This window comes from Schistocerca americana, unplaced genomic scaffold (genome assembly GCF_021461395.2).
Source record: "Schistocerca americana isolate TAMUIC-IGC-003095 unplaced genomic scaffold, iqSchAmer2.1 HiC_scaffold_80, whole genome shotgun sequence".
NCBI classification, from domain to species: Eukaryota; Metazoa; Arthropoda; class Insecta; order Orthoptera; family Acrididae; genus Schistocerca; species Schistocerca americana.
The window spans coordinates 435,157-507,245 of NW_025726566.1; the positions used below are offsets into that span (position 1 = coordinate 435,157).

General features: G+C 55.6%; 1 protein-coding gene across 1 annotated transcript; it reads right to left on the reverse strand.

Moving 5' to 3' along the window:
• Window positions 1-24,293: 24,293 nt before the first annotated feature.
• LOC124591088 (protein piccolo-like) lies at window positions 24,294-41,531 on the reverse strand. The gene is made up of 3 exons (XM_047131703.1): window positions 40,664-41,531; window positions 40,007-40,348; window positions 24,294-24,892 (listed from the first exon to the last, which is right to left on the reverse strand). The coding sequence occupies exons 1-3, from the start codon at window positions 41,529-41,531 to the stop codon at window positions 24,294-24,296; spliced, it is 1,809 nt and encodes a 602-aa protein (XP_046987659.1).
• Between the last annotated feature and the right edge of the window lie 30,558 nt (window positions 41,532-72,089).

A 72,089-nucleotide genomic window follows, 5' to 3' on the forward strand; every position in this document is an offset into this window, starting at 1 on the left:
TAGTTGCACGCACCGGGTCGCCAGGAACAGTTGTTATATATATTGTAGCGCGAGTCGGGAGAGGTAGTAGTCGGTCGACAGTAGTAGCGGGTGGACGGTTGTACTGAGCGGGCGTCGGCGGCGTGCTCTGCTCGTCTCGCGACTCTGGTCACGGTTCGGGACGATGTATAGTATATTGTGTTATAATCAAAAGGTGGTGTGACGCTGCATTGCGCAAATCTGATAACGTATGTTCATTGTACTTATTTTGTTCAACAACAAAAGCCCCACTATTACTTTTTTTCTAAAGTAACTTTTGTCTCTTAACGAAAAACATTCACTTTTTAAAGACTACTTCCTATGGCATTTCCCTCCAAGGAGTGCAATTAATTACCAGCCAGCACTCATTCATTGCACACAGCTGTGTAAGGGGTATCTACAATTGAGGAGCGGATATAAATGCAATTTTTTGTTTTTTTTTGTTTTTTGTTTTGTGTGTGTGTGTGTTGTAACCTCCCAGCAATATTTAAAATAATGGACAATGTTATTTACGGATGCTAATGGACATTGCGCTAATTGTAACCTCGCCCACAATGAGAGGTATTGAAAATGGCAACAAAAATGTGCAATTCGCAATCTGACTCAAATATAAAGTCTTCACACAACATTTACAAAAGTCCGTTCAGTGACAAGAAACTTCAATTAAACCGAAATATCGGTCTTTGGCCCTGTGCAAAACAATCAGAATTAAAGTCTTACCTCCGAATAAATGGATGTCACATTTCTGCTCTGGTTGTTGCGCAGCGCTTGGAGGAACTGCATTGCAAATAATAATATTCTCTTTCTTTGTGATTTTAGTGACATTTTTCTTCAAAGAAGTGGAACGAACTCTTTAGTTCAATAAAAGATTAAATGTTTGAAAAATGCTTTTGAAATAAAAATTATTATTGGGGAACTTGTTGGAGAATAATTACAATAAATACAATTTCTCATTATCTAACGATTATATCAATTAACAGTATACCTTATTCACCATCTTGACCAGTGTTGCCGACCGCCTACATCACACAACCGCACTCGGCTGCTACTACTGACCGACCGCTCTGCATGACGACTATTAGCGTACTGCACGCGACGACTACTGACAGAGTACAGCCCTCAACTACACAGACTGACTGACTGACTGAGAACCGCTCGCAACACTCGCGCAGTCCAGCGCAAACTCTCTGGTCACAGATGCTACAATGTCTCGCCATCGCTACTATGTTACATACGTGTTTCAGTGTCTTTTTCATTGGGGTAACGATCTTTGGCTCTTTTTATTCTGAATACAGGGCCAAAGGTCAACGGCTGCTGCCCTTATACAATTTATCAGGTTTCATTATGTCTGTTGCAATGTTACATACGGTTCACTCTTTCATTAATATTATCGTTGGGTTTGTTTTGTAGGGACGTTAACATTCTGGCACATTTTTATTATCATCGGACTCTCTGCTATTTGTGCAGGGAGGTTATACCTGGGTCCATTTCCATTTACATTTTAATATTGATAGACTTTTTGTTTTCTTTTTTGTTTCTTGTTGTTTTTCCTTCTTTTTTTTTGTTGTTTTTTTTCTTTTGTTTTGTTTTTCCCGCTCTCACCACCACCGCCGCATCACGCCTTCCGTTTTCTTGGTTTCTTTTCTGTGCTTCAACATCACCGCGCCCCATTTCCACACCACAGCCATCAGCCTCCAAGACGGGCGGGCGCAGTGTGCCATTTCCGGCGCACAAGCACACCCGTACGGTACTCTCCTCGCCCCCACGCCACCAACAACACAGCGACCACGCGGCTTTCAGGCACGGCACGGCACGGCACCGGCGAAATGCGCCGCCCCCGCCCCTCCGCGCATCCGTCCGTCTCGCCACGTTCACTGACAGCCGCGTCTGCGGCTACACCACGACAACCACAACACAACACCGCTCCCCTCCCTGGCAACTCACATTGTTTTTCTCCTCCTCTTTTGCACAAACCACAACGCCGAGCACAGGCGCAAGCCACCCACACCGCGCCCCTCCCCGTCCCGTCTTTGGCCGCCGCTCCTCGTTTCCTCGTTTGCCCCCTCCCATCTCCCGAAATGCCATGCCAGCAGCGTTACGCATGCCCCTCCCCTGTCCACACAACACTACCGCCTAACGAACAGCCTTTTCCGGGCCACATGCAGGGCACGCCCACCTCCAAACGCTGCCAATTCACGGACGCACACACACACTCACTTTCTCGACACCTTTCTGTACGGAGGGTGCGTCATCTCGACCGTGACAGAGTGACGGCAACTATCGACGATCCATTTCCCCCCACTGGTAAAACATGTCCACTAACACCTACATACATCATTCAAGTACACAGACAATAGCATACACACAATGGGAGGGCACACGAACATGGACGGCACGGCACTGTCATACACTCTTCCTCAGAACCATATCAACAAACGTTACGTACATCCGGGAAAGCGAAAGCGAACGCGAAAGCGAAAGCGAAAGCAAAGGCAAAGCCCAATGCAGCCGTCAAAGGTAACGTTCACCACGGCAGACACTTGCAGCCGCGCCGCCGTTAAACGCATTTCAGTGCGGCTCCAATACGCCTCCGACACGGGAACGTTCCGTTGCTCTACGAATGCGTTTCTCCCCTTTTTCCCTTCCTCTCTCTTTTGCCCCCCCTCCTTGCACTCTTGCCTCATTCCTCACGTTCTGCCCAGACATTCGACCGATCAACGTCAACCTTTCGTTACCGTTCTCAGCGCGACGGTGTACAACAGTATGACGGGTGTGCCCAAGACTTCGGTTCAGTTGCGTGACGCCGGTCTATCGCGCCGATCGACAGTTACTCAGGGGGCGACGGATCGGACCACGTCACCGACACACAAAACACTTTCAAACAAACAAATACATACCGGATGGACACAGACAAACACGTGTACAGACATTCGCCAAACAAACGACCACCGCCGCCGCCGCCGTCGTCGTCTAGCGTGCATCTTGAATGACGACATCGGTGTGCGTGCGTCGTACGCAATCAGTCAGACACGGCTATCAAACATCAGAGTCGAATGGTACATCATCGTGCGTGTCGCCGTACACGTACAGTACAATACAACAACAATGCGTCTTAATGGCACGTTCATTTCAACGTCACTCACACACCTCCACGCTGCAGTTACGTCGCACCATTGTCAAACTCGGCGTACAGCAAAGGGAATAGTGGGCGGCAAAAAAACAAAACAAAAACCAAACAAAAACATTTCACATTTCACCCTCGCCATGTATGATGTGCAAAAAAACAAACCCGCAAACGGCCGTCGTTACGGTGACACAAAAGTCGCCGATCGCACTGTCCCCCCTCGCAGACGGGTAACACACACACACACCCCAACAACACCAATGGGTCAAAAACCACGCCAACGAGGCGTGCCACCATTCCACGCCACGGCGACCAACCTCGTGGCCGTACCCCGCGCAACACGCTTTGACGCGCCCCCCCACCCACAATCAAAATGCACACATACATCACAGCCGTCCACACACACAAACAACAACAACAATTCCGCCCTTCCCGCAAAAGGCAAGTTGGTGGCCCTGAAAAGGGCCGTTTTGCCGCTCTCGCAACGGAGGAGCCTTCTCCATCCTTCCTTCCATTCCAGAGCCACCTCCTTACTTGGAGCTCGTGTACTTGGTCACCGCCTTCGTGCCCTCGCTCACGGCGTGCTTGGCCAGCTCGCCAGGCAGCAACAGCCGCACAGCGGTCTGGATCTCGCGGGACGTGATGGTCGAGCGCTTGTTGTAGTGCGCCAGGCGAGAAGCCTCGGCCGCAATGCGCTCGAAAATGTCGTTCACGAAGCTGTTCATGATGCTCATCGCCTTCGACGAGATGCCCGTGTCAGGGTGCACCTGCTTCAGCACCTTGTAGATGTAGATGGCATAGCTCTCCTTCCTCTTGCGCTTCTTCTTCTTGTCGCCCTTCGAAATGTTCTTCTGCGCCTTGCCAGCCTTCTTGGCGGCCTTCCCGCTAGTCTTGGGCGGCATCTCGAACCAACGTACGGCAGCAGCAACACCAGTAGCAAGCGCTCCGCTCTAGTCAGCGTCTCCCCACACAGTGGCACCCGCCGCCAGCCGCCGCCGCACCTTTACCAGCTCGCCCTGTTGCGGCCGCCGACCAATGGGGCGCGCGCGCAACCGGCCGCCGCACCCGAGCCCATAAAGCACCCCCACCCCGGCTGCGCCGGCACGCACTCCGCTGCTCGACTCGCTGCCGCTCGCACCGGTCGTTTTCGTTTCCGTTTCGTGTGCACCGTCGCTAGCCCATCGCCATGTCCGGACGCGGAAAGGGAGGCAAAGTCAAGGGCAAGTCAAAGTCCCGCTCAAGCAGGGCTGGGCTCCAGTTCCCGGTCGGCAGAATCCACCGCCTCCTGCGCAAGGGAAACTACGCAGAGCGCGTCGGCGCCGGGGCGCCCGTCTACCTCGCCGCCGTCATGGAGTACCTCGCGGCTGAGGTGCTCGAGCTGGCCGGAAACGCGGCCCGCGACAACAAGAAGACGCGCATCATCCCGCGCCACCTGCAGCTTGCCATCCGCAACGACGAGGAGCTCAACAAGCTCCTGTCGGGCGTCACCATCGCACAGGGTGGTGTCCTGCCCAACATCCAGGCCGTCCTGCTGCCAAAGAAGACCGAGAAGAAGGCCTAAAGGAGGCCAGGCAATCGCAGCCGCCGCGTGCTCCCCTGCACGCAACGCGCTTTGCCGGCTCGGCCCACAACAATCGGCCCTTTTCAGGGCCACCACACAAACCTACGTCCAAAGCAAAATTTCAGTCGTCCTCGCCGCACCTTGTTTTGTTTTAACTTTGCACCGTCACAGCACAGCCGCCGCCGGCGCACGTCCGCCATCTTGTCGTCCACACAGCCCGTGTGGCCCAAAACACACACACACACACACACATTTTGCACGGTCGCAGTCGCCTTCCAAACCGACAACGGCAGCAATAATGACCATTGTTAAAGGGAGGCGTGTCGACACACCGCCCTCCACTCCCGCGCGCAACGGCCGTCGACACGAACGAAACAGCTGATCCGGCCGCCTATGCCCACACGCCTTGCCTCGGAAACCCCAACGCCGCCGCCGCAAACAAACACACAGAGCCAAACCACGCAAGCAAATAATCACCGCCTCTCGCACAACAACACACAGCCCGCCATCTCCGTCGCGATCGATACAAAGACACACAATAACAAACACACAAACGAAGCAGCTCCACACACAGCCAGCCACATGACACGTTTCCTTTCCTTCTCCCCTCCCAGTCACATCACGTCGCTCAAACGGAAAGAAAGAAAGAAACAAACAAACAACACAGCGCACACACGCAGCAACAACAACACAGACTCTTTCGCACTTTTCAACTTCCGAACAGTGTGGTGGCCCTGAAAAGGGCCGTTTTCTAGTCTCTCCCACCCACAAGCACGGCCGCGGGAAGGCCAGCGCCCGCTGCGACGCAGCCTAACCGCCGAAACCGTACAGGGTGCGCCCCTGCCTCTTCAGGGCGTACACCACGTCCATGGCCGTCACAGTCTTGCGCTTGGCGTGCTCAGTGTACGTCACCGCGTCGCGGATCACGTTCTCCAGGAACACCTTCAGCACCCCGCGGGTCTCCTCGTAGATCAGACCAGAGATGCGCTTCACGCCGCCCCTGCGAGCCAGGCGGCGGATGGCGGGCTTCGTGATGCCCTGGATGTTGTCGCGCAACACCTTGCGGTGCCGCTTGGCGCCACCCTTGCCGAGCCCCTTTCCTCCCTTGCCGCGGCCTGTCATCCTTCCTTCCTCGGGCAAAGCAAAACGTGCACAAACAGCAGCTGCAGCGGCTGGCGAGTCGGCTACGGTCTGCGCCCAGCGCGCCCGCCGCCCCCCTATATAGACTCTGGCCCGCCCTCCCCCCACCACGCGCAACCGAGGGCATATAAGCGCAGCACGGAGGCGCGCGGGCCCGTTGTCAAGGCAGCACCGGACGCCGCGCCGCTACCGCTACCGCTACCGCCATGGCCCGCACAAAGCAAACGGCCCGCAAGTCCACCGGCGGAAAGGCGCCGCGCAAACAGCTCGCCACCAAGGCGGCGAGGAAGAGCGCGCCCGCCACCGGAGGCGTCAAGAAGCCCCACCGCTACAGGCCGGGCACCGTCGCCCTGCGAGAAATCAGGCGCTACCAGAAGAGCACAGAGCTGCTCATCCGCAAGCTGCCATTCCAGCGCCTAGTGCGCGAGATCGCCCAGGACTTCAAGACCGACCTGCGCTTCCAGAGCTCCGCAGTCATGGCCCTGCAGGAGGCCAGCGAGGCCTACCTCGTCGGCCTCTTCGAAGACACCAACCTGTGCGCAATCCACGCCAAGCGCGTCACCATCATGCCCAAGGACATCCAGCTCGCGCGCCGCATCCGCGGCGAGCGCGCCTAAACCGCGCCGCGGCACCGCACCGCACCGCACCGCACAAACAAAAACGGCCCTTTTCAGGGCCACTAACATCTCTCCGTCGCGAGCAAACTTTGTCGGTCGCCTGCCTCTCGCCCCGCAACCCAAAAACAAAAAAAAACCACCACTTCCCGTCCGTCCGCCACACCCGCTCACTCTGCCTGCCTGCTAGCAGCGCGCAACAATCACACATCATCCCTCCCCGGCGCTCAAAGCGCACAATACCCAACGGCCGACGTCACACCGCACGGGTGGCTGGCCGGCCGCCGCTTTCGTTTCGAAAACAAAAAAAACCCGCACTCCACTCCGACGGCCAACGGCCAGGCAGGCGCGCGCGCTCGCTCGCTCTACGCGCCACCGAAATCCCCGCCGACTCCTTCCACATCTCAACGTGCCCCCCGTTGCAAAACATAACACACACACACACACACACAAAGGAACAAAACAAAACAAAGACCAGACACGACTCGACAAGACAGACATCCGAGACGAACGAACGCAGGCAAGCCAACCAACGTATTCAAACAAAACAACGTGACAGAAAAACCAACCGTCGGCCGCCGCCACAAACACGGCGACAATCAACCACGACAACAACAACAACACCGCTTACCGCTACCGCCGCCCACACCCGCCACCGACCCCCGCAATCCAACCACCACGGCACGCAAACAGCATCCCCACGGGCATACAGAAACGCCAGACAGACACCCACACCAAACGCAACACGACAATCAAAACCTTCCCCGACGTGCTTTGATGGCCCTGAGAAGGGCCGTTTTGGGCCGCGCGTCTCTTGCGCGCCACTAGACGACGACGGGGGGTGGGGACGACGGAGTCAAGCGCCAAACCCTTCCTTTCTCCCATCTCTTTCTCCTCTACTCTACTTCTTCATCTTGGGCGAAGCCTTCGCCTTAGACGGCGTCGTCGCCTTCTTCGGGCGCGGCGCCTTCGGCTTCTTCGTCGGAACCTTGGCGGCCTTCTTCGCCTTCGACGGCGACTTGGCCTTGGCCGGCTTGGCCGCAGCCGCCTTCTTCGCACCCGCGGGCGCGGCCGACGCCGCAGACGCCTTCTTGGCGGCGCCCGCCTTCCGACCGGTCGCCGCCTTCACGCCACCAGCCTTCTTTGCGCCGGCCGCACGGGCGCCCTTCTTCTCCTTGCTGGCCGGAGCGGCGCGCTTCTTCTTGGCACCGCCAGCACGAGCCTTGCCGCCCTCGGCCGCCCCCCCGCCGCCGGCGCCGGCAAGCTTGAACGAGCCGGACGCGCCCTTCCCCTTCGTCTGCACCAGCTCGCCCGCCACGACGGCCGACTTGAGGTACTTCTTGATAAACGGCGCCAGCTTCTCCGCGTCCAGCTTGTAGTGCGCGGCTATGTACTTCTTGATCGCCTGCAGCGACGACCCGCCGCGCTCCTTCAGACTCTTGATGGCGGCCGTCACCATCTCAGAGGTGCGCGGGTGCGCAGGCTTGGCGCGCGGCTTCTTCGCAGACGACGCAGACTTGGCCTTCTTCGTAGTGCCGGTGGCGGCGGGTGCCGCAGCAGTCTCGTTCGTAGCCGCCTGATCTGCCATTTCGACGACGCGCGTAACACACAGCGAGAGCGAGCGGGACGGCAGGCAGGCACGCAAGCACAGCACAGCAGCAGAGCAGAGAATCACTTTTTTTTTTTTTTTTTTTTTTTTTTTTTTTTTTTTTTTTTTTGGTGTGTTGTGCGTCGGCAAGGGTACTACCTTCGGAGGAGGTTGGCCCCTCAAGTGTGCGGGGTAAGGATTGCTTATTGGGGACACCATTTATTTTACAAAAATGGGACACCTTGTTTGCTTTGGAGAGCCTTTGGGCACATTATGTTGGTCCTTTAGGCTCACGTTCTTGGTATTTTTATATTTTGTTGAAGGTTCGTTGTTCTGATGGAGCTGTTCTATTGATTTTTTCCTCTCTTAGTTGTCTTGAAGGATGGAGAGTGGAACTCTTATTTTTTGCCATTGGGCTGGTTCTGTAGTTGCTAGGTCCTGTAATTGCTGCGTGGTAGGTCTGAGCCTTTCAATCTTTTCGATTAGTCTTCTTGTTGTGGTGATGATTTGACTGTCGACGGTCGGCATGTTAAGTTCTTCATGTATGCGTGTAGTCCTCGTCCACCATGGTGCATTCAGGATAAGTTTTAGACATCTATTTTGGAGTGTTTGGAGTGGTTTCCGATTTGTCCTGCTGGTTATGCCCCACGACGAGCAGCCGTAGAGTATCATGGGAATTACTATTGCTTTGTATATGTTTAATTTCGTTTTTTGGAACATTTCCTTGCTAGCCAAAAGAGGGTAAATCGCGTGAATGGTTCTTGAAATACGTAGACGTTTTTGTTCAATATGCTGCTTGAAGAGCATTTTGTTGTCTACTGTTACACCGAGGTATTTGACAGATGTTTTCCATGGTAATTGCGTTCCATTTAGTTCAATTTGGTCGTGAATCTGTGGGCGCCGGCGTGTAAATAGTATGGCAACTGTCTTCTCCGGGTTTAGTTTAATCCTGTTCCTTTTGGCCCATTTTTCTGTAAGGTCCACTTGTTGTTGCAGTCTAGTTATTGTCGTTGCTAACCGTCGGTGCGTCTCGAGGAGTGCCGTGTCGTCTGCAAATTGGGCTATTGTCGAAGTTTCAGTTTTTGGTATGTCATTGACGTATACTGTGAATAGGGTCGGCGAGAGCACCGAACCCTGCGGTATTCCTTCTTGTAATGTTTTTCGAGCTGAGTGTTTGTTATCAATTTGAACAAAACATCTTCGGTCCTGTAGAAAACTGTCAATGATTTTAATGTAACATTCGGGTATGTCTGTCTGGTCTTTTAATTTAGTTAGTAGGTTGTCCTTCCACACTTTGTCATATGCTTTTTCAACGTCTAGAAAAACTGCGGCTGTATATCGTGAGAGGTTCATGTTTTTGGTGATGTGTTCTGTAATACGGAGGATCTGGAGTTCGGCTGATAGTTTCTCTTGAAATGCAAATTGTTCTTGTCGGATAATGTGGCCATCGAGTAAAGGTTGTCGGATTCTTGGGAGCAGGATACGTTCCAGGAGCTTGGACATCGTAGGGAGAAGGCTTATCGGTCTATAGTTCTGTGGTTTCTTCAGGTCTTTTCCAGGTTTAGGTATCGGTACTATTTTAGAAATCTTCCATGCTTGAGGAAAGTATTGGTTGATTAGGCAGGCATTGATGATTCTGGTGAGCAGGACGAGAGGTTTCCTTGGCAGGTTCTGGAGATGAATGTTGGATATGAGGTCCGGTCCAGGAGCGGAGTTTTCTCCAAGTCGGTTGATGATCGTTTTTAATTCAGCTGGAGTGGTAAGTTCTGGTAGATCGCGCGGAGGTGTCTGACGGATATTCTGTGCTGTAGTTGTGACATGTTGTTGATATTGTATGATGTCGGGTTGTAGGTTTCCAAGTGGTTCTATGGTGTTTTGCTGTTCATATGTGGCTGCGAAAAGTTCTGCTTGGCTAAAAGCATCGAATATGAGATTATTATTATGGAGTAAAGCCGGTTTGTGTGTTTTCGTACGACGGAGGTTCTTGATGAGTTTCCAGTCATTTGTATTACGAAGTTGTAGTGTACTCATGCGGTCTTCCCAGACTTCTGCTCTCCATTCCTGTACTCGGTGATGGATTTGCTTTTTTAGTCTGTTTAACTGTCTTCTGTCGTCCGGGTTTCGAGTGTGGAGCCATCGGCGTCTAGCTGCATTTTTCAGGTATTTTAGATCTTGTATGAGTGGTGGCAGATTGTGAGTGTTTGATTCCGGAAATATTGTAGTTGCTGAAGCTTTTTTATATGCTGTTTTAATTTTGTCTGTTAACAATCCGATAGCTTCTTCTATTTTTTGTGTGGTAGTTAGGTCCAATGTGGGACGGATGTTGTTATTCAGCCATCTCTGAAACTGGTCCCAATTGATAATGGTTTTGTGTCGTGGGTGAGGCGGTTCTATTGCATTTCCGATGTGGCCGATTACTGGTAGGTGGTCAGAAGTGAGGTCTTGAAGGGTTCGGAGATGTAAATCAGGATCGAGGTTCTTGGTTATACAGATATCCAGGACGTCGGGTTGCTGGCGGTGATTGAATGGAATGTAGGTGATGTCTTGAGGAGCGGAAATTACGGCGTTCAGTCTTCCTTGTAAGTTATAAAGTGTGTTTCCACGTGCATTGTTCCTTCGCGAGTTCCAGGTAGTGTTTTTAGCATTTAAATCACCGGCCAGTAAAATTTTATTGTTATTGTCAAATATTTGGAGTAGGTCGTTTTCTTCGAGTGTAACTCTGGGGCTGAGGTATGCAGCCACCAGGGTTACTTTCCCTTGTGTTGTTTCAATTTTTACGATTGTGGTTTCTAGAGATGTCATCTGTGGCGTGATTTCCGGGTTGTGTCGAATATGAGATCGAATGAAGATGGCTGTTCCGCCTCCCCGTCGATTAGTCCTGTCTGTTCGGTGGCATATCATATTGCGAAGTTTAAATGACTGTGATGGACGTAAATGAGTTTCCGTGGCAAATAGTATGTCAATCTTATTGTCTTCAATAAATTCATTTAGTAAGTCTGCTTTGTTGTGAATCCCTGACGCATTAAAATTACAAAAACGGAGGTTTTGGCTCTTAGTTGGTCTAATTTCCATTGTCGGTTGCAAAGAATTTCATGATTCCGCCGACAATTGCCATTACTTTAGATACTAAGTCTGGTGCAGTCATGAAATTTTGAAATGTGGTGGTAATGATTGAAATGAAGTTCGTCCACTGTGAATTCTTCCAGAAATTTGTCATATGATTTAGGAAATCGAGGAAGGAAGCAGGTCCAGTTGATTGGTTTGAGGTTGAGGTTGTTGTCTGGTGAGCCTGGGTGGTTGAAGGTGATTCCTGGGTTGTCTGAATATTTGTCCATGTTTTCCGTCCTCTGCGGCTGGCTTCGGCTGGAGTTGGCATTGGTGTGTGTTTAATGGTTGGTTGGATTGTCGCTACTGTGGGATTGGTGGTTCTTGGTCGTTGTGCGTTGTATATCCGGATTGCTTTCTGAAATTCTTCGCAGCCGCGAAAAGATGCGGGGTGGCCGTCTTGTTTGCAATTAACGCAGTGTGAGGTGGCATTAACTGGAAGGTTACAGTCTCGTGCTCTATGTGCGCCACCGCAGCGGACACAGCGAGTGGGCATGGAGCAGTAATTTGCAGTGTGGAAAAATCCCTGGCACTTTTTGCATTGCGGAGGACCATCTTTGTTCTGGTATGATTCGACTGTTACTTTCGTATCAAGGATGTATCGGACATGGTAGATGGCATCGTTTTCTGGTTTCCGGTCAAGCGTTACACAGAATACATCCATGGGTCTGAGTTGTTTCGTGTTATTATCTCTCTTCTTGTATTGGTGGACGTTGCGCGGCATAAAGTTGAGGTCTCGTAAGTCTTTATCTACTTCAGCTTCTGTCACTGTTTCAGGTAGACCTTTGATTACTACTTTTAACTGTCTTTCGTGCTGTGGTTGGTGCGTGAAGTTGGAAATGTTGTGGTGCTGGAAAAAGTCGAGTGCTGTTCTTTGGTCCTTCAATGAATCGAAATGGTACTTGATTGTGTCTCCTTTGTAGATCGCCTGTATTGGTCCGTCCATATGTTTCTTGAGTGCGGCATTGAGCGTTAAGTAATGTCCCTTGTACTGAATTGTGATAGGCGGAATTCTTGGTTTTCTGGCGGTAGCTTGGGGAGCAGTTGATGATGATGGAGTTGGATGGGGTGCCGGTACTGGATTTACATTGCTATTGCTTCGCTGAGGTGGAGGTGAAAGAGGTTCAAATCTATTTTCAGTTTGGATGGAAAATTGTTTGTGTGGTACGGTGTCATCTTCTGTGTTTTTCCTCTTCGCTGTTTTACGTGGGGGAGGGGTTTGGAATTCCCCTACCCCATCGTCCTGTTCCATGTCTTCTGTTTCAGAAATTTCAGAGTCGGATGAGCGGTAATATTGTGAGCAGTTATCGTCGTCATATGTTTGGTTGGTGTCTTCATTTGTTGAATTTTTGTCAGTGTCCGAACGTGGTGCGTCGTGATTGGCTGGTTGATCATTTCGAAGTGTCTCCATGTTTCTGTCTTGTTGTGCTTGTAATTTTTGAATCTGCTGTCGTATTGCTAGTTCTACGTCTGTATCTTGTGTGGTGTTGGAGTTAGGCTCAGACCTACCCGCGAGCTCGGCCTCGGCCCTACTACTAAATCTTTGCCTCGAAGGCCGCGGACGTACAGCGCGCGGGGGGCCGGCCTGCTCCCGGTCGGGCCCCCGCGTCTGAGGCCCTGGGTCTTCATCTTTCCCTGTACTACTCATTACTAGTCCCAGCTAGTCCGGGCACGTTCTCCTGCCACCTATCTCGCCCTAACACCCTGACGGCACGACAATTTTGCGCTCCGATCACCAGGTGCGAAGTAATAACGCCGCCCCTAGGTGATCGACACACAGCACAAGCTGCTCGGAGTCCGATGCAGAGAATCACAAGGCCCAGCCAGTGTCGCGGGCGGGCGCGGACGGCCGAGAGAGCGGCCGCCACTCTGCGCGCCGCCGCGCCGCGCCTCCCGCGCTTGCTACCGCCCAACGTCCGACAGCCTGTGCGGAGCAGCCCCAAACCTGCGCCACAACCGCCCGCGCCTTTCAAACCACCGAGGATGGGGCTACACACAGCCACACCACAGTCGCCAACCAGTCGCCACGGCAGCGCCGCAAACCACGGCCAAACTGCAGCTACCGCGCGCTACAGCCTGGGTCGGCCCGCCGAGAATCGCCGCCCCCGCCCAAATGCCGCCCCCACAGCCCCAGCCGACGACCCGCCACAATGGCCAAACCTTCGGCAAAACTCCCACACCGTCGCCGCGGCAGCCCGGCCAGCGCGGCCGGCGCCACAGCCACACAAGCCGAGGCGTGCGGCGATGACGGCCGTGCAAACGCGCCTCCGCCGCCCCATCGCCTTCCGTCGCCCTCCCGCCGTTTCCCGATCGGCCCGCAGCCGTCGGGCCACATCGCGCGCCGTCCTCCTCCTCTCGCCCGCCAACATTCACAGCCGTTTCTCAACAATTGCCCGCCGCAAACGGACGCCGCCTGCGCAACAGGCGCCGCCGCCCCTCGCCGCTTCCGACCCAACCCCTCGACCGAGGCAAACCGCAATCCGAATCTACAGACCAACCCAATCTGCCGTCAAGCACACACGACAGCCGACCTTACACGTTACGCGTTACACATTACGTTTACACGTCTACGTTAGGTTAGGTTAGGTTAGGTGGACGTGGGTTAGGTTAAGGGGACTTGGGTTAGGTTAAGCGTCAAACTTAGGTTAAGCATTCAAACACGTCAGGCGTCAGAGGTTAGGTTAGGTTAGGTTAGGTTAGGTTAGGTTAGGTTAGGTTAGGTTAGGTTACACGTTAGGTTAAGGGGTCAGTGCTAGGTTAAGAAGCGTCAAACGTAGGTTAAAAAAGCGTTCAAAAACGTGAGGCGTGAGCCGGACAGCTTACCTTACGTAGACGTTAGGGGCTCACAGGCTGAGCTCACCTCGCCACACCACAGGTTAGGTTCGGTTCGGTTCGCTCGGCTCAGCGTAAAGCGCCGAGGTCAGGGTTACGTTCGTTCACCTTCGGGCGCCACACTTTCGGTTGAAAGGTCGCGACGGGACGACGTCGGCAGGCACGCCGCAAACGAACAAAAACGTACAGACGACGTCGGAAACCGCCGACAGACGGGGGAGCAGCACGACCACGACCAGACACCGAGCGCGAACGAGACACACGCGAACCACCCCCACCGGCCAAAGGGCACCACACAACAACCCAGAGCACCACGTGTCGACACCAGAGCAACCCGCCGCTCACGCGACATGGCTGGCACCGAAGGGCAACCGCCCGCAACTGCGCTTTCCGCGCCGGCCCGGATGCACGTCGTGCTACAACAACACCACTACCGTACACAGCCGCTGTTCACAACATCACTATCAATGGCGCGCCCGCGGCTCGCCGCCGTCGCCGTCGCAGTCGCAGCCCCAACGCCAGCACTTTTGCACCACCATTCACACGCACCGCAACACAGCTCGCCGACACAGCCGAACAAAACAAACACCACACAACAACAGCAACAACGCCGCCGCCTCTACTTGTGCCGGCGACCCACCCCGCCGATGGCGCACCTTTCGCCAGCCGGCAATCGACACACACGCACCCACCCACCGGGGCCCAGTGCAAAAAAAAAAAAAAAAAAAAAAAAAAAAAAAAAAACACACAAAAACAAAAAAACCAAACAACACAAACGACACGGGAAGCGCACACCGCCACTTCGCGCGCACGCCACCAACCAGTCGTCGTCTCAAAATAACAAACACAAACAAAATAAACTAACAACTAGGGCAACACAAAACAAAAACGCCTCGCACGAACCGCCCACAAAAAGGACAAGCACACGCACAGCCTCTGCTGACGACCACGACGCAGCGGCACGCTGCTCCTGTCCCGCGCCCCGCGCCCCACTCGATTCACAACTCACGCGACACCGTCAACGACGGGCTCGCTTCCCGCAACCTACCACCTTTCCGCCACGACGCACAGCCCCAGCCCCACCCGACGACGCCCGTGGCAACGACTGCACTTTCACCACCGCCTCCCCCTTCCCCCCCAAAACACACACACACACACACACACACACACACACACACACACACACACACACACAGCCAGCCAAAAACGCACTCGCGACCCACACATGCACGTGCATCGGCACACGCCAACCAGTCAACGTCGACAACCACACGCAAGGCTCGAAACGAAACCGGCGTCCTTCCACGTTGCCATCAAGCTACGCGACACAAGACACAAGGAACCAACACAACAGCCGGCCCCACTAATTCCCACTCTCACGCCGCAAAAAGCACACCGAAACCGCCAAACGCACGCACATTCCCCTTCGCACTGACACCACCGACCGGCTCGCTACCACACACCTCTCGGCAGCCGTTTCACGCCAATTCGCCACACCGCCCACACAGTCGACAAGCGCCCGCCCTGTACGGCACACGCAACGACGCAGCGCAGCAAAGGGCGCCCGCAACACATACCTCTCCGCCGCCCGACGCGCCAACCGCCACACCACACCGCCAGCCACTCGCAAATTGTGCACTGCCACCAGCCACACGTCCAACACGCCGCGCCGCCTCCGGCCACCCGCCAGGGGGCGCTCACGTCCGCGACAACAGCGCGGCCCGCCGGGCCGGGCCGAACCGAACCGAGCCGCCGCTGCTCTGCACTCGGCACGGCCACACCCTGCTGCAGACCGGGCTCGTCCCTCTGTACGCGTCTGCCTGCGCATCAACACAACACGACCTTTTTCTTTTTTTCCTCTCTACCGCCATCCCTTCTTCTCGCGTTTTACTCGTTGTTGCAGCAGCGGCGCACACCTACACATCCACAGCCCCAGCCGAGCCGGCCTCACCTCAGGGCCCGCCGCCAGCGTCTCCTCCTCGGGCACAGGTGCGGTGCTGTGGCCGCCCATCCAACCGCATTGCTGGCCGTCCAGCCACCAGGCGTTCCCACTGCCGCGAGCCACGCCGCGCACCGACCCTGCTGCAGAAAACGAAGCATAGCCAGAGACCGACCGATACACAAAGCAAGCCGTCGCCTCGCCTCTTGTCCTTCCTGCCTTCCTTCCGCCCCCGCCCTTCTCACACCACCGCCTCTCCACTTTCGCCCCCCCCCCCCTCCTTTTTTTTTTTTTGTTTTCTTCTTTCTTTCTTTCTTTCTTTGGCCCTCTCTCCTTCCCGCCATGGCGGTTACGGCACCGCCTGCAGCGGCAGATTTTTTGCGCCCACACGCCTACTCCTACCACCATTAACCTTGCCCTGCCCTGCCCATCAACGTCGCAGTCGAACCGACGCTTGCCAACACACTGCCCACGTTCCTTTCTCTTTTCGGCCTACGCCCATTACGCGCCGCCGCCACAGCACCTTCCCTTCCCACAACACACCGACGTCATCACACGCACCCAAAACAGGGGCCACGACCGTGTTCCTCGCCCACTCCCATCCCGCACGGTACGCACATTCCCAACTACTACCGCGCACCCTCCCTTTCCAATCTGTGTGTCTCTGTGTCTGTGTCCTGTCCGCGCGTGACGCCTCTCAACATCCGCCGTCCCCCGTCCCGTTTTCGCCCCCATGCCGTCGTCGCGCCGCCTCCTCCCCGTCCACCGCCGCCCCTGTCCGCCCCGCACCACACCATACACCGCTGCTTGTCCCGGCCGTTGCCACCAAAGGCGCCGACCGCAAACGCGCCACGCCGCAGCCCCCGTGCGTCTCGCGCTCGCTTGCATCTCCGTGCCGACGCTGCCTCTCTTCCCACTCGCACTCGACCTCGACAACACAGTCTTTGGCTCCGCCACTGCGTGTTCCGGTGGTACGCACGCTGCACCACGTATGTATTCATTACCAGAGCGATGGCGAGGCATGACAGCATCTCTGTCTGACCAGAGAGTTCTTTATCGCTGCTAGTCGGCGCTTGGACCGCGCCAGACGACAGTAGTTGCACGCACCGGGTCGCCAGGAACAGTTGTTATATATATTGTAGCGCGAGTCGGGAGAGGTAGTAGTCGGTCGACAGTAGTAGCGGGTGGACGGTTGTACTGAGCGGGCGTCGGCGGCGTGCTCTGCTCGTCTCGCGACTCTGGTCACGGTTCGGGACGATGTATAGTATATTGTGTTATAATCAAAAGGTGGTGTGACGCTGCATTGCGCAAATCTGATAACGTATGTTCATTGTACTTATTTTGTTCAACAACAAAAGCCCCACTATTACTTTTTTTCTAAAGTAACTTTTGTCTCTTAACGAAAAACATTCACTTTTTAAAGACTACTTCCTATGGCATTTCCCTCCAAGGAGTGCAATTAATTACCAGCCAGCACTCATTCATTGCACACAGCTGTGTAAGGGGTATCTACAATTGAGGAGCGGATATAAATGCAATTTTTTGTTTTTTTTTGTTTTTTGTTTTGTGTGTGTGTGTGTTGTAACCTCCCAGCAATATTTAAAATAATGGACAATGTTATTTACGGATGCTAATGGACATTGCGCTAATTGTAACCTCGCCCACAATGAGAGGTATTGAAAATGGCAACAAAAATGTGCAATTCGCAATCTGACTCAAATATAAAGTCTTCACACAACATTTACAAAAGTCCGTTCAGTGACAAGAAACTTCAATTAAACCGAAATATCGGTCTTTGGCCCTGTGCAAAACAATCAGAATTAAAGTCTTACCTCCGAATAAATGGATGTCACATTTCTGCTCTGGTTGTTGCGCAGCGCTTGGAGGAACTGCATTGCAAATAATAATATTCTCTTTCTTTGTGATTTTAGTGACATTTTTCTTCAAAGAAGTGGAACGAACTCTTTAGTTCAATAAAAGATTAAATGTTTGAAAAATGCTTTTGAAATAAAAATTATTATTGGGGAACTTGTTGGAGAATAATTACAATAAATACAATTTCTCATTATCTAACGATTATATCAATTAACAGTATACCTTATTCACCATCTTGACCAGTGTTGCCGACCGCCTACATCACACAACCGCACTCGGCTGCTACTACTGACCGACCGCTCTGCATGACGACTATTAGCGTACTGCACGCGACGACTACTGACAGAGTACAGCCCTCAACTACACAGACTGACTGACTGACTGAGAACCGCTCGCAACACTCGCGCAGTCCAGCGCAAACTCTCTGGTCACAGATGCTACAATGTCTCGCCATCGCTACTATGTTACATACGTGTTTCAGTGTCTTTTTCATTGGGGTAACGATCTTTGGCTCTTTTTATTCTGAATACAGGGCCAAAGGTCAACGGCTGCTGCCCTTATACAATTTATCAGGTTTCATTATGTCTGTTGCAATGTTACATACGGTTCACTCTTTCATTAATATTATCGTTGGGTTTGTTTTGTAGGGACGTTAACATTCTGGCACATTTTTATTATCATCGGACTCTCTGCTATTTGTGCAGGGAGGTTATACCTGGGTCCATTTCCATTTACATTTTAATATTGATAGACTTTTTGTTTTCTTTTTTGTTTCTTGTTGTTTTTCCTTCTTTTTTTTTGTTGTTTTTTTTCTTTTGTTTTGTTTTTCCCGCTCTCACCACCACCGCCGCATCACGCCTTCCGTTTTCTTGGTTTCTTTTCTGTGCTTCAACATCACCGCGCCCCATTTCCACACCACAGCCATCAGCCTCCAAGACGGGCGGGCGCAGTGTGCCATTTCCGGCGCACAAGCACACCCGTACGGTACTCTCCTCGCCCCCACGCCACCAACAACACAGCGACCACGCGGCTTTCAGGCACGGCACGGCACGGCACCGGCGAAATGCGCCGCCCCCGCCCCTCCGCGCATCCGTCCGTCTCGCCACGTTCACTGACAGCCGCGTCTGCGGCTACACCACGACAACCACAACACAACACCGCTCCCCTCCCTGGCAACTCACATTGTTTTTCTCCTCCTCTTTTGCACAAACCACAACGCCGAGCACAGGCGCAAGCCACCCACACCGCGCCCCTCCCCGTCCCGTCTTTGGCCGCCGCTCCTCGTTTCCTCGTTTGCCCCCTCCCATCTCCCGAAATGCCATGCCAGCAGCGTTACGCATGCCCCTCCCCTGTCCACACAACACTACCGCCTAACGAACAGCCTTTTCCGGGCCACATGCAGGGCACGCCCACCTCCAAACGCTGCCAATTCACGGACGCACACACACACTCACTTTCTCGACACCTTTCTGTACGGAGGGTGCGTCATCTCGACCGTGACAGAGTGACGGCAACTATCGACGATCCATTTCCCCCCACTGGTAAAACATGTCCACTAACACCTACATACATCATTCAAGTACACAGACAATAGCATACACACAATGGGAGGGCACACGAACATGGACGGCACGGCACTGTCATACACTCTTCCTCAGAACCATATCAACAAACGTTACGTACATCCGGGAAAGCGAAAGCGAACGCGAAAGCGAAAGCGAAAGCAAAGGCAAAGCCCAATGCAGCCGTCAAAGGTAACGTTCACCACGGCAGACACTTGCAGCCGCGCCGCCGTTAAACGCATTTCAGTGCGGCTCCAATACGCCTCCGACACGGGAACGTTCCGTTGCTCTACGAATGCGTTTCTCCCCTTTTTCCCTTCCTCTCTCTTTTGCCCCCCCTCCTTGCACTCTTGCCTCATTCCTCACGTTCTGCCCAGACATTCGACCGATCAACGTCAACCTTTCGTTACCGTTCTCAGCGCGACGGTGTACAACAGTATGACGGGTGTGCCCAAGACTTCGGTTCAGTTGCGTGACGCCGGTCTATCGCGCCGATCGACAGTTACTCAGGGGGCGACGGATCGGACCACGTCACCGACACACAAAACACTTTCAAACAAACAAATACATACCGGATGGACACAGACAAACACGTGTACAGACATTCGCCAAACAAACGACCACCGCCGCCGCCGCCGTCGTCGTCTAGCGTGCATCTTGAATGACGACATCGGTGTGCGTGCGTCGTACGCAATCAGTCAGACACGGCTATCAAACATCAGAGTCGAATGGTACATCATCGTGCGTGTCGCCGTACACGTACAGTACAATACAACAACAATGCGTCTTAATGGCACGTTCATTTCAACGTCACTCACACACCTCCACGCTGCAGTTACGTCGCACCATTGTCAAACTCGGCGTACAGCAAAGGGAATAGTGGGCGGCAAAAAAACAAAACAAAAACCAAACAAAAACATTTCACATTTCACCCTCGCCATGTATGATGTGCAAAAAAACAAACCCGCAAACGGCCGTCGTTACGGTGACACAAAAGTCGCCGATCGCACTGTCCCCCCTCGCAGACGGGTAACACACACACACACCCCAACAACACCAATGGGTCAAAAACCACGCCAACGAGGCGTGCCACCATTCCACGCCACGGCGACCAACCTCGTGGCCGTACCCCGCGCAACACGCTTTGACGCGCCCCCCCACCCACAATCAAAATGCACACATACATCACAGCCGTCCACACACACAAACAACAACAACAATTCCGCCCTTCCCGCAAAAGGCAAGTTGGTGGCCCTGAAAAGGGCCGTTTTGCCGCTCTCGCAACGGAGGAGCCTTCTCCATCCTTCCTTCCATTCCAGAGCCACCTCCTTACTTGGAGCTCGTGTACTTGGTCACCGCCTTCGTGCCCTCGCTCACGGCGTGCTTGGCCAGCTCGCCAGGCAGCAACAGCCGCACAGCGGTCTGGATCTCGCGGGACGTGATGGTCGAGCGCTTGTTGTAGTGCGCCAGGCGAGAAGCCTCGGCCGCAATGCGCTCGAAAATGTCGTTCACGAAGCTGTTCATGATGCTCATCGCCTTCGACGAGATGCCCGTGTCAGGGTGCACCTGCTTCAGCACCTTGTAGATGTAGATGGCATAGCTCTCCTTCCTCTTGCGCTTCTTCTTCTTGTCGCCCTTCGAAATGTTCTTCTGCGCCTTGCCAGCCTTCTTGGCGGCCTTCCCGCTAGTCTTGGGCGGCATCTCGAACCAACGTACGGCAGCAGCAACACCAGTAGCAAGCGCTCCGCTCTAGTCAGCGTCTCCCCACACAGTGGCACCCGCCGCCAGTTTTTTTTTTTTTTTTTTTTTTTTTTTTTTTTTTTTTTTTTTTTTTTTTTTGTGTCACAATGTTGTTGAACAGGCTTATCGGCTTCGCCGATTTTCCGTGTATTGATGTAGTTGTGTTTAGGTAGTGCTGTTGGGGCACCATTTATTCTCTTTGGGGGTCAGGATTGTGATTTTTGAACTTAAAAGTTCACCAATCCGCCGCCCTTGATGGGGTACTGCGCCTTTCAGAAGGCTTGGTGTTGATTTTCCTTCCGCTCCTCTTGGTCCGTGGTGTTTTTGTTGCGGCTGGGATGCCGCTTTCCTCTTGTCCCTGGTGGTTCAGCGTCTGCTTGCCACTAGGTTGTCTCTCGCAATACGATCTACTTGGTCTGGTTTAAGGTGGTTGGTGTGATTGAAATTGCTTGTAAATGGGAGATGGGGTGTATTTCCTGGTTTATTCCGTGGGGTCCTCTGTGATGGATCGAGGTACCCTCTGTTTGTGCCAGGTTTTAGGTCTTTGGGTCCCTACGTCTGTCAGGTGTCTGCAGCTATTTCTAATGTTATCTATCTTTTGAAAAAGTTTTGTTGTCTGTTTCCTAATTGTTTGATCAAGTGTGTCCATCTCCAGCTGTTCGTGTAATTTGGATATTTTAGTCCAGTAGGGTGCTCCTAGGATCCACCTGAGCACTTTGTTTTGGACTACTTGCAATTCATATTTTCTTGTAGGGCAAGCCACTGCCCAAGATGAGCTACCATACGTCATTGTGGGCAGCACCGTTGTCTTATATAGTGTCCGCTTTGTTTCAGCTTTTAGGTTTTTGCTCTTGAAGAGGGGGTACAGTGCTTTAGCTAGGTTCAGTGCTTTTGTCTTTTTCTCTCTGATGTGGTGGTGGTACAGCAGTCTTCTGTCCAGCGTCACGCCAAGGTACTTGACCTCGTCCCTCCAGGGTAGCTCCTGGGCGTTGAGGCGCAGATGGTTTTCCAGGAATGGTCGCTTTCGGGTGAAGTAAATGGCAGTTGTTTTTGTGGCGTTGAGTTGTAATTTGTTTGTTCTACACCAGTTTTCTACGCGATTGAGTTGGCGTTGTAGTCTGCCAATGGATACATGCTGGCGGTGTTCACTGGTGTAGAACGCCGTGTCGTCAGCGAATTGGGCGATGTGGACTCCTGCCTCCAAGGGAATGTCGTTGACGTAGATGTTGAATAGAGTCGGCGAAAGGACAGACCCTTGGGGGATGCCCGCCATCAGCTGGCGACGAGTGGAACGTTTGCCATCCACCTCAACCACGAAATGCCTCTCGTTTAAGTAGCTGTCAAGTAGCTTGGCGTAGACGTCTGGGATAGATGTTTGATGCAGTATCTTCCATATTAAGTTTTCATGCCACACCTTGTCAAAGGCTTTTTCCCAGTCAAGGAACACGGCTGCGGTGGATTTCTGCAAGTTCATATTTGCTGCTATGTGTTCGGTGACGCGAAGCACTTGGAGTTCTGCTGACACCTTCTTTTGGAAGCCGAATTGCTCGGCTCTGAGTGTATTATTGTCGGTCAGGGATGGTTGGAGACGCTGAAGTAGGATCCTCTCAAACAGCTTCCCCATGGTCTGTAGCAAGCTGATAGGTCTGTTGTTTGAAGGGATTTTTGGGTCTTTTCCTGCTTTCGGTATGGTGATCAGTTTAGCTATTTTCCAGGAGGAGGGAAAGTACGATAGGTGCAGACATTTATTGAATATTCTGGTTAGGAGCACTATTGGCTTACGTGGCAGATTTTTTAGATGCATATGAGTTATTTTGTCAAGTCCAGGTGCAGAACCCCCCTTTCTTTTTCGTATTTCTCTTCTGACCTCAGTTGGGGTGGTTAGCTGCGGTGTTGTGGAGGGTGGCGTAGTCCTCAATGTATTGATGGTCTGTTTAATTTTGTCTTCTTGGTCTTGGTCGTCGCGTGTCTGTACGTCGTGGGTTGGGAGGGTGTTTTGTTCTTCGAAGGTGTCAGCGAGTAACTCGGCCTTCGACAAGGCGTCGTAAATTGTGCCCTGGTTGCCTGTCATGGCCCTTTTGGGTGGTTGGGCGGCTCTTATATTCCTTACAACCTTCCACTCGTCGGTGGTTTGGAGGTTGAAAGAATCCATTTTGTCCGCCCATACTTCCGCACGCCATTCCGTTAACCGTTTCCTCAGCTCGCGCATTAGTTGGTTGGCGGTGGTACGATCTCTTGGGTCGCGAGTTTGTTGCCAGCGTCTTTTGGCTTTATTTTTAATGTAACGGAGATCACGGAGGAGGGGTGGGAGTTCGAAATCATTGCTTGGTTGATTTGTTTTGGTTGTTGATTGGCGTGCAACTGTTTGGATCTGAGTGGTGAGGGATTCTATTGCTGAGTCGATTTCTTCTGTTGTGCTGAGTTGGATGTCTGGGCGGATGGTCGCTGTTAGGGAAGTTCGGTATAGATCCCAGTCGGTTTTGAACGTTTGGTGCTGCGGTGGCGGTGGTGGCATGAGTCTGTGGAAATTTACTAGTACAGGCTTGTGGTCAGAGGACAGGTCGTCCTGCACATCTAAGTGAATGTTGTCTGCTAACCCCTTGGTCACAACGATGTCCAGGACGTCAGGCCTCTGTTGTGGTAGTAGTGGGACGTGGGTGGGGTCGTCAGGGCCCCAGATTGTGATTTGGAGTGCCTCTTCTAGGCTAACTAGTTTGTTGCCCTTCGGGTTTGCCACTCGTGAGTTCCAGAATGGGTGTTTAGCATTTAGGTCTCCCCCAAGTAACACCCTTGGATGGAGGTCAAATATCTGGCGTAGCTCGTTTTCGCGAAGTTCTCTATTTGGGGCAAGATATGCAGCCCCAATCAGCAGAACTCCGAGAGTTGTGTTGATTTTTAACAAGGTGGCTTCTAATTCTTCTATTGCAGGGGTTTCTACTATGTCGTGCGTAATATTGTTTTTTATGAAAATCGCTGTGCCACCGCCTCTCTGGTGCTGTCTGTCTGTTCTGTAAGTGGCCATGTTTCTGAGTCGGAAGGTGTCAGGTGGACGTAGGTGGGTTTCCGTCACGAGCATAATGTCGATGTCGTTTTCAGCGATGAATGCTTGTACTTCGGTCTTTTTGGACTTTATGCCATTGGCATTCCAGACGCATAATGTCGTGTTTCGTTTGGGTGTTCTGCGACCTGCCATAGCTACTCTATGATGGTGAATACTGCCTCCATCAGTATTATCGCTTTGGTGGCCTTGTCGTTTGTTTGTCGGAGTTTTTGAGCGGTGAGTTTGATTGTATTCAGCAGTCGCTGTTTGTCGAAGAGCTTGAGGGTGCTGAGTATTTCGCCTATATCTGCTCCCAGTTCAGTTTGAAGGGGAGTTTGGCCTGGTTCTGTGTTTTGTGGTGGTGCTGGTTTTTCACTGTTTGGTGGTGGTGCTGGTTTCTCAGTTTCTGTAGTAGTTGGCTGGTTTGGTACAGTTATGGTTTCCGCTGTGTGGCTTCCTTGTAGGTGTGTAGCTTTTATTTGTGTTGGCTTGTTTGTTGATGGTGTCACTTGCTCGACTTCGGTGGATTTTGAGCTGTGCCCTGGCCTCGGGATTGGCACATGTTCCCTGGGCTTGGGCGTAGGCGGTGATTTTGAGGGCCCTTGGATTGGCGTCTTGCTATTATCCCTGCTTTCCACCTGGGTGTGCATTGGTGTCAGTTGCTTTGGTGAAACTGCGCTTGCATATGTGCGAGCTGTTGGTTGACCGAGTTGCTGTTGGGTTCCTGAGGTTTCAGAGGTTCCTTGGCGCTGCACTGCATTTTGGAGTTGGCGTTGGCTAGCCCGCTTTGGTGGGTGTGTGTGTTGTACGGATCGTGTGGCCCATAAAGCACCCCCACCCCGGCTGCGCCGGCACGCACTCCGCTGCTCGACTCGCTGCCGCTCGCACCGGTCGTTTTCGTTTCCGTTTCGTGTGCACCGTCGCTAGCCCATCGCCATGTCCGGACGCGGAAAGGGAGGCAAAGTCAAGGGCAAGTCAAAGTCCCGCTCAAGCAGGGCTGGGCTCCAGTTCCCGGTCGGCAGAATCCACCGCCTCCTGCGCAAGGGAAACTACGCAGAGCGCGTCGGCGCCGGGGCGCCCGTCTACCTCGCCGCCGTCATGGAGTACCTCGCGGCTGAGGTGCTCGAGCTGGCCGGAAACGCGGCCCGCGACAACAAGAAGACGCGCATCATCCCGCGCCACCTGCAGCTTGCCATCCGCAACGACGAGGAGCTCAACAAGCTCCTGTCGGGCGTCACCATCGCACAGGGTGGTGTCCTGCCCAACATCCAGGCCGTCCTGCTGCCAAAGAAGACCGAGAAGAAGGCCTAAAGGAGGCCAGGCAATCGCAGCCGCCGCGTGCTCCCCTGCACGCAACGCGCTTTGCCGGCTCGGCCCACAACAATCGGCCCTTTTCAGGGCCACCACACAAACCTACGTCCAAAGCAAAATTTCAGTCGTCCTCGCCGCACCTTGTTTTGTTTTAACTTTGCACCGTCACAGCACAGCCGCCGCCGGCGCACGTCCGCCATCTTGTCGTCCACACAGCCCGTGTGGCCCAAAACACACACACACACACACACATTTTGCACGGTCGCAGTCGCCTTCCAAACCGACAACGGCAGCAATAATGACCATTGTTAAAGGGAGGCGTGTCGACACACCGCCCTCCACTCCCGCGCGCAACGGCCGTCGACACGAACGAAACAGCTGATCCGGCCGCCTATGCCCACACGCCTTGCCTCGGAAACCCCAACGCCGCCGCCGCAAACAAACACACAGAGCCAAACCACGCAAGCAAATAATCACCGCCTCTCGCACAACAACACACAGCCCGCCATCTCCGTCGCGATCGATACAAAGACACACAATAACAAACACACAAACGAAGCAGCTCCACACACAGCCAGCCACATGACACGTTTCCTTTCCTTCTCCCCTCCCAGTCACATCACGTCGCTCAAACGGAAAGAAAGAAAGAAACAAACAAACAACACAGCGCACACACGCAGCAACAACAACACAGACTCTTTCGCACTTTTCAACTTCCGAACGGTGTGGTGGCCCTGAAAAGGGCCGTTTTCTAGTCTCTCCCACCCACAAGCACGGCCGCGGGAAGGCCAGCGCCCGCTGCGACGCAGCCTAACCGCCGAAACCGTACAGGGTGCGCCCCTGCCTCTTCAGGGCGTACACCACGTCCATGGCCGTCACAGTCTTGCGCTTGGCGTGCTCAGTGTACGTCACCGCGTCGCGGATCACGTTCTCCAGGAACACCTTCAGCACCCCGCGGGTCTCCTCGTAGATCAGACCAGAGATGCGCTTCACGCCGCCCCTGCGAGCCAGGCGGCGGATGGCGGGCTTCGTGATGCCCTGGATGTTGTCGCGCAACACCTTGCGGTGCCGCTTGGCGCCACCCTTGCCGAGCCCCTTTCCTCCCTTGCCGCGGCCTGTCATCCTTCCTTCCTCGGGCAAAGCAAAACGTGCACAAACAGCAGCTGCAGCGGCTGGCGAGTCGGCTACGGTCTGCGCCCAGCGCGCCCGCCGCCCCCCTATATAGACTCTGGCCCGCCCTCCCCCCACCACGCGCAACCGAGGGCATATAAGCGCAGCACGGAGGCGCGCGGGCCCGTTGTCAAGGCAGCACCGGACGCCGCGCCGCACCTAACCTCCACGCACGCCGCTCCGCTACCGCTACCGCTACCGCTACCGCCATGGCCCGCACAAAGCAAACGGCCCGCAAGTCCACCGGCGGAAAGGCGCCGCGCAAACAGCTCGCCACCAAGGCGGCGAGGAAGAGCGCGCCCGCCACCGGAGGCGTCAAGAAGCCCCACCGCTACAGGCCGGGCACCGTCGCCCTGCGAGAAATCAGGCGCTACCAGAAGAGCACAGAGCTGCTCATCCGCAAGCTGCCATTCCAGCGCCTAGTGCGCGAGATCGCCCAGGACTTCAAGACCGACCTGCGCTTCCAGAGCTCCGCAGTCATGGCCCTGCAGGAGGCCAGCGAGGCCTACCTCGTCGGCCTCTTCGAAGACACCAACCTGTGCGCAATCCACGCCAAGCGCGTCACCATCATGCCCAAGGACATCCAGCTCGCGCGCCGCATCCGCGGCGAGCGCGCCTAAACCGCGCCGCGGCACCGCACCGCACCGCACCGCACAAACAAAAACGGCCCTTTTCAGGGCCACTAACATCTCTCCGTCGCGAGCAAACTTTGTCGGTCGCCTGCCTCTCGCCCCGCAACCCAAAAACAAAAAAAAACCACCACTTCCCGTCCGTCCGCCACACCCGCTCACTCTGCCTGCCTGCTAGCAGCGCGCAACAATCACACATCATCCCTCCCCGGCGCTCAAAGCGCACAATACCCAACGGCCGACGTCACACCGCACGGGTGGCTGGCCGGCCGCCGCTTTCGTTTCGAAAACAAAAAAAACCCGCACTCCACTCCGACGGCCAACGGCCAGGCAGGCGCGCGCGCTCGCTCGCTCTACGCGCCACCGAAATCCCCGCCGACTCCTTCCACATCTCAACGTGCCCCCCGTTGCAAAACATAACACACACACACACACACACAAAGGAACAAAACAAAACAAAGACCAGACACGACTCGACAAGACAGACATCCGAGACGAACGAACGCAGGCAAGCCAACCAACGTATTCAAACAAAACAACGTGACAGAAAAACCAACCGTCGGCCGCCGCCACAAACACGGCGACAATCAACCACGACAACAACAACAACACCGCTTACCGCTACCGCCGCCCACACCCGCCACCGACCCCCGCAATCCAACCACCACGGCACGCAAACAGCATCCCCACGGGCATACAGAAACGCCAGACAGACACCCACACCAAACGCAACACGACAATCAAAACCTTCCCCGACGTGCTTTGATGGCCCTGAGAAGGGCCGTTTTGGGCCGCGCGTCTCTTGCGCGCCACTAGACGACGACGGGGGGTGGGGACGACGGAGTCAAGCGCCAAACCCTTCCTTTCTCCCATCTCTTTCTCCTCTACTCTACTTCTTCTTCTTGGGCGAAGCCTTCGCCTTAGACGGCGTCGTCGCCTTCTTCGGGCGCGGCGCCTTCGGCTTCTTCGTCGGAACCTTGGCGGCCTTCTTCGCCTTCGACGGCGACTTGGCCTTGGCCGGCTTGGCCGCAGCCGCCTTCTTCGCACCCGCGGGCGCGGCCGACGCCGCAGACGCCTTCTTGGCGGCGCCCGCCTTCCGACCGGTCGCCGCCTTCACGCCACCAGCCTTCTTTGCGCCGGCCGCACGGGCGCCCTTCTTCTCCTTGCTGGCCGGAGCGGCGCGCTTCTTCTTGGCACCGCCAGCACGAGCCTTGCCGCCCTCGGCCGCCCCCCCGCCGCCGGCGCCGGCAAGCTTGAACGAGCCGGACGCGCCCTTCCCCTTCGTCTGCACCAGCTCGCCCGCCACGACGGCCGACTTGAGGTACTTCTTGATAAACGGCGCCAGCTTCTCCGCGTCCAGCTTGTAGTGCGCGGCTATGTACTTCTTGATCGCCTGCAGCGACGACCCGCCGCGCTCCTTCAGACTCTTGATGGCGGCCGTCACCATCTCAGAGGTGCGCGGGTGCGCAGGCTTGGCGCGCGGCTTCTTCGCAGACGACGCAGACTTGGCCTTCTTCGTAGTGCCGGTGGCGGCGGGTGCCGCAGCAGTCTCGTTCGTAGCCGCCTGATCTGCCATTTCGACGACGCGCGTAACACACAGCGAGAGCGAGCGGGACGGCAGGCAGGCACGCAAGCACAGCACAGCAGCAGAGCAGAGAATCACAAGGCCCAGCCAGTGTCGCGGGCGGGCGCGGACGGCCGAGAGAGCGGCCGCCACTCTGCGCGCCGCCGCGCCGCGCCTCCCGCGCTTGCTACCGCCCAACGTCCGACAGCCTGTGCAGAGCAGCCCCAAACCTGCGCCACAACCGCCCGCGCCTTTCAAACCACCGAGGATGGGGCTACACACAGCCACACCACAGTCGCCAACCAGTCGCCACGGCAGCGCCGCAAACCACGGCCAAACTGCAGCTACCGCGCGCTACAGCCTGGGTCGGCCCGCCGAGAATCGCCGCCCCCGCCCAAATGCCGCCCCCACAGCCCCAGCCGACGACCCGCCACAATGGCCAAACCTTCGGCAAAACTCCCACACCGTCGCCGCGGCAGCCCGGCCAGCGCGGCCGGCGCCACAGCCACACAAGCCGAGGCGTGCGGCGATGACGGCCGTGCAAACGCGCCTCCGCCGCCCCATCGCCTTCCGTCGCCCTCCCGCCGTTTCCCGATCGGCCCGCAGCCGTCGGGCCACATCGCGCGCCGTCCTCCTCCTCTCGCCCGCCAACATTCACAGCCGTTTCTCAACAATTGCCCGCCGCAAACGGACGCCGCCTGCGCAACAGGCGCCGCCGCCCCTCGCCGCTTCCGACCCAACCCCTCGACCGAGGCAAACCGCAATCCGAATCTACAGACCAACCCAATCTGCCGTCAAGCACACACGACAGCCGACCTTACACGTTACGCGTTACACATTACGTTTACACGTCTACGTTAGGTTAGGTTAGGTTAGGTGGACGTGGGTTAGGTTAAGGGGACTTGGGTTAGGTTAAGCGTCAAACTTAGGTTAAGCATTCAAACACGTCAGGCGTCAGAGGTTAGGTTAGGTTAGGTTAGGTTAGGTTAGGTTAGGTTAGGTTAGGTTAGGTTACACGTTAGGTTAAGGGGTCAGTGCTAGGTTAAGAAGCGTCAAACGTAGGTTAAAAAAGCGTTCAAAAACGTGAGGCGTGAGCCGGACAGCTTACCTTACGTAGACGTTAGGGGCTCACAGGCTGAGCTCACCTCGCCACACCACAGGTTAGGTTCGGTTCGGTTCGCTCGGCTCAGCGTAAAGCGCCGAGGTCAGGGTTACGTTCGTTCACCTTCGGGCGCCACACTTTCGGTTGAAAGGTCGCGACGGGACGACGTCGGCAGGCACGCCGCAAACGAACAAAAACGTACAGACGACGTCGGAAACCGCCGACAGACGGGGGAGCAGCACGACCACGACCAGACACCGAGCGCGAACGAGACACACGCGAACCACCCCCACCGGCCAAAGGGCACCACACAACAACCCAGAGCACCACGTGTCGACACCAGAGCAACCCGCCGCTCACGCGACATGGCTGGCACCGAAGGGCAACCGCCCGCAACTGCGCTTTCCGCGCCGGCCCGGATGCACGTCGTGCTACAACAACACCACTACCGTACACAGCCGCTGTTCACAACATCACTATCAATGGCGCGCCCGCGGCTCGCCGCCGTCGCCGTCGCAGTCGCAGCCCCAACGCCAGCACTTTTGCACCACCATTCACACGCACCGCAACACAGCTCGCCGACACAGCCGAACAAAACAAACACCACACAACAACAGCAACAACGCCGCCGCCTCTACTTGTGCCGGCGACCCACCCCGCCGATGGCGCACCTTTCGCCAGCCGGCAATCGACACACACGCACCCACCCACCGGGGCCCAGTGCAAAAAAAAAAAAAAAAAAAAAAAAAAAAAAACACACAAAAACAAAAAAACCAAACAACACAAACGACACGGGAAGCGCACACCGCCACTTCGCGCGCACGCCACCAACCAGTCGTCGTCTCAAAATAACAAACACAAACAAAATAAACTAACAACTAGGGCAACACAAAACAAAAACGCCTCGCACGAACCGCCCACAAAAAGGACAAGCACACGCACAGCCTCTGCTGACGACCACGACGCAGCGGCACGCTGCTCCTGTCCCGCGCCCCGCGCCCCACTCGATTCACAACTCACGCGACACCGTCAACGACGGGCTCGCTTCCCGCAACCTACCACCTTTCCGCCACGACGCACAGCCCCAGCCCCACCCGACGACGCCCGTGGCAACGACTGCACTTTCACCACCGCCTCCCCCTTCCCCCCCAAAACACACACACACACACACACACACACACACACACACACACACACACACACACAGCCAGCCAAAAACGCACTCGCGACCCACACATGCACGTGCATCGGCACACGCCAACCAGTCAACGTCGACAACCACACGCAAGGCTCGAAACGAAACCGGCGTCCTTCCACGTTGCCATCAAGCTACGCGACACAAGACACAAGGAACCAACACAACAGCCGGCCCCACTAATTCCCACTCTCACGCCGCAAAAAGCACACCGAAACCGCCAAACGCACGCACATTCCCCTTCGCACTGACACCACCGACCGGCTCGCTACCACACACCTCTCGGCAGCCGTTTCACGCCAATTCGCCACACCGCCCACACAGTCGACAAGCGCCCGCCCTGTACGGCACACGCAACGACGCAGCGCAGCAAAGGGCGCCCGCAACACATACCTCTCCGCCGCCCGACGCGCCAACCGCCACACCACACCGCCAGCCACTCGCAAATTGTGCACTGCCACCAGCCACACGTCCAACACGCCGCGCCGCCTCCGGCCACCCGCCAGGGGGCGCTCACGTCCGCGACAACAGCGCGGCCCGCCGGGCCGGGCCGAACCGAACCGAGCCGCCGCTGCTCTGCACTCGGCACGGCCACACCCTGCTGCAGACCGGGCTCGTCCCTCTGTACGCGTCTGCCTGCGCATCAACACAACACGACCTTTTTCTTTTTTTCCTCTCTACCGCCATCCCTTCTTCTCGCGTTTTACTCGTTGTTGCAGCAGCGGCGCACACCTACACATCCACAGCCCCAGCCGAGCCGGCCTCACCTCAGGGCCCGCCGCCAGCGTCTCCTCCTCGGGCACAGGTGCGGTGCTGTGGCCGCCCATCCAACCGCATTGCTGGCCGTCCAGCCACCAGGCGTTCCCACTGCCGCGAGCCACGCCGCGCACCGACCCTGCTGCAGAAAACGAAGCATAGCCAGAGACCGACCGATACACAAAGCAAGCCGTCGCCTCGCCTCTTGTCCTTCCTGCCTTCCTTCCGCCCCCGCCCTTCTCACACCACCGCCTCTCCACTTTCGCCCCCCCCCCCCCTCCTTTTTTTTTTTTTGTTTTCTTCTTTCTTTCTTTCTTTCTTTGGCCCTCTCTCCTTCCCGCCATGGCGGTTACGGCACCGCCTGCAGCGGCAGATTTTTTGCGCCCACACGCCTACTCCTACCACCATTAACCTTGCCCTGCCCTGCCCATCAACGTCGCAGTCGAACCGACGCTTGCCAACACACTGCCCACGTTCCTTTCTCTTTTCGGCCTACGCCCATTACGCGCCGCCGCCACAGCACCTTCCCTTCCCACAACACACCGACGTCATCACACGCACCCAAAACAGGGGCCACGACCGTGTTCCTCGCCCACTCCCATCCCGCACGGTACGCACATTCCCAACTACTACCGCGCACCCTCCCTTTCCAATCTGTGTGTCTCTGTGTCTGTGTCCTGTCCGCGCGTGACGCCTCTCAACATCCGCCGTCCCCCGTCCCGTTTTCGCCCCCATGCCGTCGTCGCGCCGCCTCCTCCCCGTCCACCGCCGCCCCTGTCCGCCCCGCACCACACCATACACCGCTGCTTGTCCCGGCCGTTGCCACCAAAGGCGCCGACCGCAAACGCGCCACGCCGCAGCCCCCGTGCGTCTCGCGCTCGCTTGCATCTCCGTGCCGACGCTGCCTCTCTTCCCACTCGCACTCGACCTCGACAACACAGTCTTTGGCTCCGCCACTGCGTGTTCCGGTGGTACGCACGCTGCACCACGTATGTATTCATTACCAGAGCGATGGCGAGGCATGACAGCATCTCTGTCTGACCAGAGAGTTCTTTATCGCTGCTAGTCGGCGCTTGGACCGCGCCAGACGACAGTAGTTGCACGCACCGGGTCGCCAGGAACAGTTGTTATATATATTGTAGCGCGAGTCGGGAGAGGTAGTAGTCGGTCGACAGTAGTAGCGGGTGGACGGTTGTACTGAGCGGGCGTCGGCGGCGTGCTCTGCTCGTCTCGCGACTCTGGTCACGGTTCGGGACGATGTATAGTATATTGTGTTATAATCAAAAGGTGGTGTGACGCTGCATTGCGCAAATCTGATAACGTATGTTCATTGTACTTATTTTGTTCAACAACAAAAGCCCCACTATTACTTTTTTTCTAAAGTAACTTTTGTCTCTTAACGAAAAACATTCACTTTTTAAAGACTACTTCCTATGGCATTTCCCTCCAAGGAGTGCAATTAATTACCAGCCAGCACTCATTCATTGCACACAGCTGTGTAAGGGGTATCTACAATTGAGGAGCGGATATAAATGCAATTTTTTGTTTTTTTTTGTTTTTTGTTTTGTGTGTGTGTGTGTTGTAACCTCCCAGCAATATTTAAAATAATGGACAATGTTATTTACGGATGCTAATGGACATTGCGCTAATTGTAACCTCGCCCACAATGAGAGGTATTGAAAATGGCAACAAAAATGTGCAATTCGCAATCTGACTCAAATATAAAGTCTTCACACAACATTTACAAAAGTCCGTTCAGTGACAAGAAACTTCAATTAAACCGAAATATCGGTCTTTGGCCCCGTGCAAAACAATCAGAATTAAAGTCTTACCTCCGAATAAATGGATGTCACATTTCTGCTCTGGTTGTTGCGCAGCGCTTGGAGGAACTGCATTGCAAATAATAATATTCTCTTTCTTTGTGATTTTAGTGACATTTTTCTTCAAAGAAGTGGAACGAACTCTTTAGTTCAATAAAAGATTAAATGTTTGAAAAATGCTTTTGAAATAAAAATTATTATTGGGGAACTTGTTGGAGAATAATTACAATAAATACAATTTCTCATTATCTAACGATTATATCAATTAACAGTATACCTTATTCACCATCTTGACCAGTGTTGCCGACCGCCTACATCACACAACCGCACTCGGCTGCTACTACTGACCGACCGCTCTGCATGACGACTATTAGCGTACTGCACGCGACGACTACTGACAGAGTACAGCCCTCAACTACACAGACTGACTGACTGACTGAGAACCGCTCGCAACACTCGCGCAGTCCAGCGCAAACTCTCTGGTCACAGATGCTACAATGTCTCGCCATCGCTACTATGTTACATACGTGTTTCAGTGTCTTTTTCATTGGGGTAACGATCTTTGGCTCTTTTTATTCTGAATACAGGGCCAAAGGTCAACGGCTGCTGCCCTTATACAATTTATCAGGTTTCATTATGTCTGTTGCAATGTTACATACGGTTCACTCTTTCATTAATATTATCGTTGGGTTTGTTTTGTAGGGACGTTAACATTCTGGCACATTTTTATTATCATCGGACTCTCTGCTATTTGTGCAGGGAGGTTATACCTGGGTCCATTTCCATTTACATTTTAATATTGATAGACTTTTTGTTTTCTTTTTTGTTTCTTGTTGTTTTTCCTTCTTTTTTTTTGTTGTTTTTTTTCTTTTGTTTTGTTTTTCCCGCTCTCACCACCACCGCCGCATCACGCCTTCCGTTTTCTTGGTTTCTTTTCTGTGCTTCAACATCACCGCGCCCCATTTCCACACCACAGCCATCAGCCTCCAAGACGGGCGGGCGCAGTGTGCCATTTCCGGCGCACAAGCACACCCGTACGGTACTCTCCTCGCCCCCACGCCACCAACAACACAGCGACCACGCGGCTTTCAGGCACGGCACGGCACGGCACCGGCGAAATGCGCCGCCCCCGCCCCTCCGCGCATCCGTCCGTCTCGCCACGTTCACTGACAGCCGCGTCTGCGGCTACACCACGACAACCACAACACAACACCGCTCCCCTCCCTGGCAACTCACATTGTTTTTCTCCTCCTCTTTTGCACAAACCACAACGCCGAGCACAGGCGCAAGCCACCCACACCGCGCCCCTCCCCGTCCCGTCTTTGGCCGCCGCTCCTCGTTTCCTCGTTTGCCCCCTCCCATCTCCCGAAATGCCATGCCAGCAGCGTTACGCATGCCCCTCCCCTGTCCACACAACACTACCGCCTAACGAACAGCCTTTTCCGGGCCACATGCAGGGCACGCCCACCTCCAAACGCTGCCAATTCACGGACGCACACACACACTCACTTTCTCGACACCTTTCTGTACGGAGGGTGCGTCATCTCGACCGTGACAGAGTGACGGCAACTATCGACGATCCATTTCCCCCCACTGGTAAAACATGTCCACTAACACCTACATACATCATTCAAGTACACAGACAATAGCATACACACAATGGGAGGGCACACGAACATGGACGGCACGGCACTGTCATACACTCTTCCTCAGAACCATATCAACAAACGTTACGTACATCCGGGAAAGCGAAAGCGAACGCGAAAGCGAAAGCGAAAGCAAAGGCAAAGCCCAACGCAGCCGTCAAAGGTAACGTTCACCACGGCAGACACTTGCAGCCGCGCCGCCGTTAAACGCATTTCAGTGCGGCTCCAATACGCCTCCGACACGGGAACGTTCCGTTGCTCTACGAATGCGTTTCTCCCCTTTTTCCCTTCCTCTCTCTTTTGCCCCCCCTCCTTGCACTCTTGCCTCATTCCTCACGTTCTGCCCAGACATTCGACCGATCAACGTCAACCTTTCGTTACCGTTCTCAGCGCGACGGTGTACAACAGTATGACGGGTGTGCCCAAGACTTCGGTTCAGTTGCGTGACGCCGGTCTATCGCGCCGATCGACAGTTACTCAGGGGGCGACGGATCGGACCACGTCACCGACACACAAAACACTTTCAAACAAACAAATACATACCGGATGGACACAGACAAACACGTGTACAGACATTCGCCAAACAAACGACCACCGCCGCCGCCGCCGTCGTCGTCTAGCGTGCATCTTGAATGACGACATCGGTGTGCGTGCGTCGTACGCAATCAGTCAGACACGGCTATCAAACATCAGAGTCGAATGGTACATCATCGTGCGTGTCGCCGTACACGTACAGTACAATACAACAACAATGCGTCTTAATGGCACGTTCATTTCAACGTCACTCACACACCTCCACGCTGCAGTTACGTCGCACCATTGTCAAACTCGGCGTACAGCAAAGGGAATAGTGGGCGGCAAAAAAACAAAACAAAAACCAAACAAAAACATTTCACATTTCACCCTCGCCATGTATGATGTGCAAAAAAACAAACCCGCAAACGGCCGTCGTTACGGTGACACAAAAGTCGCCGATCGCACTGTCCCCCCTCGCAGACGGGTAACACACACACACACCCCAACAACACCAATGGGTCAAAAACCACGCCAACGAGGCGTGCCACCATTCCACGCCACGGCGACCAACCTCGTGGCCGTACCCCGCGCAACACGCTTTGACGCGCCCCCCCACCCACAATCAAAATGCACACATACATCACAGCCGTCCACACACACAAACAACAACAACAATTCCGCCCTTCCCGCAAAAGGCAAGTTGGTGGCCCTGAAAAGGGCCGTTTTGCCGCTCTCGCAACGGAGGAGCCTTCTCCATCCTTCCTTCCATTCCAGAGCCACCTCCTTACTTGGAGCTCGTGTACTTGGTCACCGCCTTCGTGCCCTCGCTCACGGCGTGCTTGGCCAGCTCGCCAGGCAGCAACAGCCGCACAGCGGTCTGGATCTCGCGGGACGTGATGGTCGAGCGCTTGTTGTAGTGCGCCAGGCGAGAAGCCTCGGCCGCAATGCGCTCGAAAATGTCGTTCACGAAGCTGTTCATGATGCTCATCGCCTTCGACGAGATGCCCGTGTCAGGGTGCACCTGCTTCAGCACCTTGTAGATGTAGATGGCATAGCTCTCCTTCCTCTTGCGCTTCTTCTTCTTGTCGCCCTTCGAAATGTTCTTCTGCGCCTTGCCAGCCTTCTTGGCGGCCTTCCCGCTAGTCTTGGGCGGCATCTCGAACCAACGTACGGCAGCAGCAACACCAGTAGCAAGCGCTCCGCTCTAGTCAGCGTCTCCCCACACAGTGGCACCCGCCGCACCACCACCGCAAACTTGACGGGACTTTCGTCCACTTATGTGCCGAAGGATCGCCTTAGGCCTGCCTTCAGATTGAGTATTAGGTTCGAAATGGCTTTGTTATGTGTCTAGGTCGATAGAAATGATAAAGTTTGACAGATTAAAAAGATCAGTAGATACGCAACTGCAGTGAAACCGTCAGTTGGGACGGTACCGGCGCTGGAGTATCAGCGTCGGATGAGCGTAAGGTGTGTCTCCAACAGCACGACTAAGAACTGTGAGGTGATCATGAGGTGAGTTTTGTAGGAAGGTAAGGGTATTTGAGGCACGAAGGCGGATTTGATGGACAAGGGGTGGAATGTGGAGAAGACGGCGGATGTCGTAGTTGGAGACATAACGTGGAGCGTTTACTATGATCCTGAGTGATTTGCTTTGCACTATTTGGACCTGGAGTACGTGAGTGTCGGCAGCTAGTCCCCATAGTTCACATCCATATAGCAGGAGTGACAGGACACAGGACGTCCAGATAAGCAACTTGGATTGTATCGAAAGGCCGGGGCTCTTCAGCAGAGGGTAGAGTTTGTGTATCATTCCGTAAGCCTTGTGGCAGGCGCCATCAACGTGGGGTTTCCACGTGAGGCGGCTGTCGAAGGTGAGACCTAGGTAGGTTACTGTCTGTGACCAAGGAATGTGTCGGCCTTCGAGTTCCACCAGGCGAGCTGGCGGAGTTCGTTTGTTTGTAAAGAGGATGGCCTGTGTCTTGTCTGCGTTAATTTTTATTTTCCATATGTTGCTCCATTGAGTGATCTGTTCTAGGTGGCGTGTAAGGTTCAGAGCGATAAACTGGAGGTTTCGGTGTGAAGTGAAGACGGCAGTATCATCAGCATAGAGGGCCAGATGGTTGGGGACACGGGAGGGGATATCATTAGTGTAAATAGCGTACAAAATCGGGGAGAGGAGAGACCCCTGGGGCACACCAGCTTCCACGGCCCGGATTGAGCTTCGGCTTCGGCCTTGCATGACATAAAATGTGCGCCCAGTTAAGAAGCGTCGGAGAGTGTGAATGATGTGGAGAGGGCAACCATATTCGTCAAGCTTATATAGTAAGCCCTCGTGCCACACTCGGTCAAATGCTTTTTCAATGTCTAGTAAGACCATGCCTGTGCTTTGTCGCTCCAGTTGCGCTCTGCGGATGGTGTCGTGGAGGCGGATGAGTTGGTGGACCGTGCCATGGCCCGCCCGAAACCCAAACTGTTGGGGAATGAGGGTAGAATGAGAATCGAGGAAGGATTGAAGGTGGGAGAGGATGATGCGTTCTAGAATCTTGCCGAGGAAGTTGAGGAGGGAGATGGGACGGTAGTTCTGTGGGAAGAGTGGATCTTTGCGAGGTTTCGGGAGGGCAATGACACGGGCCAGTTTCCATACGGGAGGGAAGTAGTTGTAGGAAAGGCAGCTATTGTAAAGATTAACCAGGTACGAAAGTGCAACTGGAGAGAGGTGATGAAGAAGGGTCGGCCGGATACCGTCAGGACCAGGGGCCTTTCGGGCTGGAATACTACTAATGTAAGTCGCCACCACCGGGAGAGTGACCGGTGGAAAGGTGGTGTCTGTACGACGGCGAAGAAGCTGACGGACCCGACGATGAACGCGGGTCTCGTGGGCGTCAGCCTCGTCGTCGTCGACTTCGTTGAGGCGAAATTGCCGCTCAAGGCTGTGTGCGAGGGCCTCCGCCTTGTCTTGAGGCGAGTAAACCAGGCCTTGGGGACCGTGGAGGGGCTGAGAAGGAGGGGGAGTGGTTGTAGTCTCCTTGACTATGCGCCACAGTCGGTCAGGACGGTCTGCGGCCTCTCGAAGGCGTTGGTTCCATGCCTGATCATGGACCTCTTGTAAGCGTACCCGAAGCTCTTGAGCCAGTGACTTCCAAATTCGTTTGTCGATTGGGTCGCGGAGGCGTTGCCACCGGCGACGAAATCGACGTTTGGTACGAATTAGTTCCTGGACGTCTGGCGGAAGGTCCAGGCGACGAGGAGGCTGGAGGACTCGTCGGGAAGAGGTGCGGTAGCATTCGGTGAGGATTTTTGCAAACCGGTCCGCCGACTGATCGATGTGGCTGCGGCGGGTAATGGGCGGAAGCTCAAGGACATGAAGGTCAACAAGTTGTTGGTAGCGCTCCCAGTCTGTGTTGATAACGTAAGCCGGACGGAGCTGGTCTTGTGGGCGAGCGTCTAGGAATTCGAGGGTCACCGGATTGTGGTCGGAATCAAGTTCCGAAATCACAGAGATCCGGTGGACCCACGGAATGTCCCGCGCCAGGAAAATGTCGAGGATGTCAGGACGGTAAAGACCGGTTTTGTGATAGTGTGTGGGAGAGTCTGGTGCAATAACACGGGTAGCGGCGTTCAGTTCTAGGTACTGGAATAGCCGACGTCCATTTGCATTTGTGGAGCGGCATCCCCACGTCCCGTGCTTGGAATTGAAGTCCCCTCCCACGAGGACCTTGGGCCCCAGGTGGAAGAGGATATCCAAGTCGGCCGGGAGTATAGCTCGAGCGGGGGAGTTGTAAGCTGCAGCAAGAGTCAACGACTGTCCATATAGCTGTATATCTATAGCTGTGGCCTCCAGGTGTTGTAGTTGCGGTATCTGTCGAAGTCTGTGCGTATGGCACTGTTTGACTAGGACAAGAGTACCTCCATGTGGCCGATCCGCGCGGTCGGATCGGTATGCGTAATAATTAGGAACGGAAAACTGTTGATGTGGTTTTAAGTGCGTTTCGCAAATAAGGGCAATGTCGATCCCCCTGTCATCGAGAAAGCCCTCAAGAGAATGGCGTTGGCGGAGAACACCATCGGCGTTCCAACTGAATATACGAAATGGGCGGTGTAGATTACGGTCCATCGGAGAAGTAAGAGATGAAGGCAGACAGAATTATCATTAATTTACTGAACGGATCAGAAGCTGAATTGAGTTGTTGCATAGTTGAACGGAATGTAGAAATGATTTTGCGGATGTTGAACTGCTGCAGTAAGGCAGCAAGATCTGCAAGATGGTTTGAAAATGGGAAGGAGAAGGTAGGGGGCGGGGGTGTAGAAGGCTCTGGGGATGGGTTTGTCTTTCCCCAAGCAGAGTGGGAGGCTGTCTCTGGGCGTGAAGCTGGACGACGCGGAGGCAAGGGCCCCGGGCCGGCAGCAGAGGAAGAAGGTGAGGGAGGGGCACGACGTGCTCGCAGGTTTGGAAAGTTGGTAGTATCAGCTGGTGGAGCAGCTGGCGTCGAAGGCGCCGAGGCTGCCGGAGTGGAAGAACTGCGAGAGTTCGCTAGTGCTTTTTGATATGCAGAGCATTTACGATAATTAGCTGGGTGAGCCTGACCGCAATTACAGCATTTGGGCGGTTCATTAGTCTTCTTTTGGCAGAGTCGGGTGAGATGGTCTCCGGCACACTTGACGCAACGCGGCAGACGGCCGCAGTTGCGGGAGCCGTGACCAAAACGCTGGCAATTGAAGCATTGTGTCAAGCCAGATTCATTTCGGTAGGATTCTACATCCACTTTCATGTGCAGGAGGAATTTAATTTTGTAGACGTCGTAGACATTCGGTGTACAATGCAGTACAGCGACGAATAGAGGCCACTTGACGTCGGTCAGTTTTCCCTGTGCGTCTGGCACTTGCTGGTGCATAACAGCGACAGATTGCACAGTGAAGCCCAGCTCCTCCAGCGCTTCCTTAACGTCAGCGGGAGGGGTGGTGGGCTCAAGGTGCCTGACGACGACCTTCAAAATTTTGAAAGGGTCGAGATCATATGTGTGGTACTGAATGGCACGAGTCTTGAGATAATCGATCATGTATCGATAATCTGATGGGTGTTCAAACTCGTAACGGATATTACCTCTTTTATATTGGCAGGAAAAGGAACCCTTCAGGTGCCCCTTCAGTTCCCTGACGCGATCGAGGTAGTTGACCGTGTCGTGAACTATGATAGGTGGCACCTTGGGGGCCTTGACAGGAGTAGGAGCCGGCATATTGTCTGGAATGTCTTGGTCAGCTGGTGTGACATCATCTAAACTTTCAAATCTGTTCGACGTTGGAACTGTGACCTCGTAGTCAGTCGCCATGTCGACCAGACTGGAGTCGGTCGCCGCATTGGAAGCGGAGGCGTCCTGAGGCGAAACAGGGTCCTGACGGTCGGTTGATTGCTTCTTCCTGTCAGGCGCCCTGGATTCAGCTGATTCAGAGTCGGTGTGCGAAGGGGGATGCGCGTGCTTACGTGAAGCATGCGAGTATGGAGCATCCCGCGCCTTCGTGGATTTCGTCGATTTGCGACGCGTTACAGGCGGTGCAGCGTCAGCGGAGCCGGGTGTAGGGGCGGCCAGGACGGCATCGTTGTCACCGTTAGGTATCCCGCCGGAGCCTGGCCCCACGCTACTCGGCCCTGGGCCGGATGAACCCAGCTCAACGCTGTCCTGCTGCATCTGATCGGTCGCCTGATTGACTTGTTCTGACGTAAACTGAATTGTAGGATCCGACAGCCGACGGTGGACTGATCGAGAGATAGGCAGACAAGACTCTGATGAATACGACAGCAATTCAGCGCATGACATGATATTCTTGCCAGACGAGGGAAACAAACCTCGAGAACCGGCTGAAGAACTGGCCATCGTGGCCTTTGACTCCGCCGCGAACGACGAAATCAACGCGCGCGACGACCAACACCAACGCAGAAAATAACCGCTCCGACTGAAAGACGACGCGGCAAAACGTAGAAAAAGAACGTTCGACTAACGCCGAATACACAGAATCGCGCGGAAAACACACTAAACTATCGCGACGGCAGCAACACCAGTAGCAAGCGCTCCGCTCTAGTCAGCGTCTCCCCACACAGTGGCACCCGCCGCCAGCCGCCGCCGCACCTTTACCAGCTCGCCCTGTTGCGGCCGCCGACCAATGGGGCGCGCGCGCAACCGGCCGCCGCACCCGAGCCCATAAAGCACCCCCACCCCGGCTGCGCCGGCACGCACTCCGCTGCTCGACTCGCTGCCGCTCGCACCGGTCGTTTTCGTTTCCGTTTCGTGTGCACCGTCGCTAGCCCATCGCCATGTCCGGACGCGGAAAGGGAGGCAAAGTCAAGGGCAAGTCAAAGTCCCGCTCAAGCAGGGCTGGGCTCCAGTTCCCGGTCGGCAGAATCCACCGCCTCCTGCGCAAGGGAAACTACGCAGAGCGCGTCGGCGCCGGGGCGCCCGTCTACCTCGCCGCCGTCATGGAGTACCTCGCGGCTGAGGTGCTCGAGCTGGCCGGAAACGCGGCCCGCGACAACAAGAAGACGCGCATCATCCCGCGCCACCTGCAGCTTGCCATCCGCAACGACGAGGAGCTCAACAAGCTCCTGTCGGGCGTCACCATCGCACAGGGTGGTGTCCTGCCCAACATCCAGGCCGTCCTGCTGCCAAAGAAGACCGAGAAGAAGGCCTAAAGGAGGCCAGGCAATCGCAGCCGCCGCGTGCTCCCCTGCACGCAACGCGCTTTGCCGGCTCGGCCCACAACAATCGGCCCTTTTCAGGGCCACCACACAAACCTACGTCCAAAGCAAAATTTCAGTCGTCCTCGCCGCACCTTGTTTTGTTTTAACTTTGCACCGTCACAGCACAGCCGCCGCCGGCGCACGTCCGCCATCTTGTCGTCCACACAGCCCGTGTGGCCCAAAACACACACACACACACACACATTTTGCACGGTCGCAGTCGCCTTCCAAACCGACAACGGCAGCAATAATGACCATTGTTAAAGGGAGGCGTGTCGACACACCGCCCTCCACTCCCGCGCGCAACGGCCGTCGACACGAACGAAACAGCTGATCCGGCCGCCTATGCCCACACGCCTTGCCTCGGAAACCCCAACGCCGCCGCCGCAAACAAACACACAGAGCCAAACCACGCAAGCAAATAATCACCGCCTCTCGCACAACAACACACAGCCCGCCATCTCCGTCGCGATCGATACAAAGACACACAATAACAAACACACAAACGAAGCAGCTCCACACACAGCCAGCCACATGACACGTTTCCTTTCCTTCTCCCCTCCCAGTCACATCACGTCGCTCAAACGGAAAGAAAGAAAGAAACAAACAAACAACACAGCGCACACACGCAGCAACAACAACACAGACTCTTTCGCACTTTTCAACTTCCGAACAGTGTGGTGGCCCTGAAAAGGGCCGTTTTCTAGTCTCTCCCACCCACAAGCACGGCCGCGGGAAGGCCAGCGCCCGCTGCGACGCAGCCTAACCGCCGAAACCGTACAGGGTGCGCCCCTGCCTCTTCAGGGCGTACACCACGTCCATGGCCGTCACAGTCTTGCGCTTGGCGTGCTCAGTGTACGTCACCGCGTCGCGGATCACGTTCTCCAGGAACACCTTCAGCACCCCGCGGGTCTCCTCGTAGATCAGACCAGAGATGCGCTTCACGCCGCCCCTGCGAGCCAGGCGGCGGATGGCGGGCTTCGTGATGCCCTGGATGTTGTCGCGCAACACCTTGCGGTGCCGCTTGGCGCCACCCTTGCCGAGCCCCTTTCCTCCCTTGCCGCGGCCTGTCATCCTTCCTTCCTCGGGCAAAGCAAAACGTGCACAAACAGCAGCTGCAGCGGCTGGCGAGTCGGCTACGGTCTGCGCCCAGCGCGCCCGCCGCCCCCCTATATAGACTCTGGCCCGCCCTCCCCCCACCACGCGCAACCGAGGGCATATAAGCGCAGCACGGAGGCCCATCCGCACACTCACTACCGTCCTGCTCAACGTCTTCCAAGACAGAAAACACGAGATTAAGACTGTCTTGCGACAGACCATCAGACAACTTCTAAACAAAGATCTGGAAGTGACACAAAGCAACAACAGGGTCCACGTCACAATTACAGATATTACAGACACGACGTAAACAACTGCCCCCCCCCCCCCAGCTACAACAGCAAAAGCGCGATGGCGGGACTGACAGAGAATGACAGCGCAAACATCATGTTTGTGAATGTCCAAGGGCTGCGCAATAGGAAACATGCACTTATGCACAGCATGCATCAACATAACATACACATCCTTGGCGTGGCCGAAACATGGCTACGCCCACAACAACACTGCAAACTAAGCAGATACACCTGCCATTCCAAAAACAGACCCGACGGCAGGGGGGGCGTAGCAATATACACAGAAAGCAACATCCCAGTTAAAGAGATGCCCCTCCCGCAACAATTACAGGATACAGAAGCTGTCGTGGTGCAAATCAGGACACAACAAAGATGCAAGCTGACAGTCGCATGTTTGTACAACCCACCCGGACACCCCATCCCACTAGACTTCTTGCAGTACTTGATGACGACCTACAACAAATTCATCCTGCTGACCGACCTGAATGCACGCCACACACAGCTAGGCTGCACAGCAACGAACGACAATGGACGAGCACTCCTTGACATACTAACAACCGACCCGATATCCAGACTTGCACTCGACCAACCAACCTTCATCGGACATCGCGGCTCCTCCACCCCAGACCATATCCTCCATAGCCCGATCCTAACCAATAACCTATCTAATCCCTTCCTAGGTGACCCCATAACCAGCGACCATCTCCCCATCATATTCGCCACAACTGCTATAAACCCACCACCGCCTCACCCCACACAACGCAACATCCGCCTATACGCAAAAGCCGACTGGAGGAAATTCCAAACCATTATACAAGACGAACTAGCACTGCCAACTACCCTGACAGACAACACCGACCTGGAACACCTAAACGAACGACTAGAAACCACCTTCGCAACAGCAATAGACGAGGCAATCCCACAAAAGACAATAGAGAACTGGAGGCCCACCATTCCGGCGGAGGCGCTAGCGATCCTAAGGCGGAAAAGGCAACTACAGCGCGAAATTAGACGCACGAATAACCCAGACCTAAGACGACAGTGGAACCGACTAAACGCGCAAGCGAAACGCATAATCTCCCAGCACAAACAAAAAGAGTGGGACGACACCTGCCGCCAACTCAACTACAAAGAAGGCAGAAAATTCTGGAACAAATTCAAGACGCTGACTGGACAAAAGAAACCCCCCAACCAGACACTAATAGTAGACGACGAACCAATCACAGACCCTAAAACACAAGCAGACACATTCCAGAACGCCCTCCGAACCATCCACTCCTTCCCAACAGACGCCAAGTTCGACAACGACTTCTACCGACACGTAGAGAACCAACTCCCCGACCTACTAACAAGTCCTACAGCGGAAACAGAAGACACCTCCGAACTGACCAAACCTATAACAGACGCTGAAATCACCAACGCAATACGGACCGGACGAAACTCAGCCCCAGGACAAAACAACATTAAACGTATCCACCTGCAGAACGCCCCCCTCCCTGCCTTAATCCCAATCCTCTCACTGATGTTCAACTACTGTCTAACGACAGAAACAATCCCGACTGCATGGAAGACAAGTAAGACCATAATGATCCCCAAACCCGACAAGCCACGAACGGACCCCCTCTCCTACCGACCTATCTCACTACTGGACGTTATAGGAAAAACTTATGAACGTATACTGACCGACAGACTAAGAAAATATGTGGACAACAAACAACTACTCCCCCTACTCCAAGCCGGCTTCCGCCCCAACCACTCCACCACAGACCCACTTCTGAAACTGACATGCGACATCACCCAGGGCTTCAACAGATCGCACTGTACGCTAGCCATATTTCTCGACATCGAGCGCGCCTTCGACCGTCTATGGCACAATGGGCTCCTGTTCAAACTGCTCAAACTCGGCATCCCACCGAAATTCGTACGCCTAGTAAAAACTCAAATAACCGGACGACACAGCAGAGTACATGTGCAAGACGCCACCTCTGAACCATTCACCCCAGAGGCGGGAGTCCCACAAGGTGCAATATCGTCCCCACTACTGTACGCGCTATACACACACGACATACCGACCCCAACAGACCAACACGAAAAGATCGCCCTATATGCAGATGACACTGCATATTGGTGCACAGGACTCAGGACAGACATAATACAAAAAAAAGCAGCAAAATACCTGACCAAACTAGAGACATGGATGACTAAATGGCGAATCCGACCCAACCCGACTAAAACACAACTAGTCCTATTCCAACACCGCAACCTGACAAAAAAACGACAGCAAAAACGAGAAGACATAACACTCCGACTATGGAACGAACCCCTACAACTGACTGACAAGGCGAGATACCTCGGTGTCTACCTAGACAAACACCTCAACTACCAAGCCCACCTGCAATACCTGCTCAACAAAACGAGGAAACGACAACAGTTAATCCGACAAGTACAAGGACGACTGTATGGCTGCTCCACCAGGACAGCTATACACACATACAAGACATACATACGACCAATATACGAATACGCCGCTGCACCACTAGGCGGAATACCAAAGACAGTAGCAAACAGACTGTACTCGACAGAACGCCGACTACTACGCAGCATAGCAAAGCTACCATGCCGCACCCCTAGCGACGAAGTATACGAGGCGACAGAAATAACCCCTCTACAAACAAGACTGACAAAACTCAGAGCAAGATACGGCTCACACATCCTACACAAACGACCCGACATGGAAGACATCCTGACGACCAAGCCACGCACAGCAAGACGCCCAAAAAAGAAATACATTTACCCGGCGCGTACAGTAGCACAAAATACAACAACTGAGTTCCCCGACTTAGCACCCACAATGACACAACTGACAGAAGGCGAAACAACCCCACTCCACCTAGACAAAAGACAATAGCACAGCGACAATGACCCAGTGCACCACGACAGCCCCTCACACTCGACAGCCCCTCACACTCAACACACAACACACCCCATAGAATAAAACACAATAACATTAAGGAAACCATAGACAAGATAAGAACTATTGTTAACAAAAAACAGCTCCAAGTACCACCAAAGGGAAAGGAGAATATGTAAAACTAGAATAAGGCAAAAAACATTGTAGCAACCAGCTCCAAGTACTACAAAACAGGAAAGGAGAACATGTAAACATTAGTATTAAGAATAGACTAAGCTAGAATATATCATCTAAAACAACATACTCCATCACCAAGAAGTATCACACAGGGAAAAACAATGTAAACGCTGTTAAAAATAAATCCCCCATTAGAATAATGTGTCACTTCCAGATATAAACTAATCCAATTATAAACTAAATTAAATTAAGTAAACAATTAGTTTCATTAAGTTAGGCATATTGCTAAACATGTTCAGTTAATACATAACAAAATCAATCTATATTCTAAAAAATAAAAAAAAAAAAAAAAAAAAAAAAACGTAAAATTAAGGATTCTCAATATAAGATAATAGCATGTAATCAGATATACAAGAAAAATGGAAATTAATAAAATAAAAATGTACCCTATGGCTGATAAAGGGCAAACAGACAAGCCCTAAAACAGCCCGCCTTCTCCCCTTAGGAAAAGGAATGAAAAGTGCTAAAAAAAAAAAAAATAAAAAAAAAAAAAAAAAAAAAAAAAAAAAAAAAAAAAAAAGCGCGCGGGCCCGTTGTCAAGGCAGCACCGGACGCCGCGCCGCACCTAACCTCCACGCACGCCGCTCCGCTACCGCTACCGCTACCGCCATGGCCCGCACAAAGCAAACGGCCCGCAAGTCCACCGGCGGAAAGGCGCCGCGCAAACAGCTCGCCACCAAGGCGGCGAGGAAGAGCGCGCCCGCCACCGGAGGCGTCAAGAAGCCCCACCGCTACAGGCCGGGCACCGTCGCCCTGCGAGAAATCAGGCGCTACCAGAAGAGCACAGAGCTGCTCATCCGCAAGCTGCCATTCCAGCGCCTAGTGCGCGAGATCGCCCAGGACTTCAAGACCGACCTGCGCTTCCAGAGCTCCGCAGTCATGGCCCTGCAGGAGGCCAGCGAGGCCTACCTCGTCGGCCTCTTCGAAGACACCAACCTGTGCGCAATCCACGCCAAGCGCGTCACCATCATGCCCAAGGACATCCAGCTCGCGCGCCGCATCCGCGGCGAGCGCGCCTAAACCGCGCCGCGGCACCGCACCGCACCGCACCGCACAAACAAAAACGGCCCTTTTCAGGGCCACTAACATCTCTCCGTCGCGAGCAAACTTTGTCGGTCGCCTGCCTCTCGCCCCGCAACCCAAAAACAAAAAAAAACCACCACTTCCCGTCCGTCCGCCACACCCGCTCACTCTGCCTGCCTGCTAGCAGCGCGCAACAATCACACATCATCCCTCCCCGGCGCTCAAAGCGCACAATACCCAACGGCCGACGTCACACCGCACGGGTGGCTGGCCGGCCGCCGCTTTCGTTTCGAAAACAAAAAAAACCCGCACTCCACTCCGACGGCCAACGGCCAGGCAGGCGCGCGCGCTCGCTCGCTCTACGCGCCACCGAAATCCCCGCCGACTCCTTCCACATCTCAACGTGCCCCCCGTTGCAAAACATAACACACACACACACACACACAAAGGAACAAAACAAAACAAAGACCAGACACGACTCGACAAGACAGACATCCGAGACGAACGAACGCAGGCAAGCCAACCAACGTATTCAAACAAAACAACGTGACAGAAAAACCAACCGTCGGCCGCCGCCACAAACACGGCGACAATCAACCACGACAACAACAACAACACCGCTTACCGCTACCGCCGCCCACACCCGCCACCGACCCCCGCAATCCAACCACCACGGCACGCAAACAGCATCCCCACGGGCATACAGAAACGCCAGACAGACACCCACACCAAACGCAACACGACAATCAAAACCTTCCCCGACGTGCTTTGATGGCCCTGAGAAGGGCCGTTTTGGGCCGCGCGTCTCTTGCGCGCCACTAGACGACGACGGGGGGTGGGGACGACGGAGTCAAGCGCCAAACCCTTCCTTTCTCCCATCTCTTTCTCCTCTACTCTACTTCTTCTTCTTGGGCGAAGCCTTCGCCTTAGACGGCGTCGTCGCCTTCTTCGGGCGCGGCGCCTTCGGCTTCTTCGTCGGAACCTTGGCGGCCTTCTTCGCCTTCGACGGCGACTTGGCCTTGGCCGGCTTGGCCGCAGCCGCCTTCTTCGCACCCGCGGGCGCGGCCGACGCCGCAGACGCCTTCTTGGCGGCGCCCGCCTTCCGACCGGTCGCCGCCTTCACGCCACCAGCCTTCTTTGCGCCGGCCGCACGGGCGCCCTTCTTCTCCTTGCTGGCCGGAGCGGCGCGCTTCTTCTTGGCACCGCCAGCACGAGCCTTGCCGCCCTCGGCCGCCCCCCCGCCGCCGGCGCCGGCAAGCTTGAACGAGCCGGACGCGCCCTTCCCCTTCGTCTGCACCAGCTCGCCCGCCACGACGGCCGACTTGAGGTACTTCTTGATAAACGGCGCCAGCTTCTCCGCGTCCAGCTTGTAGTGCGCGGCTATGTACTTCTTGATCGCCTGCAGCGACGACCCGCCGCGCTCCTTCAGACTCTTGATGGCGGCCGTCACCATCTCAGAGGTGCGCGGGTGCGCAGGCTTGGCGCGCGGCTTCTTCGCAGACGACGCAGACTTGGCCTTCTTCGTAGTGCCGGTGGCGGCGGGTGCCGCAGCAGTCTCGTTCGTAGCCGCCTGATCTGCCATTTCGACGACGCGCGTAACACACAGCGAGAGCGAGCGGGACGGCAGGCAGGCACGCAAGCACAGCACAGCAGCAGAGCAGAGAATCACAAGGCCCAGCCAGTGTCGCGGGCGGGCGCGGACGGCCGAGAGAGCGGCCGCCACTCTGCGCGCCGCCGCGCCGCGCCTCCCGCGCTTGCTACCGCCCAACGTCCGACAGCCTGTGCGGAGCAGCCCCAAACCTGCGCCACAACCGCCCGCGCCTTTCAAACCACCGAGGATGGGGCTACACACAGCCACACCACAGTCGCCAACCAGTCGCCACGGCAGCGCCGCAAACCACGGCCAAACTGCAGCTACCGCGCGCTACAGCCTGGGTCGGCCCGCCGAGAATCGCCGCCCCCGCCCAAATGCCGCCCCCACAGCCCCAGCCGACGACCCGCCACAATGGCCAAACCTTCGGCAAAACTCCCACACCGTCGCCGCGGCAGCCCGGCCAGCGCGGCCGGCGCCACAGCCACACAAGCCGAGGCGTGCGGCGATGACGGCCGTGCAAACGCGCCTCCGCCGCCCCATCGCCTTCCGTCGCCCTCCCGCCGTTTCCCGATCGGCCCGCAGCCGTCGGGCCACATCGCGCGCCGTCCTCCTCCTCTCGCCCGCCAACATTCACAGCCGTTTCTCAACAATTGCCCGCCGCAAACGGACGCCGCCTGCGCAACAGGCGCCGCCGCCCCTCGCCGCTTCCGACCCAACCCCTCGACCGAGGCAAACCGCAATCCGAATCTACAGACCAACCCAATCTGCCGTCAAGCACACACGACAGCCGACCTTACACGTTACGCGTTACACATTACGTTTACACGTCTACGTTAGGTTAGGTTAGGTTAGGTGGACGTGGGTTAGGTTAAGGGGACTTGGGTTAGGTTAAGCGTCAAACTTAGGTTAAGCATTCAAACACGTCAGGCGTCAGAGGTTAGGTTAGGTTAGGTTAGGTTAGGTTAGGTTAGGTTAGGTTAGGTTAGGTTACACGTTAGGTTAAGGGGTCAGTGCTAGGTTAAGAAGCGTCAAACGTAGGTTAAAAAAGCGTTCAAAAACGTGAGGCGTGAGCCGGACAGCTTACCTTACGTAGACGTTAGGGGCTCACAGGCTGAGCTCACCTCGCCACACCACAGGTTAGGTTCGGTTCGGTTCGCTCGGCTCAGCGTAAAGCGCCGAGGTCAGGGTTACGTTCGTTCACCTTCGGGCGCCACACTTTCGGTTGAAAGGTCGCGACGGGACGACGTCGGCAGGCACGCCGCAAACGAACAAAAACGTACAGACGACGTCGGAAACCGCCGACAGACGGGGGAGCAGCACGACCACGACCAGACACCGAGCGCGAACGAGACACACGCGAACCACCCCCACCGGCCAAAGGGCACCACACAACAACCCAGAGCACCACGTGTCGACACCAGAGCAACCCGCCGCTCACGCGACATGGCTGGCACCGAAGGGCAACCGCCCGCAACTGCGCTTTCCGCGCCGGCCCGGATGCACGTCGTGCTACAACAACACCACTACCGTACACAGCCGCTGTTCACAACATCACTATCAATGGCGCGCCCGCGGCTCGCCGCCGTCGCCGTCGCAGTCGCAGCCCCAACGCCAGCACTTTTGCACCACCATTCACACGCACCGCAACACAGCTCGCCGACACAGCCGAACAAAACAAACACCACACAACAACAGCAACAACGCCGCCGCCTCTACTTGTGCCGGCGACCCACCCCGCCGATGGCGCACCTTTCGCCAGCCGGCAATCGACACACACGCACCCACCCACCGGGGCCCAGTGCAAAAAAAAAAAAAAAAAAAAAAAAAAAAAAACACACAAAAACAAAAAAACCAAACAACACAAACGACACGGGAAGCGCACACCGCCACTTCGCGCGCACGCCACCAACCAGTCGTCGTCTCAAAATAACAAACACAAACAAAATAAACTAACAACTAGGGCAACACAAAACAAAAACGCCTCGCACGAACCGCCCACAAAAAGGACAAGCACACGCACAGCCTCTGCTGACGACCACGACGCAGCGGCACGCTGCTCCTGTCCCGCGCCCCGCGCCCCACTCGATTCACAACTCACGCGACACCGTCAACGACGGGCTCGCTTCCCGCAACCTACCACCTTTCCGCCACGACGCACAGCCCCAGCCCCACCCGACGACGCCCGTGGCAACGACTGCACTTTCACCACCGCCTCCCCCTTCCCCCCCAAAACACACACACACACACACACACACACACACACACACACACACACACACACACAGCCAGCCAAAAACGCACTCGCGACCCACACATGCACGTGCATCGGCACACGCCAACCAGTCAACGTCGACAACCACACGCAAGGCTCGAAACGAAACCGGCGTCCTTCCACGTTGCCATCAAGCTACGCGACACAAGACACAAGGAACCAACACAACAGCCGGCCCCACTAATTCCCACTCTCACGCCGCAAAAAGCACACCGAAACCGCCAAACGCACGCACATTCCCCTTCGCACTGACACCACCGACCGGCTCGCTACCACACACCTCTCGGCAGCCGTTTCACGCCAATTCGCCACACCGCCCACACAGTCGACAAGCGCCCGCCCTGTACGGCACACGCAACGACGCAGCGCAGCAAAGGGCGCCCGCAACACATACCTCTCCGCCGCCCGACGCGCCAACCGCCACACCACACCGCCAGCCACTCGCAAATTGTGCACTGCCACCAGCCACACGTCCAACACGCCGCGCCGCCTCCGGCCACCCGCCAGGGGGCGCTCACGTCCGCGACAACAGCGCGGCCCGCCGGGCCGGGCCGAACCGAACCGAGCCGCCGCTGCTCTGCACTCGGCACGGCCACACCCTGCTGCAGACCGGGCTCGTCCCTCTGTACGCGTCTGCCTGCGCATCAACACAACACGACCTTTTTCTTTTTTTCCTCTCTACCGCCATCCCTTCTTCTCGCGTTTTACTCGTTGTTGCAGCAGCGGCGCACACCTACACATCCACAGCCCCAGCCGAGCCGGCCTCACCTCAGGGCCCGCCGCCAGCGTCTCCTCCTCGGGCACAGGTGCGGTGCTGTGGCCGCCCATCCAACCGCATTGCTGGCCGTCCAGCCACCAGGCGTTCCCACTGCCGCGAGCCACGCCGCGCACCGACCCTGCTGCAGAAAACGAAGCATAGCCAGAGACCGACCGATACACAAAGCAAGCCGTCGCCTCGCCTCTTGTCCTTCCTGCCTTCCTTCCGCCCCCGCCCTTCTCACACCACCGCCTCTCCACTTTCGCCCCCCCCCCCCCTCCTTTTTTTTTTTTTGTTTTCTTCTTTCTTTCTTTCTTTCTTTGGCCCTCTCTCCTTCCCGCCATGGCGGTTACGGCACCGCCTGCAGCGGCAGATTTTTTGCGCCCACACGCCTACTCCTACCACCATTAACCTTGCCCTGCCCTGCCCATCAACGTCGCAGTCGAACCGACGCTTGCCAACACACTGCCCACGTTCCTTTCTCTTTTCGGCCTACGCCCATTACGCGCCGCCGCCACAGCACCTTCCCTTCCCACAACACACCGACGTCATCACACGCACCCAAAACAGGGGCCACGACCGTGTTCCTCGCCCACTCCCATCCCGCACGGTACGCACATTCCCAACTACTACCGCGCACCCTCCCTTTCCAATCTGTGTGTCTCTGTGTCTGTGTCCTGTCCGCGCGTGACGCCTCTCAACATCCGCCGTCCCCCGTCCCGTTTTCGCCCCCATGCCGTCGTCGCGCCGCCTCCTCCCCGTCCACCGCCGCCCCTGTCCGCCCCGCACCACACCATACACCGCTGCTTGTCCCGGCCGTTGCCACCAAAGGCGCCGACCGCAAACGCGCCACGCCGCAGCCCCCGTGCGTCTCGCGCTCGCTTGCATCTCCGTGCCGACGCTGCCTCTCTTCCCACTCGCACTCGACCTCGACAACACAGTCTTTGGCTCCGCCACTGCGTGTTCCGGTGGTACGCACGCTGCACCACGTATGTATTCATTACCAGAGCGATGGCGAGGCATGACAGCATCTCTGTCTGACCAGAGAGTTCTTTATCGCTGCTAGTCGGCGCTTGGACCGCGCCAGACGACAGTAGTTGCACGCACCGGGTCGCCAGGAACAGTTGTTATATATATTGTAGCGCGAGTCGGGAGAGGTAGTAGTCGGTCGACAGTAGTAGCGGGTGGACGGTTGTACTGAGCGGGCGTCGGCGGCGTGCTCTGCTCGTCTCGCGACTCTGGTCACGGTTCGGGACGATGTATAGTATATTGTGTTATAATCAAAAGGTGGTGTGACGCTGCATTGCGCAAATCTGATAACGTATGTTCATTGTACTTATTTTGTTCAACAACAAAAGCCCCACTATTACTTTTTTTCTAAAGTAACTTTTGTCTCTTAACGAAAAACATTCACTTTTTAAAGACTACTTCCTATGGCATTTCCCTCCAAGGAGTGCAATTAATTACCAGCCAGCACTCATTCATTGCACACAGCTGTGTAAGGGGTATCTACAATTGAGGAGCGGATATAAATGCAATTTTTTGTTTTTTTTTGTTTTTTGTTTTGTGTGTGTGTGTGTTGTAACCTCCCAGCAATATTTAAAATAATGGACAATGTTATTTACGGATGCTAATGGACATTGCGCTAATTGTAACCTCGCCCACAATGAGAGGTATTGAAAATGGCAACAAAAATGTGCAATTCGCAATCTGACTCAAATATAAAGTCTTCACACAACATTTACAAAAGTCCGTTCAGTGACAAGAAACTTCAATTAAACCGAAATATCGGTCTTTGGCCCTGTGCAAAACAATCAGAATTAAAGTCTTACCTCCGAATAAATGGATGTCACATTTCTGCTCTGGTTGTTGCGCAGCGCTTGGAGGAACTGCATTGCAAATAATAATATTCTCTTTCTTTGTGATTTTAGTGACATTTTTCTTCAAAGAAGTGGAACGAACTCTTTAGTTCAATAAAAGATTAAATGTTTGAAAAATGCTTTTGAAATAAAAATTATTATTGGGGAACTTGTTGGAGAATAATTACAATAAATACAATTTCTCATTATCTAACGATTATATCAATTAACAGTATACCTTATTCACCATCTTGACCAGTGTTGCCGACCGCCTACATCACACAACCGCACTCGGCTGCTACTACTGACCGACCGCTCTGCATGACGACTATTAGCGTACTGCACGCGACGACTACTGACAGAGTACAGCCCTCAACTACACAGACTGACTGACTGACTGAGAACCGCTCGCAACACTCGCGCAGTCCAGCGCAAACTCTCTGGTCACAGATGCTACAATGTCTCGCCATCGCTACTATGTTACATACGTGTTTCAGTGTCTTTTTCATTGGGGTAACGATCTTTGGCTCTTTTTATTCTGAATACAGGGCCAAAGGTCAACGGCTGCTGCCCTTATACAATTTATCAGGTTTCATTATGTCTGTTGCAATGTTACATACGGTTCACTCTTTCATTAATATTATCGTTGGGTTTGTTTTGTAGGGACGTTAACATTCTGGCACATTTTTATTATCATCGGACTCTCTGCTATTTGTGCAGGGAGGTTATACCTGGGTCCATTTCCATTTACATTTTAATATTGATAGACTTTTTGTTTTCTTTTTTGTTTCTTGTTGTTTTTCCTTCTTTTTTTTTGTTGTTTTTTTTCTTTTGTTTTGTTTTTCCCGCTCTCACCACCACCGCCGCATCACGCCTTCCGTTTTCTTGGTTTCTTTTCTGTGCTTCAACATCACCGCGCCCCATTTCCACACCACAGCCATCAGCCTCCAAGACGGGCGGGCGCAGTGTGCCATTTCCGGCGCACAAGCACACCCGTACGGTACTCTCCTCGCCCCCACGCCACCAACAACACAGCGACCACGCGGCTTTCAGGCACGGCACGGCACGGCACCGGCGAAATGCGCCGCCCCCGCCCCTCCGCGCATCCGTCCGTCTCGCCACGTTCACTGACAGCCGCGTCTGCGGCTACACCACGACAACCACAACACAACACCGCTCCCCTCCCTGGCAACTCACATTGTTTTTCTCCTCCTCTTTTGCACAAACCACAACGCCGAGCACAGGCGCAAGCCACCCACACCGCGCCCCTCCCCGTCCCGTCTTTGGCCGCCGCTCCTCGTTTCCTCGTTTGCCCCCTCCCATCTCCCGAAATGCCATGCCAGCAGCGTTACGCATGCCCCTCCCCTGTCCACACAACACTACCGCCTAACGAACAGCCTTTTCCGGGCCACATGCAGGGCACGCCCACCTCCAAACGCTGCCAATTCACGGACGCACACACACACTCACTTTCTCGACACCTTTCTGTACGGAGGGTGCGTCATCTCGACCGTGACAGAGTGACGGCAACTATCGACGATCCATTTCCCCCCACTGGTAAAACATGTCCACTAACACCTACATACATCATTCAAGTACACAGACAATAGCATACACACAATGGGAGGGCACACGAACATGGACGGCACGGCACTGTCATACACTCTTCCTCAGAACCATATCAACAAACGTTACGTACATCCGGGAAAGCGAAAGCGAACGCGAAAGCGAAAGCGAAAGCAAAGGCAAAGCCCAATGCAGCCGTCAAAGGTAACGTTCACCACGGCAGACACTTGCAGCCGCGCCGCCGTTAAACGCATTTCAGTGCGGCTCCAATACGCCTCCGACACGGGAACGTTCCGTTGCTCTACGAATGCGTTTCTCCCCTTTTTCCCTTCCTCTCTCTTTTGCCCCCCCTCCTTGCACTCTTGCCTCATTCCTCACGTTCTGCCCAGACATTCGACCGATCAACGTCAACCTTTCGTTACCGTTCTCAGCGCGACGGTGTACAACAGTATGACGGGTGTGCCCAAGACTTCGGTTCAGTTGCGTGACGCCGGTCTATCGCGCCGATCGACAGTTACTCAGGGGGCGACGGATCGGACCACGTCACCGACACACAAAACACTTTCAAACAAACAAATACATACCGGATGGACACAGACAAACACGTGTACAGACATTCGCCAAACAAACGACCACCGCCGCCGCCGCCGTCGTCGTCTAGCGTGCATCTTGAATGACGACATCGGTGTGCGTGCGTCGTACGCAATCAGTCAGACACGGCTATCAAACATCAGAGTCGAATGGTACATCATCGTGCGTGTCGCCGTACACGTACAGTACAATACAACAACAATGCGTCTTAATGGCACGTTCATTTCAACGTCACTCACACACCTCCACGCTGCAGTTACGTCGCACCATTGTCAAACTCGGCGTACAGCAAAGGGAATAGTGGGCGGCAAAAAAACAAAACAAAAACCAAACAAAAACATTTCACATTTCACCCTCGCCATGTATGATGTGCAAAAAAACAAACCCGCAAACGGCCGTCGTTACGGTGACACAAAAGTCGCCGATCGCACTGTCCCCCCTCGCAGACGGGTAACACACACACACACCCCAACAACACCAATGGGTCAAAAACCACGCCAACGAGGCGTGCCACCATTCCACGCCACGGCGACCAACCTCGTGGCCGTACCCCGCGCAACACGCTTTGACGCGCCCCCCCACCCACAATCAAAATGCACACATACATCACAGCCGTCCACACACACAAACAACAACAACAATTCCGCCCTTCCCGCAAAAGGCAAGTTGGTGGCCCTGAAAAGGGCCGTTTTGCCGCTCTCGCAACGGAGGAGCCTTCTCCATCCTTCCTTCCATTCCAGAGCCACCTCCTTACTTGGAGCTCGTGTACTTGGTCACCGCCTTCGTGCCCTCGCTCACGGCGTGCTTGGCCAGCTCGCCAGGCAGCAACAGCCGCACAGCGGTCTGGATCTCGCGGGACGTGATGGTCGAGCGCTTGTTGTAGTGCGCCAGGCGAGAAGCCTCGGCCGCAATGCGCTCGAAAATGTCGTTCACGAAGCTGTTCATGATGCTCATCGCCTTCGACGAGATGCCCGTGTCAGGGTGCACCTGCTTCAGCACCTTGTAGATGTAGATGGCATAGCTCTCCTTCCTCTTGCGCTTCTTCTTCTTGTCGCCCTTCGAAATGTTCTTCTGCGCCTTGCCAGCCTTCTTGGCGGCCTTCCCGCTAGTCTTGGGCGGCATCTCGAACCAACGTACGGCAGCAGCAACACCAGTAGCAAGCGCTCCGCTCTAGTCAGCGTCTCCCCACACAGTGGCACCCGCCGCCAGCCGCCGCCGCACCTTTACCAGCTCGCCCTGTTGCGGCCGCCGACCAATGGGGCGCGCGCGCAACCGGCCGCCGCACCCGAGCCCATAAAGCACCCCCACCCCGGCTGCGCCGGCACGCACTCCGCTGCTCGACTCGCTGCCGCTCGCACCGGTCGTTTTCGTTTCCGTTTCGTGTGCACCGTCGCTAGCCCATCGCCATGTCCGGACGCGGAAAGGGAGGCAAAGTCAAGGGCAAGTCAAAGTCCCGCTCAAGCAGGGCTGGGCTCCAGTTCCCGGTCGGCAGAATCCACCGCCTCCTGCGCAAGGGAAACTACGCAGAGCGCGTCGGCGCCGGGGCGCCCGTCTACCTCGCCGCCGTCATGGAGTACCTCGCGGCTGAGGTGCTCGAGCTGGCCGGAAACGCGGCCCGCGACAACAAGAAGACGCGCATCATCCCGCGCCACCTGCAGCTTGCCATCCGCAACGACGAGGAGCTCAACAAGCTCCTGTCGGGCGTCACCATCGCACAGGGTGGTGTCCTGCCCAACATCCAGGCCGTCCTGCTGCCAAAGAAGACCGAGAAGAAGGCCTAAAGGAGGCCAGGCAATCGCAGCCGCCGCGTGCTCCCCTGCACGCAACGCGCTTTGCCGGCTCGGCCCACAACAATCGGCCCTTTTCAGGGCCACCACACAAACCTACGTCCAAAGCAAAATTTCAGTCGTCCTCGCCGCACCTTGTTTTGTTTTAACTTTGCACCGTCACAGCACAGCCGCCGCCGGCGCACGTCCGCCATCTTGTCGTCCACACAGCCCGTGTGGCCCAAAACACACACACACACACACACATTTTGCACGGTCGCAGTCGCCTTCCAAACCGACAACGGCAGCAATAATGACCATTGTTAAAGGGAGGCGTGTCGACACACCGCCCTCCACTCCCGCGCGCAACGGCCGTCGACACGAACGAAACAGCTGATCCGGCCGCCTATGCCCACACGCCTTGCCTCGGAAACCCCAACGCCGCCGCCGCAAACAAACACACAGAGCCAAACCACGCAAGCAAATAATCACCGCCTCTCGCACAACAACACACAGCCCGCCATCTCCGTCGCGATCGATACAAAGACACACAATAACAAACACACAAACGAAGCAGCTCCACACACAGCCAGCCACATGACACGTTTCCTTTCCTTCTCCCCTCCCAGTCACATCACGTCGCTCAAACGGAAAGAAAGAAAGAAACAAACAAACAACACAGCGCACACACGCAGCAACAACAACACAGACTCTTTCGCACTTTTCAACTTCCGAACAGTGTGGTGGCCCTGAAAAGGGCCGTTTTCTAGTCTCTCCCACCCACAAGCACGGCCGCGGGAAGGCCAGCGCCCGCTGCGACGCAGCCTAACCGCCGAAACCGTACAGGGTGCGCCCCTGCCTCTTCAGGGCGTACACCACGTCCATGGCCGTCACAGTCTTGCGCTTGGCGTGCTCAGTGTACGTCACCGCGTCGCGGATCACGTTCTCCAGGAACACCTTCAGCACCCCGCGGGTCTCCTCGTAGATCAGACCAGAGATGCGCTTCACGCCGCCCCTGCGAGCCAGGCGGCGGATGGCGGGCTTCGTGATGCCCTGGATGTTGTCGCGCAACACCTTGCGGTGCCGCTTGGCGCCACCCTTGCCGAGCCCCTTTCCTCCCTTGCCGCGGCCTGTCATCCTTCCTTCCTCGGGCAAAGCAAAACGTGCACAAACAGCAGCTGCAGCGGCTGGCGAGTCGGCTACGGTCTGCGCCCAGCGCGCCCGCCGCCCCCCTATATAGACTCTGGCCCGCCCTCCCCCCACCACGCGCAACCGAGGGCATATAAGCGCAGCACGGAGGCGCGCGGGCCCGTTGTCAAGGCAGCACCGGACGCCGCGCCGCACCTAACCTCCACGCACGCCGCTCCGCTACCGCTACCGCTACCGCCATGGCCCGCACAAAGCAAACGGCCCGCAAGTCCACCGGCGGAAAGGCGCCGCGCAAACAGCTCGCCACCAAGGCGGCGAGGAAGAGCGCGCCCGCCACCGGAGGCGTCAAGAAGCCCCACCGCTACAGGCCGGGCACCGTCGCCCTGCGAGAAATCAGGCGCTACCAGAAGAGCACAGAGCTGCTCATCCGCAAGCTGCCATTCCAGCGCCTAGTGCGCGAGATCGCCCAGGACTTCAAGACCGACCTGCGCTTCCAGAGCTCCGCAGTCATGGCCCTGCAGGAGGCCAGCGAGGCCTACCTCGTCGGCCTCTTCGAAGACACCAACCTGTGCGCAATCCACGCCAAGCGCGTCACCATCATGCCCAAGGACATCCAGCTCGCGCGCCGCATCCGCGGCGAGCGCGCCTAAACCGCGCCGCGGCACCGCACCGCACCGCACCGCACAAACAAAAACGGCCCTTTTCAGGGCCACTAACATCTCTCCGTCGCGAGCAAACTTTGTCGGTCGCCTGCCTCTCGCCCCGCAACCCAAAAACAAAAAAAAACCACCACTTCCCGTCCGTCCGCCACACCCGCTCACTCTGCCTGCCTGCTAGCAGCGCGCAACAATCACACATCATCCCTCCCCGGCGCTCAAAGCGCACAATACCCAACGGCCGACGTCACACCGCACGGGTGGCTGGCCGGCCGCCGCTTTCGTTTCGAAAACAAAAAAAACCCGCACTCCACTCCGACGGCCAACGGCCAGGCAGGCGCGCGCGCTCGCTCGCTCTACGCGCCACCGAAATCCCCGCCGACTCCTTCCACATCTCAACGTGCCCCCCGTTGCAAAACATAACACACACACACACACACACAAAGGAACAAAACAAAACAAAGACCAGACACGACTCGACAAGACAGACATCCGAGACGAACGAACGCAGGCAAGCCAACCAACGTATTCAAACAAAACAACGTGACAGAAAAACCAACCGTCGGCCGCCGCCACAAACACGGCGACAATCAACCACGACAACAACAACAACACCGCTTACCGCTACCGCCGCCCACACCCGCCACCGACCCCCGCAATCCAACCACCACGGCACGCAAACAGCATCCCCACGGGCATACAGAAACGCCAGACAGACACCCACACCAAACGCAACACGACAATCAAAACCTTCCCCGACGTGCTTTGATGGCCCTGAGAAGGGCCGTTTTGGGCCGCGCGTCTCTTGCGCGCCACTAGACGACGACGGGGGGTGGGGACGACGGAGTCAAGCGCCAAACCCTTCCTTTCTCCCATCTCTTTCTCCTCTACTCTACTTCTTCTTCTTGGGCGAAGCCTTCGCCTTAGACGGCGTCGTCGCCTTCTTCGGGCGCGGCGCCTTCGGCTTCTTCGTCGGAACCTTGGCGGCCTTCTTCGCCTTCGACGGCGACTTGGCCTTGGCCGGCTTGGCCGCAGCCGCCTTCTTCGCACCCGCGGGCGCGGCCGACGCCGCAGACGCCTTCTTGGCGGCGCCCGCCTTCCGACCGGTCGCCGCCTTCACGCCACCAGCCTTCTTTGCGCCGGCCGCACGGGCGCCCTTCTTCTCCTTGCTGGCCGGAGCGGCGCGCTTCTTCTTGGCACCGCCAGCACGAGCCTTGCCGCCCTCGGCCGCCCCCCCGCCGCCGGCGCCGGCAAGCTTGAACGAGCCGGACGCGCCCTTCCCCTTCGTCTGCACCAGCTCGCCCGCCACGACGGCCGACTTGAGGTACTTCTTGATAAACGGCGCCAGCTTCTCCGCGTCCAGCTTGTAGTGCGCGGCTATGTACTTCTTGATCGCCTGCAGCGACGACCCGCCGCGCTCCTTCAGACTCTTGATGGCGGCCGTCACCATCTCAGAGGTGCGCGGGTGCGCAGGCTTGGCGCGCGGCTTCTTCGCAGACGACGCAGACTTGGCCTTCTTCGTAGTGCCGGTGGCGGCGGGTGCCGCAGCAGTCTCGTTCGTAGCCGCCTGATCTGCCATTTCGACGACGCGCGTAACACACAGCGAGAGCGAGCGGGACGGCAGGCAGGCACGCAAGCACAGCACAGCAGCAGAGCAGAGAATCGCTGTCGCATCATGGTGTAGTGTCCTCCAGGTTGACACTACTGGTGTGTGGGTGAAGTTCTGGTAGAATCGCTCTACCCTTCCTTCAACAAGTGGGACATCAGTGTCCTTCCAGGTTTTTCTTAGAGAGAAGCTTTTGGGTGTCTATGCTGCCCTGCTTCGTGGGCAATTTGATAATTGATGCTTGCTGCGGTTTTTTTTTTTTTTTTTTTTTTTTTTTTTTTTTTTTTTTTTTTTTTTTTTTTTTTTTTCTCCGCAGCAGATGTGGCTAGGCGCTACTTGTTACGTAGCAATGACTTCTAATCTGGTAGGGCGGCAACGTCTGCTGGCCGTCTCAGCAGGTCCGGCCAGCGGAGTGTGCGTCGCCAGTGTGGACGTTGTCCCAGATTCCTTATCAGCGGGTTGGTGGATGTACCCGCTTTGTTGTAGAAGTTTGTGGCCGCTTCTTCGAACCGCCTGCGTAGCGGTACGATGTCTGCGACCACGTGAGTGTCCTCCGTCGGGAAGTCCCTTGGGAGGTGAAGAGCTAACCTGAGAGCCCTGTTCTGCAGTTTTTGCAGCCGCTCCAGGTTAGTTTGCGCCGTGTTGCCCCACACTACCGCCGCGTATTCGAGGAGAGGTCGAATTACGGACTTATATAGCGTGAGGCCGACGCGGGTAGGCAGCGTCGTAGTGGGGTTTAGCAGTGGGTAGAGGAGTCTTAGTCTACCCAGTGCTTTGCCCCTGATGCTCTCCACGTGTGGCCTCCAGGTGAGGTGCCGGTCCAGTGTGACGCCCAGGTACTTCGCAGTACCGTTCCACGGGACCGGGACGCCTCGGACCGAGACTGTGGGCGCGTCGTCCTTGACGTGTCTCGTCGCAATGACGATGGCCTGGGACTTCTCCCCATTGTAAGCCAGGCGCCATTTTTTCGCCCAGTCAGTGAGGGCGTCGGTGGCCGTCTGAAGTTTCCGCTGCAACGCCTCGACGCATCTGCTGCGGCTGTACACGGCCGTGTCGTCCGCATACAGCGCCAGGTTGACGTGGGCTGTGCGCGGTGGGTCGGCCGTGTACAGAGAGTAGAGCGTCGGCCCAACGACCGAGCCTTGAGGTACACCCGCGAGTATACGACGCTCCGTGGAGATTCCACTATCTGCTCTGACGTGGAACGTTCTGCCCTCGAGGTAGCTCTGTAAGAGCTTCACGTGCGACACCGGGACGCCCAGGTCAAATAGTTTGAACAGGAGGCCCCGATGCCACACGGAGTCGAAGGCACGCGACACGTCGAGCAGGAGAGCGCCGAAATACTCACGTCGGTCGATGGCACCGAACGCCTCCTCTGTTAGGCGCAGCAGCTGGTGTGTCGTGGCGTGTTGACTCCTGAAGCCAAACTGTTCGTTTGGTAGGAGTTGTTCTGCCTCGATGATCGCCCGCAGGCGGACCAGATACAGGCGTTCGAATATTTTCGAAAGTGCTGGAAGCAGGCTGATTGGCCTGTAGTTTTTCGCCCTTCGAATGTCCTTCTCAGAGCAGAGAATCACAAGGCCCAGCCAGTGTCGCGGGCGGGCGCGGACGGCCGAGAGAGCGGCCGCCACTCTGCGCGCCGCCGCGCCGCGCCTCCCGCGCTTGCTACCGCCCAACGTCCGACAGCCTGTGCGGAGCAGCCCCAAACCTGCGCCACAACCGCCCGCGCCTTTCAAACCACCGAGGATGGGGCTACACACAGCCACACCACAGTCGCCAACCAGTCGCCACGGCAGCGCCGCAAACCACGGCCAAACTGCAGCTACCGCGCGCTACAGCCTGGGTCGGCCCGCCGAGAATCGCCGCCCCCGCCCAAATGCCGCCCCCACAGCCCCAGCCGACGACCCGCCACAATGGCCAAACCTTCGGCAAAACTCCCACACCGTCGCCGCGGCAGCCCGGCCAGCGCGGCCGGCGCCACAGCCACACAAGCCGAGGCGTGCGGCGATGACGGCCGTGCAAACGCGCCTCCGCCGCCCCATCGCCTTCCGTCGCCCTCCCGCCGTTTCCCGATCGGCCCGCAGCCGTCGGGCCACATCGCGCGCCGTCCTCCTCCTCTCGCCCGCCAACATTCACAGCCGTTTCTCAACAATTGCCCGCCGCAAACGGACGCCGCCTGCGCAACAGGCGCCGCCGCCCCTCGCCGCTTCCGACCCAACCCCTCGACCGAGGCAAACCGCAATCCGAATCTACAGACCAACCCAATCTGCCGTCAAGCACACACGACAGCCGACCTTACACGTTACGCGTTACACATTACGTTTACACGTCTACGTTAGGTTAGGTTAGGTTAGGTGGACGTGGGTTAGGTTAAGGGGACTTGGGTTAGGTTAAGCGTCAAACTTAGGTTAAGCATTCAAACACGTCAGGCGTCAGAGGTTAGGTTAGGTTAGGTTAGGTTAGGTTAGGTTAGGTTAGGTTAGGTTAGGTTACACGTTAGGTTAAGGGGTCAGTGCTAGGTTAAGAAGCGTCAAACGTAGGTTAAAAAAGCGTTCAAAAACGTGAGGCGTGAGCCGGACAGCTTACCTTACGTAGACGTTAGGGGCTCACAGGCTGAGCTCACCTCGCCACACCACAGGTTAGGTTCGGTTCGGTTCGCTCGGCTCAGCGTAAAGCGCCGAGGTCAGGGTTACGTTCGTTCACCTTCGGGCGCCACACTTTCGGTTGAAAGGTCGCGACGGGACGACGTCGGCAGGCACGCCGCAAACGAACAAAAACGTACAGACGACGTCGGAAACCGCCGACAGACGGGGGAGCAGCACGACCACGACCAGACACCGAGCGCGAACGAGACACACGCGAACCACCCCCACCGGCCAAAGGGCACCACACAACAACCCAGAGCACCACGTGTCGACACCAGAGCAACCCGCCGCTCACGCGACATGGCTGGCACCGAAGGGCAACCGCCCGCAACTGCGCTTTCCGCGCCGGCCCGGATGCACGTCGTGCTACAACAACACCACTACCGTACACAGCCGCTGTTCACAACATCACTATCAATGGCGCGCCCGCGGCTCGCCGCCGTCGCCGTCGCAGTCGCAGCCCCAACGCCAGCACTTTTGCACCACCATTCACACGCACCGCAACACAGCTCGCCGACACAGCCGAACAAAACAAACACCACACAACAACAGCAACAACGCCGCCGCCTCTACTTGTGCCGGCGACCCACCCCGCCGATGGCGCACCTTTCGCCAGCCGGCAATCGACACACACGCACCCACCCACCGGGGCCCAGTGCAAAAAAAAAAAAAAAAAAAAAAAAAAAAAAAACACACAAAAACAAAAAAACCAAACAACACAAACGACACGGGAAGCGCACACCGCCACTTCGCGCGCACGCCACCAACCAGTCGTCGTCTCAAAATAACAAACACAAACAAAATAAACTAACAACTAGGGCAACACAAAACAAAAACGCCTCGCACGAACCGCCCACAAAAAGGACAAGCACACGCACAGCCTCTGCTGACGACCACGACGCAGCGGCACGCTGCTCCTGTCCCGCGCCCCGCGCCCCACTCGATTCACAACTCACGCGACACCGTCAACGACGGGCTCGCTTCCCGCAACCTACCACCTTTCCGCCACGACGCACAGCCCCAGCCCCACCCGACGACGCCCGTGGCAACGACTGCACTTTCACCACCGCCTCCCCCTTCCCCCCCAAAACACACACACACACACACACACACACACACACACACACACACACACACACACAGCCAGCCAAAAACGCACTCGCGACCCACACATGCACGTGCATCGGCACACGCCAACCAGTCAACGTCGACAACCACACGCAAGGCTCGAAACGAAACCGGCGTCCTTCCACGTTGCCATCAAGCTACGCGACACAAGACACAAGGAACCAACACAACAGCCGGCCCCACTAATTCCCACTCTCACGCCGCAAAAAGCACACCGAAACCGCCAAACGCACGCACATTCCCCTTCGCACTGACACCACCGACCGGCTCGCTACCACACACCTCTCGGCAGCCGTTTCACGCCAATTCGCCACACCGCCCACACAGTCGACAAGCGCCCGCCCTGTACGGCACACGCAACGACGCAGCGCAGCAAAGGGCGCCCGCAACACATACCTCTCCGCCGCCCGACGCGCCAACCGCCACACCACACCGCCAGCCACTCGCAAATTGTGCACTGCCACCAGCCACACGTCCAACACGCCGCGCCGCCTCCGGCCACCCGCCAGGGGGCGCTCACGTCCGCGACAACAGCGCGGCCCGCCGGGCCGGGCCGAACCGAACCGAGCCGCCGCTGCTCTGCACTCGGCACGGCCACACCCTGCTGCAGACCGGGCTCGTCCCTCTGTACGCGTCTGCCTGCGCATCAACACAACACGACCTTTTTCTTTTTTTCCTCTCTACCGCCATCCCTTCTTCTCGCGTTTTACTCGTTGTTGCAGCAGCGGCGCACACCTACACATCCACAGCCCCAGCCGAGCCGGCCTCACCTCAGGGCCCGCCGCCAGCGTCTCCTCCTCGGGCACAGGTGCGGTGCTGTGGCCGCCCATCCAACCGCATTGCTGGCCGTCCAGCCACCAGGCGTTCCCACTGCCGCGAGCCACGCCGCGCACCGACCCTGCTGCAGAAAACGAAGCATAGCCAGAGACCGACCGATACACAAAGCAAGCCGTCGCCTCGCCTCTTGTCCTTCCTGCCTTCCTTCCGCCCCCGCCCTTCTCACACCACCGCCTCTCCACTTTCGCCCCCCCCCCCTCCTTTTTTTTTTTTGTTTTCTTCTTTCTTTCTTTCTTTCTTTGGCCCTCTCTCCTTCCCGCCATGGCGGTTACGGCACCGCCTGCAGCGGCAGATTTTTTGCGCCCACACGCCTACTCCTACCACCATTAACCTTGCCCTGCCCTGCCCATCAACGTCGCAGTCGAACCGACGCTTGCCAACACACTGCCCACGTTCCTTTCTCTTTTCGGCCTACGCCCATTACGCGCCGCCGCCACAGCACCTTCCCTTCCCACAACACACCGACGTCATCACACGCACCCAAAACAGGGGCCACGACCGTGTTCCTCGCCCACTCCCATCCCGCACGGTACGCACATTCCCAACTACTACCGCGCACCCTCCCTTTCCAATCTGTGTGTCTCTGTGTCTGTGTCCTGTCCGCGCGTGACGCCTCTCAACATCCGCCGTCCCCCGTCCCGTTTTCGCCCCCATGCCGTCGTCGCGCCGCCTCCTCCCCGTCCACCGCCGCCCCTGTCCGCCCCGCACCACACCATACACCGCTGCTTGTCCCGGCCGTTGCCACCAAAGGCGCCGACCGCAAACGCGCCACGCCGCAGCCCCCGTGCATCTCGCGCTCGCTTGCATCTCCGTGCCGACGCTGCCTCTCTTCCCACTCGCACTCGACCTCGACAACACAGTCTTTGGCTCCGCCACTGCGTGTTCCGGTGGTACGCACGCTGCACCACGTATGTATTCATTACCAGAGCGATGGCGAGGCATGACAGCATCTCTGTCTGACCAGAGAGTTCTTTATCGCTGCTAGTCGGCGCTTGGACCGCGCCAGACGACAGTAGTTGCACGCACCGGGTCGCCAGGAACAGTTGTTATATATATTGTAGCGCGAGTCGGGAGAGGTAGTAGTCGGTCGACAGTAGTAGCGGGTGGACGGTTGTACTGAGCGGGCGTCGGCGGCGTGCTCTGCTCGTCTCGCGACTCTGGTCACGGTTCGGGACGATGTATAGTATATTGTGTTATAATCAAAAGGTGGTGTGACGCTGCATTGCGCAAATCTGATAACGTATGTTCATTGTACTTATTTTGTTCAACAACAAAAGCCCCACTATTACTTTTTTTCTAAAGTAACTTTTGTCTCTTAACGAAAAACATTCACTTTTTAAAGACTACTTCCTATGGCATTTCCCTCCAAGGAGTGCAATTAATTACCAGCCAGCACTCATTCATTGCACACAGCTGTGTAAGGGGTATCTACAATTGAGGAGCGGATATAAATGCAATTTTTTGTTTTTTTTTGTTTTTTGTTTTGTGTGTGTGTGTGTTGTAACCTCCCAGCAATATTTAAAATAATGGACAATGTTATTTACGGATGCTAATGGACATTGCGCTAATTGTAACCTCGCCCACAATGAGAGGTATTGAAAATGGCAACAAAAATGTGCAATTCGCAATCTGACTCAAATATAAAGTCTTCACACAACATTTACAAAAGTCCGTTCAGTGACAAGAAACTTCAATTAAACCGAAATATCGGTCTTTGGCCCTGTGCAAAACAATCAGAATTAAAGTCTTACCTCCGAATAAATGGATGTCACATTTCTGCTCTGGTTGTTGCGCAGCGCTTGGAGGAACTGCATTGCAAATAATAATATTCTCTTTCTTTGTGATTTTAGTGACATTTTTCTTCAAAGAAGTGGAACGAACTCTTTAGTTCAATAAAAGATTAAATGTTTGAAAAATGCTTTTGAAATAAAAATTATTATTGGGGAACTTGTTGGAGAATAATTACAATAAATACAATTTCTCATTATCTAACGATTATATCAATTAACAGTATACCTTATTCACCATCTTGACCAGTGTTGCCGACCGCCTACATCACACAACCGCACTCGGCTGCTACTACTGACCGACCGCTCTGCATGACGACTATTAGCGTACTGCACGCGACGACTACTGACAGAGTACAGCCCTCAACTACACAGACTGACTGACTGACTGAGAACCGCTCGCAACACTCGCGCAGTCCAGCGCAAACTCTCTGGTCACAGATGCTACAATGTCTCGCCATCGCTACTATGTTACATACGTGTTTCAGTGTCTTTTTCATTGGGGTAACGATCTTTGGCTCTTTTTATTCTGAATACAGGGCCAAAGGTCAACGGCTGCTGCCCTTATACAATTTATCAGGTTTCATTATGTCTGTTGCAATGTTACATACGGTTCACTCTTTCATTAATATTATCGTTGGGTTTGTTTTGTAGGGACGTTAACATTCTGGCACATTTTTATTATCATCGGACTCTCTGCTATTTGTGCAGGGAGGTTATACCTGGGTCCATTTCCATTTACATTTTAATATTGATAGACTTTTTGTTTTCTTTTTTGTTTCTTGTTGTTTTTCCTTCTTTTTTTTTGTTGTTTTTTTTCTTTTGTTTTGTTTTTCCCGCTCTCACCACCACCGCCGCATCACGCCTTCCGTTTTCTTGGTTTCTTTTCTGTGCTTCAACATCACCGCGCCCCATTTCCACACCACAGCCATCAGCCTCCAAGACGGGCGGGCGCAGTGTGCCATTTCCGGCGCACAAGCACACCCGTACGGTACTCTCCTCGCCCCCACGCCACCAACAACACAGCGACCACGCGGCTTTCAGGCACGGCACGGCACGGCACCGGCGAAATGCGCCGCCCCCGCCCCTCCGCGCATCCGTCCGTCTCGCCACGTTCACTGACAGCCGCGTCTGCGGCTACACCACGACAACCACAACACAACACCGCTCCCCTCCCTGGCAACTCACATTGTTTTTCTCCTCCTCTTTTGCACAAACCACAACGCCGAGCACAGGCGCAAGCCACCCACACCGCGCCCCTCCCCGTCCCGTCTTTGGCCGCCGCTCCTCGTTTCCTCGTTTGCCCCCTCCCATCTCCCGAAATGCCATGCCAGCAGCGTTACGCATGCCCCTCCCCTGTCCACACAACACTACCGCCTAACGAACAGCCTTTTCCGGGCCACATGCAGGGCACGCCCACCTCCAAACGCTGCCAATTCACGGACGCACACACACACTCACTTTCTCGACACCTTTCTGTACGGAGGGTGCGTCATCTCGACCGTGACAGAGTGACGGCAACTATCGACGATCCATTTCCCCCCACTGGTAAAACATGTCCACTAACACCTACATACATCATTCAAGTACACAGACAATAGCATACACACAATGGGAGGGCACACGAACATGGACGGCACGGCACTGTCATACACTCTTCCTCAGAACCATATCAACAAACGTTACGTACATCCGGGAAAGCGAAAGCGAACGCGAAAGCGAAAGCGAAAGCAAAGGCAAAGCCCAATGCAGCCGTCAAAGGTAACGTTCACCACGGCAGACACTTGCAGCCGCGCCGCCGTTAAACGCATTTCAGTGCGGCTCCAATACGCCTCCGACACGGGAACGTTCCGTTGCTCTACGAATGCGTTTCTCCCCTTTTTCCCTTCCTCTCTCTTTTGCCCCCCCTCCTTGCACTCTTGCCTCATTCCTCACGTTCTGCCCAGACATTCGACCGATCAACGTCAACCTTTCGTTACCGTTCTCAGCGCGACGGTGTACAACAGTATGACGGGTGTGCCCAAGACTTCGGTTCAGTTGCGTGACGCCGGTCTATCGCGCCGATCGACAGTTACTCAGGGGGCGACGGATCGGACCACGTCACCGACACACAAAACACTTTCAAACAAACAAATACATACCGGATGGACACAGACAAACACGTGTACAGACATTCGCCAAACAAACGACCACCGCCGCCGCCGCCGTCGTCGTCTAGCGTGCATCTTGAATGACGACATCGGTGTGCGTGCGTCGTACGCAATCAGTCAGACACGGCTATCAAACATCAGAGTCGAATGGTACATCATCGTGCGTGTCGCCGTACACGTACAGTACAATACAACAACAATGCGTCTTAATGGCACGTTCATTTCAACGTCACTCACACACCTCCACGCTGCAGTTACGTCGCACCATTGTCAAACTCGGCGTACAGCAAAGGGAATAGTGGGCGGCAAAAAAACAAAACAAAAACCAAACAAAAACATTTCACATTTCACCCTCGCCATGTATGATGTGCAAAAAAACAAACCCGCAAACGGCCGTCGTTACGGTGACACAAAAGTCGCCGATCGCACTGTCCCCCCTCGCAGACGGGTAACACACACACACACCCCAACAACACCAATGGGTCAAAAACCACGCCAACGAGGCGTGCCACCATTCCACGCCACGGCGACCAACCTCGTGGCCGTACCCCGCGCAACACGCTTTGACGCGCCCCCCCACCCACAATCAAAATGCACACATACATCACAGCCGTCCACACACACAAACAACAACAACAATTCCGCCCTTCCCGCAAAAGGCAAGTTGGTGGCCCTGAAAAGGGCCGTTTTGCCGCTCTCGCAACGGAGGAGCCTTCTCCATCCTTCCTTCCATTCCAGAGCCACCTCCTTACTTGGAGCTCGTGTACTTGGTCACCGCCTTCGTGCCCTCGCTCACGGCGTGCTTGGCCAGCTCGCCAGGCAGCAACAGCCGCACAGCGGTCTGGATCTCGCGGGACGTGATGGTCGAGCGCTTGTTGTAGTGCGCCAGGCGAGAAGCCTCGGCCGCAATGCGCTCGAAAATGTCGTTCACGAAGCTGTTCATGATGCTCATCGCCTTCGACGAGATGCCCGTGTCAGGGTGCACCTGCTTCAGCACCTTGTAGATGTAGATGGCATAGCTCTCCTTCCTCTTGCGCTTCTTCTTCTTGTCGCCCTTCGAAATGTTCTTCTGCGCCTTGCCAGCCTTCTTGGCGGCCTTCCCGCTAGTCTTGGGCGGCATCTCGAACCAACGTACGGCAGCAGCAACACCAGTAGCAAGCGCTCCGCTCTAGTCAGCGTCTCCCCACACAGTGGCACCCGCCGCCAGCCGCCGCCGCACCTTTACCAGCTCGCCCTGTTGCGGCCGCCGACCAATGGGGCGCGCGCGCAACCGGCCGCCGCACCCGAGCCCATAAAGCACCCCCACCCCGGCTGCGCCGGCACGCACTCCGCTGCTCGACTCGCTGCCGCTCGCACCGGTCGTTTTCGTTTCCGTTTCGTGTGCACCGTCGCTAGCCCATCGCCATGTCCGGACGCGGAAAGGGAGGCAAAGTCAAGGGCAAGTCAAAGTCCCGCTCAAGCAGGGCTGGGCTCCAGTTCCCGGTCGGCAGAATCCACCGCCTCCTGCGCAAGGGAAACTACGCAGAGCGCGTCGGCGCCGGGGCGCCCGTCTACCTCGCCGCCGTCATGGAGTACCTCGCGGCTGAG

Bases quoted from the DNA above. Each gene is read 5' to 3' on its own strand.
- LOC124591088 (XM_047131703.1), bottom strand. From the start codon at position 41,531: ATGCAGCAGGACAGCGTTGAGCTGGGTTCATCCGGCCCAGGGCCGAGT. The intron at 40,349-40,663 runs GTACACCGAATG...CCACTCCGGCAG, and splicing joins ATTCGTCGCTGTACTGCATT to CCTCGGCGCCTTCGACGCCA. The intron at 24,893-40,006 runs GTAAATTAATGA...TCCAAAATGCAG, and splicing joins TTCAGCTTCTGATCCGTTCA to TGCAGCGCCAAGGAACCTCT.